Source organism: Macrotis lagotis, chromosome 7 (genome assembly GCF_037893015.1).
Source record: "Macrotis lagotis isolate mMagLag1 chromosome 7, bilby.v1.9.chrom.fasta, whole genome shotgun sequence".
NCBI lineage: Eukaryota > Metazoa > Chordata > Mammalia > Peramelemorphia > Peramelidae > Macrotis > Macrotis lagotis.
Window position 1 is genome coordinate 146,806,002 of NC_133664.1, and position 72,089 is coordinate 146,878,090.

Here is a 72,089-nt window from a genome sequence, read left to right on the forward strand (position 1 = left end):
CTTCTTTTAGTATTTTGATTTCAGATTTATTTATTTTTTAGTTTTTTTCAAGGCAAATGGGGTTAAGTGGCTTGGCAAAGACCACACAACTAGGCAATTATTAAGTGTCTGAGGCCGGATTTGAATTCAGATACTCCTGACTCCAGGGCTGGTGCTCTATTCACTGTGCCACCTAGCTGCCCCCAGATTTATTCCTTAAAGAAATCTTCTCAAAACCTCATATAATCCCTTTATAAATAACAACATTCTCCTTCCAAAACAAAAGAAGCACTTTCCTTTGTCATTTTCCAATGTATTTAAAAGACATTTTGCATTATACCTCTATTAGTCTACAAACTGTACAATCATCAAGAATAAGTTCTTTTTAATTTATTTTTTAATTTTTTTCATCCATATGAAACATATATATTTTTAAGTTATAAAATTTCCTTCCACCATCAGTCAAGTTAGCACAGTTCATACATATTTTTGATAAACATGTTTACAGATAATTCATTTTCAGGATGAGGAATTAGGATCAAGGGAAAGAGATACACAAGAGACACTTTTTATAAAGTGTTCATCAGATTCTGAAGGATTGTTGTTTTTTTCTTCCTCTGGCTTGGGATAACATTGTCCACAACTGGTCTAAAATGGTTTTCCTAGTTCTCTGAATTGCTGAAAGGAACTGATTCTACCAAGGTAGATCAACTCACAATGTTGTTATTAATGTTGACATTGTTCCCTTGCTTCTGTTCCCCTCACTCAGCATCAGATCCTGTAAATTGTTCCATTTTTCTCTAGAGTTTGACCATTTATGGTTTCTTACTGAAAAATAATATTACATGCTATTCCTGTTCTATAACTTGTTTAGCCATTCCCCAATTGATGAGAATCCCCTCAATTTCCAATTCTCAGCCAGGACAAAAAAGAGCTGCTATGAATATTTTGAACATGTGGAATTTTTACCATTTTTTTAATGATTTTTCCATAACATAGACCTAGAATTGGAATTTCTGGGTCAAAGGGAATGAACATTTTTATTGCTCTTTGAGCATATTTTCATATTGATCTCCAGAAAGATTGGTTCTGTTCACAACTTCACCAGCAATGCATCAATGTCTCAATGCTCCCACAATCTTGGAGAGATTGAAATTGACCATTTCCCCTTTTTCTCAGCTTTAACAAATTGATTGGTGTTTTAATTTACATTTCTCTAATCATTAATGCTTTGGAGCATTTTATATGATTAAATTTAGATTTAATTTATTCATTTGAAAACTGTCTATTCATAGCCTTTGACTATTTATTAATTGGGAAATGACTTGTAACTTTATAAATCTGATGCAATTCTCTTTATATTTTTGAACAGATCCCTTTATCACAACTCTTAGGTGTGAAGATTGTTTCCCAGCTTTTTGCTTTCCTTCTAATTTTAGCAGCACTGATTATATTAGTGTAAACCTTTTTTAATTTAATATAGTCAAAATCATTCATTTTGCATACAGTTCACTCTAATTCTTGTTTGGTCATAAATTTATTCCCTTTCCATAGATTTGATAGAAAGTACATTTCTTAGTCTATTAATTTATCTATGGTGTCATCCTTTATATCTAAATCCTGTACCCAATTTGACCTTACTTTGGTATAGGGTATGAGATGTGGGTCTATGCCTAGTTTTTGCCTTACTATTTTCTAGTTTTCCCAACAATTTTTCTTAAATAGTGAGATCTTATCCCAGAAGCTGATGTCTTTGGGGTTCATCAAATAGTATATTGCGGTAGTCATTTATTGTTACTTCTTATAAACCTATCCTAATTGACTGATCCATTATTCTATTTCTTAACCAATACCAGGGAGTTTTGATGTCTGTGGCTTTTTAGTGTAGTTTTTGATTGCTAGAGCTAGGCTACCTTTTTTACTTTTTTTTCCAACAGTTCCTTTGCTATTCTTGACCTTTTGTTGCTCCAGATGAATTTTGTTGCTATTTTTTTTTCTCATTCAGTCAGTAGTCATTTAGAAGTTTGATTGATATGGCACTGAATCAGTAATTTAATTTTGGTAGAATTGCCATTTTTTATTATATTAACTTGCCCTAGCCATGAGCAAATGACATTTTTTAATTTATCTAAATCTCACTTTATTTGAATGAGAAGTGCTTTAAGACTGTTTTCATCCAGTTTCTGCGTTTGTGTTGGGAGGATGATTCCCAAGTCTTTAATGTTGTCTACAGTTACTTTAAATGGAATTTCTCTTTCTATCTCTTGTTCTTGGACTATATTGTTCATTTATAGAAATGCTGGCAAAAGAACAAGTTCTTTGTCTCATTCAAACTTTCTAACTCCTGCAGAGATGGTTCAATAAGTATTTGTTAAGTAACTATTATTTTCCATCAAAAGTATTAATGTTTACATTAGTATTTGAAGAGTCATGGAATAAAAAGGAAAATTTCCTGCACCTAATGTATTTACATTCTGAAAGAAAAGAAAAATAGCTAGCATTATTGCTTTATACATAGACATTGTATTGTATTTGCTGAACTGTGCCATATTGCTTATTGTGAAGGAAATATATTTCTTTTTATTGATTTCACAAGGTTTATGTGATCTTAAGTTGCTAATCATTTTCCCTAGGTTTTTACCAAATCTTTGCTATAAAGCTATTTTTACCTTGCAATAAATTCTTAGATTCTTCTATGCTGGATGCCTTTAAGAATTGGCCTTCATCCTTTGTTCCCCAATATGTTTAGTTACTCTTTGATTAATACATGGGATCTTCATCATGGAGGTCTCTATAGGAAGAATTTGTGCCTATCTATAAGGAGGGTGAAATGGATGTTGTGTCATTAATCACAATAATTTTTCTAGCCATTTTAACCCTACTATTGAAGAAATCTGATCAAATAAGTTGTTAGAAATTAAGACATTCCATCAAATGTTTGTCTATATGATATAAAATTACAAAGCTTACTATTTTCTCTTTAATTAGTATTTGCTAATTTTAACAAAGTATAACATGTAAGGTCTAATTATTTGTCTGTCCCATAAAAGTGAGAGGATCATGGAATTTAGAGTAGGAAGGTATCATAGAGGTCATCTTTAAGACTCTTTCAGAGTTCAAAAACAAGGAATAACAACTAATATGATTTTTCTGAACCCTTGATAAGATCTTAAAACCAAAACAACGTTTAGTGCTAAATAATACTATTTTTTTCATGTTGTACACTGGAAGATAGAAAAGAAGAAACTTTGCTTAAGGCCTACTCTTCACATTAAAACATACAAATTTCTCTAAGTAAGTATAAGTAAGACTTAATAGAGTAAGTCTCAATTGCCTCAGAGAAAAGAATTACAAGTATGCATATTTATGTTTAATGTGTCCGTCATTTTGCTCTCTTGAAAGTTACATGCAAGTCGACCACCTACCTTGCAGTTCCCTCTTAAAAACTTATCAAAAAACCCCAACTATATTATTATGAACATTAGATTTTCAAACCCAAGAACAAAGGCCAAATGCTTATCTAAATGTTTTCTTCTTCCTGATATCTCAATGAAGTTTAACACAAATGAAACTTTTTCCTTTTTTCTTTATATAATTTTATAGATGCTATTTTAGAACAATACAACAATTGTCAGAGAATCCCAAATACTCTTGTATGAAGTTAAAGTTATCTTGTGCCATTTTATAGAGGAAAAGTCACAACAATAATATTTGCAATAGTAACTGTGGTGGGGGGGGAAGTAATAGCAGAAGTAACCCCTCTCCCCATTGCAGTATATTCTAAGATTTGAAAGATATTTACATGCATTATCTCATTTATACAAAAAGGTCAGAGAGCATCTTATATACAGGCTAAGGCATTTTTTCCATAATTTCCATTTATAATAAATTTTGGGAGCAAATTGTGGAGTTGGATATTACTATATTGAGTGTGACTGGTCAGGTTCAGCATTTTCTCAGGTTGGCCACTAGGGTAGTTTGAACAACTTAAATGGAAAGAAGTGTACCTTTTGAGTCTATGGAAAGAGTTGATGATTTCCATGTCTGACCTTTGAGATCATTATCTATCCCCAACCCAGGTTGTTATGGAATAAATCCTGTGAGAAAACCTTCATCAGAATGGAAAACATTCCCCTACTGTGCGAAGTTACTCTGCCTTTTTGTAATAATGCAGATAGATTGATACATAGATAGATAGATAGATAGATAGATAGATAGATAGATAGATAGATTTATAGATATCAATTGTCATGGGAATGAGTCAGTATGGAGGAGTAGCTAAAAGGTAGTCCCTAGACCTAGGACAACCAAGGTTTAAATCTGATCACTAGCACATACTTGGTTAATCAATTTAAAAAATGGTATAATTTCCCCAAGATGTATGATCATACCCATTATATATGGATTTAGGCAATACTTTGGTAGCTAATTGGATAATAGGTAAATTGTATAAAGAACTGTATTTGGAATCAGAAACACAATATTTATATTTATATGATCCTGGATAAGCAAATTAATCTTTCTATACCTTAGTTTCCTTATATATAAAATGAGAAATTGAACTCAATGCCCTCCATGATCGCTTCCAGGTCTAACTCTATGATATTAGGATTTCTTCTTTAAATCTAAAAGGTGTGGTGAGACCACTTTATTCTTGGTTCTTCCTTCTTACAAAGCACAATCTTTTAAATAGCTGAAACCAAACTATATGACTAATTAAAAATATGGTTAGAATCAAAGATATTTCAATTTTAACTAAAATCTGATCCACACACTTTTTCTAACAATTTATTTCCTTTGAAAAAATGTTATGTGAAAAATCAGCTACAAAAATAAGATAAAATAAACAATAAATATTATTCAATAATTCCATCCATCTTCTCTGGATTATGGCGGATGTAGTGAATTGCTAACTATCTAAATTATATTCAAGTATTTCATCACCTGCTTAATCAAGGTGCAAAATAAAAAGTTAGACCACTTCAGCTTCACTGATTTGATTATGTGGTAAGGAAACTGGTGCATAAACATTAATCCAGGGAAATTAATTCATGAAAATTAACTGAAGAGACCCCTAGAGGACTATTTCATAGCTATTTTTGCATAAAATATTGAACTACTTAGTAAAGGTTTCTTGGGGTTGGGGGGGTAGTGGAGATGGAATGATTATATATAATCCCACGATTATCTGGGGGATACCATGAAGAAGACCTGAAGTGATTTAAATATGCATTCTGATTGAAACTATGTTTCAAACAGGAAAATTGCTTTGAAACCATTAAATATAAAATGGTTGCTAATGAAGGAAAACACTTGTACTCAGAGTTATGAAGCAGGTAGTAACGGTTTAATTTTAAATTCATGGTTTGATTTCCTCACTGAAAAATATTGGGATGGTATTGGTTTCTCCAATTGCCATTATTTCTCTTACATCTCACAATGAAATTCACCAGGGACCAAGGAAATAAAGATATAGAAAAGCCTAGAGGAAAAAAAATCCATTAGATCTTTCTACTTTCCATTCTTCAATTCTTCTTGGTTTCAATTCCAAAGAACAAAAAAAATTTCTGTTGTCCCCAATCTACCCTTTTCAAATTCTTTTTTTTATATTGTCTTCCACCAATTAGATTGAACTTCCTTGATGTCAGGGATTATCTCTCTTTTTCTTATTTTATATTACCAGTGCTTAGAAGAATCTTTTTAAATGTATACTGAATTGAATTTAAATGATATGGTATGGAGAAAAATGTATCTTTGCAACAGTGAAGTCTTTCAATGTTATGTCCTCAATAGCAAATAACAGGTGAGTCAAGAAATGGTAGTTTTATCTATCTATGCAGAAATAGATATAGATATATGAATTCATGTTACAATAGTTGTTATAAATATATAAATTTACATATCTATAAATTGGTATCCATCTATCCATGTGGATAGATGGATACCAATTTATAGATATTCAGCTAATCATATAACTGTTAATTCTAACTATTATAGAGTAGCATCCAAAAGGAGAAAACTTAGGGATTTTACATGCTTTGCTTTGTTTATGAAGATATTCTGCTAATATGGTCAATATATAGAGGTAACTTGAAGTTCTTAGAAATGGCAATGATTTCTTTCTTGGTCAATAGTTTCATTTCTAAATCTTATTAGAAAATAATTGTACTTATCTACAAGTTGCTTTATTGACATTAGGCATTCAGGAAATGGATAGTGAAAGATCCCATGTCTTTGGGCTAACTGAACCTCTCCTTTGGTCTTATTAACACTATTTTATGGTAATAAGAGAAATACACATCAAAATAACCCTGAATTTCACTCTATACCATGAAAATTGGCAAAAATGACAATAAATATTAATAGCAAATGTTAGGTGGGATTGTATAAGAATAGAAATTCTAACAGATTGGTTGGAACTGTAAAATAATAAAGCCATTTTGAAAAGGAATTTGAACTTATGCAAATAAAGTGACTAATATATTCATATTTTAAACAGGGATGCCTTTATTTAACTTATATGTTAAAGTAGCTGTCAATAAAAAATAATCCAATATACTCAATAATATTTAGAGAAGCACATTTTTGATAGCTGAAATTTAGAAGTGAAGCAGATAACAATTAGGAAACAAATGTAAAAGTATCACACATACGTTAAATGGGATATTTCTCTACTATAAGAAATAATGTGTGATGAATACAAAGAAATATGAAAAGATCCATATGAACTGATGGACAGTAAACAGATCATGAAAACAATAAAGCAATCTGCATGTAGACTACAACAATATGACTTGGGGAGTAGGGTGGTAATTACACACTAAAAAATTGAAAGTAAATCTGATGAAACTATAAAGATCAATCAGACCATGAATGAAAAGAGATGATAAAATATTTCCACCATATGCCTTCTTAAAAGTATTTCACATTGTACATGCTTTTGTATTTTTTCAATTGTTGACCACTGGTACTGACTCCCCCCCCCCCTTTAAAAGACACTCTTTGGGGCGGGCAGCGGCAGCGGTCCAAGTTGAGCAAAAGGAAGTGGGAGCAGAAGCAGGTGCAGATCAAGACCTTGGAGGGGGAGTTTTCCGTCACCATGTAGGCCTCAGGCCATACCCCATGCCTGGAACAGGCTCCCTCCACATTTCCGTCTGCTGAAGTCCTTCTCTTCCTTCAAGACTCAGATGATAAAAAAAGACATTGACCATGAGACAGTGGTGGAAGAACAGATCATTGGAGAGAATTCACCTCCTGATTATTCTGAGTACATGACAGCCAAGAAACTCCCTCCTGGAGGAATACCAGGCATTGACCTCTCAGATCCTAAGCAACTGGCTGAATTTGCTAGAATGAAGGCAAGAAAAATAAAAGATGATACTCCAAGAACAATAGCTTGCTCTCATAAAGGATGCACAAAGATGTTCAGGGATAACTCTGCCATGAGAAAACATCTGCACACCCATGGTCCTAGAGTCCACATATGTGCAGAATGTGGAAAGGCTTTTGTTGAGAGTTCAAAACTAAAATGGCATCAACTGGTTCATACTGGAGAGAAGCCCTTTCAGTGAACGTTCGAAGGCTGTGGGAAGCGCTTTTCACTGAACTTCAATTTACGCACACATGTGCAAATTCATACTGGAGACAGGCCTTATGTTTGCCCCTTCGACAGCTGTAATAAGAAGTTTGCTCAGTCAACTAACCTGAAATCTCACATCTTAACACATGCTAAGGCCAAAAACAACCAGTGAAAAGGAGAGGGAAGAATGTTCTCGAACTCGAGAAGCATCTTAGAGGAGTATGATTGGAAATAAATATGCCTCTCCTTTGTATATTGTTTCTAGGAAAGATTTTTTTTTAAAAAATTGAATCCTACACACCTAAAGGACATGTTTTGATAAAGTAGTAAAAGTAAAAACAAAAAAAAAAACTTTTAAGATGCTCTATCTTGCTCTGTAGCCCAGTTTCAAGAACATAGTGTTTTGTAAAGTGCAGCCCCCAGTAGGAGACTAATTCATGAACTTGCATCAAAAAGACAATTCTTTATATGACAGTGCTAAAAAATGGAATTCTTTTCACATTCTTATAAATATGAAGCTCACCTGTTGCTTACAATTTTTTTAATTTTGTATTTTCCAGGTGTGCTTATTGTACACTTCTTGGGGTTATGCTTAGTAATGCTATGTGTGATTTTTTCCGGAGGTTGATAACTTTGCTTGCAGTAGATTTTCTTTAAAAGAATGGGCAGTTACATGCATACTTCAAAAGTATTTTCCTGTAAGAAAACGTTATATAGGTTTTGTTTGCTATCTTAATTTTGGTTGTATTCTTGGATGTTAACACATTTTGTATAATTGTATCATATAGCTGTATTGAAATCATGTAGTATCAAATATTAGATGTGATTTAATAGTGTTAATCAATTTAAACCCATTTTAGTCAATTTTTTTTTTGGAAAAATACTGCCAGATGCCAATGTTCTGTGTAATTTCTCTATGCCTGTTCAGTTACAGAAAGTGGTGCTCAGTTGTAGAATATATTGTACAGGCATTGACTTTTTATTAACACCCAGTATGTACATCCCATGTAATAGAAAGGGCAACAATAAAATAATGTCCCAAAGAAAGAAATGGCAGAAAATGATCTGTAAGCACAGTCTTCTTTTTTTTTGTTGTCCAAAATAATAATTCTTGAGCCTCCCAGAAATTAGAAGCTAAATAAAGCTACTCAAGTTTCCTTTAAAAAAAAAATAAAAGATACTCTTTGTCATATGAGATGGCTTTATGGGAAGAACAGGGGGATACTTAAGGAAGTATAAGAAAAAGAAAATATCAATAAAGACTTTTTAAAAGTCCACTATTTGCTAAACAATTGGATTACAAATTCACTGCAAAAGAATCAGCTTTCATAAAAATTAGATAGTGCTTTTATGTGGACAATATTCATAGATATGTGTATATTAACAAATACTAGACACTTAATAAGTACTTGATCATCAATAGATTGAAATTTAAGTGGGAGAGAAGATGAACTTGTCCTAGAGAACAATAAATGAACATGAATCTTGCATTCTCATATTTTAATAATTTTCTAATTATTTCTAGAACATATCAAACTTCTTACAGAAGAGTTAGATCAGTATTCCAAAGATCTGAAGTTTTGTTGTATAGTTATTCTTGTCAATAAGATAGATCTCAAACTTCTGTAATTTAATGGACATTTGTCCAAAATTGATGAGACCAAAACCAACAATAACATTATGCTTTGCCCAACTTGTTGATTAGCCTTCAAGAATTTATTCAGGGTCAGCTGGGTGGCACAGTGGATAGCACACTGACCTTGAAGTCAGGAGAACCTGAGTTCAAAGCTGGCATCAGACATTTAATAATTATCTAGCTGTGTGACCTTGGGCAAGTCACTTAAACATATTGGCTTGCAAAAACAAAACAAAAAAAGAATTTATTCAACCCATTCCTTGGGGAAAAGACATTCAATTTATTACTGAGTCCATATTGGAAGTTAACTTTTCTCTTATACAGTCAAGAGTTAGCAATCTTTAAAAACACAGACAAAATTGTCATCACACCGTAAGACATCATAATATGATGTTAGTGGAGCTTAACAAAATCAACAACAATTTTCAACAAATCCATTGCAGTTTATTACTATTGTATTCATTGACTTCTAGAGAACTAGAGCTTTTTTTTTAATTCTCATAATGTTCATTTCAGGAGTTTAATAATAACTTTTGCTATTTTTTAAAAATGAGATTTCATTTAATTCAACATTAATAGTAATGTTGAGTCAATATTTAAAAAAATATATGCCTACTTTACAATGTATGAATATAGAAAGGATTTGTGACTTTATCAGTATGGGAACCTCCTGTGGGAATTCCCTCAATTGATATAAATGAATCGTAACTTCTTCATGATGTAATTTGTATGGCCAGGGGAGTGCTTGAGTCAAAATAGAGATAGGGTAAGTGATTTTCCCAGCTAGTAAAGTGTCAGAGATACTTAAATGCAGGTCTTGTCAACTTTATTATTATAATAATTACTCATATTCTGATTATTCTTTAGTTTATAACATACTTCTTCACACCAATCCTGTGAGTTAATCAACACACATATTTTTTCAAACAAATTGAGGCTAATACAGGTTCAGTATTAAAGAGTTTGTATGAGAGGAACTTAACTAAGGTTTCTTGAGCCAAAATAATACCCTTTCCACTAAGTCATGCTGCCTCTCTGTAGCACTATGCTGTATTATATGCATGTGAATGGAGTTGGGATTCTTGGGGTATAGTTGTGATGGAAAATATACAAGAAATTTTATCTTCCCCTTCTCTATTCTACTCTTCCACATTCTACTACCTTTCACTATCTAGCCCCTTTATAATTTTCAAAACCACTGGATCAGTGTTGAGGTATTGTGAGGCAGTGAAAAGGAAAGAAGCCTTAGAGTAAAACTGGAAGATTTGATTTTAAATTGAAACACTGTCACTCACTACTTGTGTAGCTTTGAGCAAGTGACAAAGTCATCTCTAAAGAAAAAATGTTGGTATAGATGGCCCATGAACTTCTAAATCTATATCTCTGGCTCTAATTAGAGAGATAGGTGATAATTTCCATCCAGCAACAAAAAATTAGCATGAAAAGAGAAGCATTATAATGTTTTATATGCTTAGAGCTGCAATTCAAATCCTTATCTCTTCAGTTATCAGACTTTTTGCTTGTGCATGTGACCTTGAGGAATGCTTTTCATTTGTTTGTTTTTAACATGGTTTCTTAATCTGTAAAATCAGAATCATAATAATGTTTTCTAGCTCTACCTACCTACCTAGAGAAGAGTCAAGGGTGTATTGGGATTAAAATTAGGAAGTTTTGCATTCAAATATAGCTTCAATTAACTGGATGATCATGGTAAATCCCATAACTTCAATGTTACTCCATTTCTCTAACTACATACAGTTCTCTAACAACATGTAGTTAATCCTATATAGAAAAATATCTCATCACCCAGGGTTTTGTGAGAATCAGATGAAATTAAACCTGTAAAGCACTTATCAGAGATCCTCAAAAAAGTAAGTACTTAATAAATGCTTATTCCATGCCTTAGCTCACAGAACTTGAGGCCAATTAATCTGATAGCCATATAGAGGGTGAAGGGAAGAAGAAAAAGACCAAAGACATTCTGGACCCTTTCTTATTGAGTATTGTCCCAAACCCAGTGGTCTTAATTAATAAGGTCTCTGTATTTATATGACTCTTTAAAGTTTACAAATTTCTTTCATTGCAATAGCTTTACATACGTTTTCTAATTTATATTCTAAAATATAATAAAATAGTTTTCTTTGCACAACAAGAAGAGAAGATTAATGTAGGTTGGAGTGATTAAGACTTAGAAATGAAACCTGAGCTAGGTATTTAAAAGAAAGTAACATTTAGATTGGTAGTATGTCCTTCTTAGCCTTCATTCATTCATTAAAATCCTTAAATTTTAATATATGTAAATCAATATGTTAAGCAATATTAAGAAATTGTCCCTAATCCCTCAGTATATATCATAAACTTGGATGGGGGCAGGAGGAAGGGAATGTACATGGAAATTTTTTGTAAATTGAGAACAGTCTGCCTAGAGGAAAACAGTTTGTATTGGATAACACTGGGACATATTATAAAAAAGGTGGTTTGGGACCAAATTTCAGAATACCTTGAGTTCCAAGCTCAGTAGTTTTTTTTATTCTTTCCTGTAAGCAGTAGGGGCATATTTCATCATTTTCAATATTTTCTCTCATTATTTCCTGATATGAAACTATTATTTTCATATCAATGCCCTCTATCCTATTACTTTGTTTATGAATAAATGTCATTCTTTCCTGCCCTAATTCTTCTTATTGCTATTTTCTCTTGCTATTTTTTTTAATCTCTGTTCTAGTTCTATGTAAATATAAGTTACTGGTGGTAATCACTGTTACCTCTTCATACTCCCTTGTGTCCATTTTCCTCAATTTTTTTCCTAATCCCAACTCCTACTTTTCTTCTTCCTTCTCATTTTTGTCTCATCTTTTATTTTCTTGTTCTTTTTCTTCTCCCACCCCTTTGGAATCATATTTCAGCAATAAGACATAAATGAGAAATGTTTCTATTTTCTTGTCTACCAAAAACTTTGGGGAATGAAAAAGAGCATATTTGTGATTATTTATAGTGAGTTGAAGATTAGTAATTTCCACTCTATATTATGCCAAAACACCTTCTCAATTTATCCTACATAGATAATAAACTTAAGTAAAACTAACATCAGATTAAATGAAAACTAGTCAAAATTATTTTGAGTACTGTATAGAAAAAGCAATACTTTTTTTTTCAACTTTGCAACTGATTGTTTTGTTTTGAGCAAATATTCTGGGCATAAATTCATCTGAGAGAAAAATGAAGATCCTTATCAGAAATTTGATGAATTGGAGATGCCTTCCATACATTGTTGAAAAAACTAGATAAATTTCAGTTGCACATTTCATTAAAGGAGTTCATGTATTTCTGAGAATTTTCATCTCCCTCTCCACCCAGTTTGCCCTTGGAAAGTCACTTAGTAGTTGTAACATAAAATGAAGATTCATGGCTAGAGAACTAACAGTGAAATGAACTTTCCAATCAAATACTAATATATTTTTTAGATTTTTGCAAGGCAGTGGGATTAAGTGACTAGCCAAGATCAAATAGCTAAGCAATTACTAAGTGTCTGAGACCAGATTTGAATTCAGGTCCTCCTGAATTCAGGGTTGGTGCTCTATCCACTGTGCCAACTAGCCACACTGAAATATTTTTATGAGAATTCTAGTTTTTTCATTTTCAAATTATGCTTTTAGTGCAGTATTTCTTTTTTACATTTAATAGAGAGTCATTCATTACTTATTCTTAACTAGGGAATTGCTTGCTTTTGGAAAGTGAGAGAAAATATTGGAAGATAGTGTTTGACATAAATGAATAGCAAAATGTTTTATGGGAAAACATATGTTAAATTTTTATCTATTTCCATACTGTTTCTAATTTTTGCTTATACAATCTAAGGAAGATAAAAGGAATGTGACAAGAGTTCAGAGAACCATAAACCCTAAAGAATGAGAAAATAAATCCAATGAAAAAAAAGCTATTCAAATTTTGAGAAGAAATTAAAGTGAAGGATGACTTTATAGTAGGAAATATGTTGTACAGATTTTTCAAAAGAATACATTTCATTCATTCATTTATTCATTCATTCATTCATTCATAATTTCTTATTGCACTCCTGTATGATACAAGACTGTCTAAAGATTCATGATGACTACTTTCATGAAGGAATACCAAAAAATGATGTTAATAAATTCAAAAAAGCTGCATAAGGGACTTGGAGCAGTTAGGTTGCAAAATGGTTAGAGCAGTGGGCTTGATATCAGGAAGACTCATCTTTATGAGTTCAGAAAGGGTCTCGGATAGTTAGTAGCTTAACCCTGCTTTCCTCTGCTTCCTCATCTGTGAAATGAGCTGGAGAAGGAAATGAGCAAAGCAACCCAGCATTTTTGACAAGAAAACCCTAAATGAGATCACAAATAGTCAGGCATGACTAAAAAAATGACTAAACAAATAAGGAACTAAAATAAATCTGAGATAGAATTTCTTTAGAATTAATGCTTCCAGTAAGAAAGGTTAGGGATGATGGGGTATTTTAATTGTACTTTAAAATATGGGCAGGAAATCAACAGGCAAAGAGAAGGAAAAAAGACATTCATGATATATAGACCAACATCATCAAAGGTAGAAGAATGGGAAAGTATAATAGTGTTCATTCAAGTGACAATGAATAGTCTATCTTGACTACAGCTTAGAATGTATGGAGGGAAATGTTCTGACACATTTCAAAAGACAGGGTGTAGTTGTCAGTTATTGTATCAGCAATTATGGAAAAATATCCTAAATATCTAAGAATTGGAAAAATTCAAATTAAATAAAGTCTATGGTTCTTCTTCAATTCTATCAGAATGGCAAAGATTACAAAAAATTGAAAATGCAAACAAAAGGAATATTAAGGTACTTTTTAGGAATTTGCAAAGTAACTGCTCTGGAATGACATTTTAAAGTGTTCAATAAATGATTAATTTGTGTATACCTAGCACATCACTACCAGACTTGTATCAATAAAGATAACAAAGAAAGAGAGAAATTATATGTATGTATGTATAATATATTAATTATATATACAAAATATTTATAATGCGGTTGGCCATTTTGCATTTGTTTTGGGCTTGTTTCAAAGAATTGGAAACTAAGGAATTGCCCCTCAGTTGGGGAATGATTGAAGAGGTTATGTTATTGAATATAATTAAATATTTTTTTGTCATAAGAAATGACAAGAGGAAAAGTTTTCATAGAAACTTCTTTGAACTGACAAATATATAAACAATCAAGAAAATCTGCTTTAAAAGATCTGGCATCAAAAAAGTGGCCAACTATGACTCTAACATTCAGTACTTACTAGAAGCCACTTTGAGGCTTGAAGAGTTTTCTTAGAATTATTCAGAAGAATATAAATTATTTTGTTTGTTTCTGGGTCAAAATTATATAACCCTTAGAATATCAGGCCTATAATCAATTTGAGTTTCACATAAAGAATTGAAAATTCCAAAGCAATGATATCTTAATTGCTATTTTTGTATTTCTCAATGATACAGATTTCCCTTGGACTTCTCGATGCTCAAGAAACTCATATTCTCTGGCCTCCAGAACTCTGGCAAAGGTTGGAATCTATTCTGCCCCCAGAGCAGGAACCAGTTCCATTGAAGGAAAAATAACCTGTATCTATTTACATGACCTGCTTGAATTGCAAGAACAAAATTTTAAAATGGTGGAAGGGGAGGAGAGGAAGAGAAAGGGAAAATGTGGGGGAACAGAAAATTCAAAATTAGCTGAGATCACAAAGCATTCACACCTCAGTACATGATTTCATGTCAGACTAAATACACAGCCAAAACATGTCAAATATGCCCTTATTCATATCAAAGATCAAAACAAACATTTAAAAAAGCACAGATCATTGTGTCTATTTTGATAGCGCAGCATCATAAATTTGGTGATATTGTTTGTTTATGCTTCTTACCCTGATAATTTTGGGGGTTTGGTTTGTGTTTTGCTTACTGAAAGATCCTGAACTAATGTTGACCATATGATATTCATTTACAATATGGAAAAACTGATTTTGACATACACAACTTAATACAACATTCTTATTGTACTGCAATTGTCTTGATTCATTGGGTAGAAAGACCATGGTGATCTCTGATAAAAATAAACAAACAAATTAAAAAACTTGCCTCTTTTATTATTGATGTTTACATCATTTCAATATTTTAATTATTACCAAAGCTTTACATTCAAATATTACACAGAATCTGGCTGATGGTTTCAGAGGAGAGTAATTACACTAATGGAGAATCAATTTTTCCAATACCCATTGAAATTTTATTCCTTATTAGTCCCAGACTTCTGAGGTGATCTCATTCTTGTGGTCATTAATACATTGCACATTAATTAGCATGAGCTCATGTTGTCACTCAATCTAGTAGAAGACATCAGAAATCCAGAGCAGGGAACTTAGAGATCATTTAGTCTAGTCATCATGTCCACTTCTGAGCAAACTGAGGATCAGAGGTAAAGTGATGACCAGGATCGCATATTTAGATAAAAATCTGAGCCCAGATTGTCAAACTTCAAACTCAGAGCTTGTTCTGTTCATAAGCTTACAATGCCAACTCTATCTTTAAGTTTTGGCAAGAATAGGAAAAAGGCTAATGAGTCTCTTAGTATTAATGACAACCTGGTGTGCTGCAAAGAGGAACTTATCATGAACTCAGAAGACCTTTCTTCAAAACACGGCTCTCCTATTCCCTATAACCTTGACCTTGGGCAAGTTATTTAATTAAAATTGGAGCATTAGAAAAGATGACTTCCAACTTCTTTCATCACCTAAATTTATAATCTTTTGAATCTATTTACAAGGCATTATCAGTATTATAAGAATTTCTCAGTATAATTCCATTCAGCAAATAAAATGGGTCCTTACTAAATTATACTGTTTTTGTGGGGGTTTATTTTTTTAAGGCAAGGGAATATATATCAATATGAAGATCATGTTTTTTAGGGTTTTTTTTTTGCAAGGCAATGGGGTTAAGTGGCTTGCCCAAGGCCACACAGCTAGGCAATTATTAAGTGTCTGAGGCTGGATTTAAACTCAGGTATTCCTGACACCAGGGCCCATGCTCTATCCACTGTGCCACCTAGCTTCTCTGAAGATAATGTTTTGAAAGTTGTCTCTGATCATTATGATTGCTTATGTATTAGCAGAGCATAGTACTTTTGTCAAATCAGTATATCATCTAACTATAGACAGTATTCCAGAGAACTGTGATATTTATCAATATTTATATGTCAAAATGCAAATATGCAGATATGATTTTCCTTAAAATTTAGAAATTTGGGGGGTCAAAGTATGTAGCTGAAAATTTTATGTTGATTTTTTAAAAAATCTACAATCAAGATGTCCCCTTTGAATTAGAAAATTTGACTCTGAAACTTAGAAAGACAAAGACTATCACTACAGGCTTGGGTATCCTTACCATATAGGGGATAATTGAGGCCTTGAGATTTGATGATTATTGTCAAAAAGGAAGAGGAAAGAATATTTTTTTTGTTTATTTTTGCAAGTCAATGGGGTGAAGTGACTTGCTCAAGGTCACACAACTAAGTAATTATTTTATGTCTGAGAATGCATTTGAACTCATGTCCTCCTGATTCCAGGACAGGTGCTCTAGCCACTGCACGACCAGGCTGCTCCATTGTAATGGGTATTAGAGAACTTTGAGCATCAAAGAAAAAAAAGAACAGCATAAAAGGAATCAGAGAGGTAGGGGATGAAACATGAAAGCCAGGTTTTATAAAACTCTTGAGAATTTTAAGGAAAAAAGTCAATGAACACTTTTAAATTTTCTAAGTTAAAGAACAAGAGAAAGCAATTGAAGGTGTTAATATATCTCTTTGTAATCCCAGAGAGAACATTATTGTTGAGAGGTAGGATAAAAAAGTATAAGAAATGACATGGAGGTTTAGAAATGAATGAAAAAGAGTTAAACACTATATAAACTTTATACAAGATTGAAATTTTAAAGAAGTGTTATTTAGAAACTCATAATGAAAGAAAATGGCAAATACTATTGCCAAATAAAAATATTATCTGATCACACAGCAAACCTTTCTTAAATAATTATTAAACATCAAGTATTAAACTAAGTGCAAATGATGAAAAGAAAAGATGAAATTCTACATGATCAGTTATTAACCTGCTGTTCATGAACTTGCTTTAAAATATTTTGATACCTCAATTTCAAAATCAGTTTCCTTTGTGATAATATATTTTATATGCCTTCAAAAATATGATTCTGAGAATAGATTTTTCTATGCTGCCAAAACAGATTAATAACACACATACAAAAATGGTGAACTCTAGAATAGATTGCAATTGATTCTCTTTAAAAACTACACATTTTATGAAGACTTCCGGCCAAGATGGTGGAGAGAAGAAAGGCACAGTTCTAAAGTCTCCTGATCTCTTCCCCATCTTTCACATGAAACAAACCTCTTAAAAGAAATCCAACCCACAAAACCTAGAAAGAAAAACCAGGAGAAAGAACATCTACCTCAGCATTTGTCTCCAGCAGCAACTTTGGCCAAATTCGGGCTGGTGAGTCTGGGCTCAGAGGGAGGATCAGCCCTAGATCAGCCAGATAAACGGCTGAATTGGAGCCAGGAGTCTGAGGGCCCCAGAGCCAGACCTGCTGGATCAGGGTGGGGCTGGATCTCGGGGTGTGAGTCCACAGGGGAGCAGAGGCACTGGTGTTGGAGCTGTCCCCCAGGAGATCCTGGACAGGGCATGGGGGAGAATTCTGGAGCAAGAAGGCTTCTGACAGTATCCCTGGGCTCCTCTGTTCTGAGTCCCATTATAACTCAGACTCTTTCCCTTACAAACAAATGCAAACTACTTCTGCCTCAGGCCCAGGTGTGTGAGCAGAAGGACCAGCCCAGCTGAAGAATGACCTCAGGCCAGGGTAAAGCCCACCATTGATTGAAGGAAAAAGAATTCAATAGCTCCAACCCCTCCCTTCAAGGAAAGGGAGAAGGCCTCAGCCAAGGTTATAGACACTCCAGCAAAAGCAACCAACACATCCTACTGGCCAGCCAAAGAAACTGCACTCAGTGAGTAAGCCTTTAGAGATCCCAAGCCCCTGTGAACCAGCCCCTCCCCAAATCATGTCTTAGCAAAATGAAGAAGGGTCAATGGAAAGGTGGATCCATGGAAAAATTCTTGGAAGGGAAAGACCCTAACTCAGACAGACCTGGAACCTCTGAGGAGAATACAATCTGGTGTTCAGCACAGAAAGTCTTCCTTGAAGAAATGAGGAAGCAGTATAAAAATTTGGAAGAGACAATTAATGCCTTGCAACAAGAAAACAAAACTTTAGAAAGTACAATTGGACAAATACAAAATGAGAATAAAACTCTCAGATCTTCAAATGGGCAAATGCAAAAAGAAATTAATTCTCTCAAAACCTCAATGGGTCAAATGGAAAGCTCTTTCAAAAGTAGAATTGACCAACTGGAAAAGGAGTTGCAAAAGGTTAATGAAGAAAATTCCTCCCACCCCCAAAAAGAATGGCATCTACAGAAACTAATGACTCCATGAGACAGCAAAAGTCAGTTAAACAAAATTAAAAAATAGAAAAAATGGAAGCAAATGTAAAATACCTCATCAACAAAACCACTGACCTTGAGAATAGATTGAGGAGGGGTAACCTGAAAATTACAGGACTTCCTGAAAACATTGAAGAGAAAAAAAGCTTGGACTTAATATTACAGGATCTAGTGATGGAAAACTGCCCTGATATCATGGAATCAGAGGGCAAAGTAGTGATTGAAAGAGTACATGGTGGGGATCCACCAGAAAAAGATCCTAAAATGAAAACACCAAGAAATGTTGTGGCCAAACTCCAGAACTATCAGATAAAAGAGAAAATCCTGCAAGCAGCCAGAAAGAAACAATTTAAATATCAAGGAGCCACACTAAGGATCACGCAGGACCTGGCTGCATAAACATTAAGGGATTGAAGGGCCTGGAATGAGATATTTTGAAGAGCAAGGGAGCTTGGAATGCAGCCAAGAATTTACTTTTCTGTAAAGCTGAGCCTTCTCTTCCAGGGAAAAAGATGGACATTTAACGAAATGGAAGAATTCCAAAAATTTCTGATGAAAAGACCAGAGCTAAACAGAAAATTTGGACATCAAATAGGAGGTTCAAGAGACACATGAAGAGGTAAAAAAAAAAGGTGATGGTAAAAGGAAAAAAAACCAATCCAGTAATTTGAAACTGGTTATATCCCAGCATGGTGTGGGTGGTGGTGGGGGGATTCTCACAAATCTTGAGAATTGTAACTATAACAGAGAGAATATGAGAATATACCTGGTCAGAAATGATGGACATATATGGCCTATCCATGAGACTACTATCTAAAGAGATGTATCTGGCTTTAAATCCACTTGGGAGAAAGACCCTAATAACTCCCAGGAATTTTGACTCTATTCGCTAGAACATACTGAATTAGAATGGAAAGACACTCAGAATTTTCTATGACTTTGATAGAATGATCTAAAAAAACATTACCTCCATAGAAGAGGGGCAGGAAAGAGACTGAAGGAGGGAGGGGAGTGAATGGGGTAAATGTCATTACACTAAGAGGTACAAAGAAACCTATGGTAATAGAGGGGAAGAAGGGAGCCGATGATAAACACCTGAATCTTCTTCTCATCAGACTTTACTTAAAGTCAACCTACACATACTCACTTAACTTATAAAACATCTAACCTTTCAAGTATTAAAAGACGAAAAGGGGAGGGGGGATGGAGAACGGGAGGGGAGTGGGGGAAAAAGGGGAAATAACAAAAGGAAGGGAAGGGAAAAGAGAAAAAGGGAAAGGGGAAAGAAAGGGGAGGGTGTGATATAGCAGGGAAAACACACTGAAGGGGGTGGTATTCAGAAACAAAATACTGGGGAATATGGATAAAGGGGGGGAAAGGGGGGAAAATACAAACAGAGGGAAGATAGCACACAGGGTAATAAAGAATCAGTAATCAAAACCTTGAATGTGAATGGGATGAATTCTCCCTTAAAATGTAAGCAAATAGCAGAGTGGATTAAAAACCAGAGTCCTACAATATGCTGCTTACAAGAAACTCATTTGAAGCAGAGAGATACATATAGAGTAAAGGTAAAAGGTTGGAGCAAAATATATTTTGCTTCAGCTGAAGTAAAAAAAGTAGGGGTAGAAATCCTTATCTCTGACAAAGCAGCAGCAAAAATAGAAAGAGTAAAAAAAAGATAAAGAAGGAAACTTTATCCTCCTAAAAGGTACCATAGACAATAAAATCATTTCAATGCTGAATATATATGCACCCAGTGGGACAGCACCCAAATTCTTAGAGGAGAAGCTGAAAAAACTACAGGAATACATAGACAGCAAAACTCTACTAGTGCGAGACCTCAACCTCCCGCTATCAGATATAGATAAATCGAATCATAAAATAAACAAGAAAGAAGTTAAGGAGGTAAATAGACTGTTAGAAAAATTAGATATGGCAGACTAATGGAGGAAACTGAATGGGGATAGAAAGGAATATATCTTTTTTTTCTGTAGTACATGGAACTTATTACAAAAATTGACCATGTACGAGGACATAAAAACCTAATGATCAACTGCAGAAAGGCAGAAATAGTGAATACATGTTTCTCGGGTCACAATACAATAAAAGTCATATTCAATACTGGGCCAAGGAGATATAAACCCAGAAAAAATTGGAAACTGAATAACCTCATTTTAAAAAATGAGTGGACCAAAAACCCAATTATAGGGAGAATTTACTATTTTATCCTAGAGAATGATAATAATAAACAACATACCAAAACCAATGGGATTCATTCAAAGCGATTCTCAGGGGACATATTATAGCACTAAATGCTTACATGAATAAATTTGAGAAAGAGGAAATCAATGAACTAAACATGCAACTAAAATAATTAGAGAAAGAACAAATCAAAAATCCCCAATTAAATACTAAATTAGAAATTCTAAAAATTATAGGAGAAATTAATAAAATTGAAAGCAAAAAACCTACTGAATTAATAAATAAAACCAAAAGTTGGTATTATGAAAAAAACCAATAAAATTGATAAACCTCTGGTCAATTTTATTAAAAAAATTTATTAAAAAAGAAAACCAAATTACTAATATCATAAATGAAAAAGGTGAACTCACCACCAATGAAGAAGAAATTAAAATAATAATTTGAAATTATTTAACCAACTCTATGCCAATAAATTTGATAATTTAACTAAAATGGATGAATATTTACAAAAATATAAGTTGCCCAGGTTAAATGAAGAAGAGATTCCATACCTAAACAACCCTATCTCAGAAAAAAAATTCAACAAGCCATTACTGAACTTGTTAAATAAAAATCTCCAGGGCCTGATGGATTCACAAGTGAATTCTACCAAACATTTAAGGAACAATTCATTCCAATTCTATATAGACTCTTTGGAAAAATAGGGAAAGATGGAACTCTGCCTAACTCTTTCTATAAAACCAATATGGTGCTGTTACCTAAACCAGGAAGAGTTAAAACAGAGAAAGAAAATTATAGACATATTTCTCTGATGAATATAGATGCAAAAATCATAAATAAAATCTTAGCAAAATGATTCCAATAAGTTATCACTAGGATAATACATTATGATCAAGTAGGATTTATTCCAGGAATTCAGGGTTGGTTCAATATTAGGAAAAATGTTATTATACTCAATTATATCAACAACAAACCCATCAGAAATCATTTGATCATATCAATAGATGCTGAAAAAGCTTTTGACAAAATACAGCATCCATTCCTGTTAAAAAGACTAGAGAGTGTTGGAATAAATGGACTGTTCTTTAAAATAATTAGCAGTATAAGTCTGAAACCAACAACAATCATTATATTCAATGGAGAGAGGCTAGAGGCATTCCCGATAAGATCAGGGGTGAAACAAGAGTGCCCATTATCACCACTACTATTCAATATTGTATTAGAAATGTTAGCATCAGCAATTAGAGAAGAAGAAGAAATTGAAGAAATTAGAATTGGGAAGGAAGAGACAAAACTCTCACTCTTTGCAGATTACATGATGATCTACCTAGAGAATTCCAAGAAATCATCCAAAAAACTACTGGAAAAAATTAGCAATTTTAGCAAAGTTGCAGGTTATAAAATAAACCCTCATGAATCCTCAACTTTTCTGTATATGTCTATCAAGATACAGCAGGAAGAGCTAGAAAGAGAAATGCCATTCAAAGTAACCTCAGACAATATAAAATACTTGGGAGTCTATCTGCCAAGACAGACTCAGAATCTTTTTGGAAACAATTATAAAACACTTCTCACACAAATTAAATCAGATTTAAATAACTGGGCAAATATCAACTGCTCATGGATAGGTAGAGGTAATATGATAAAGATGACAATTTTACCAAAACTAAACTATCTGTTTAGTGCTCTACCAATCAAAATTCCAAAAAATCACTTTAATGAGTTAGAAAAAATTGTAAGTAAATTCATATGGAGATAAAAAAAAGTCAAGAATTGCCAGGAGCTTAATGAAAAAAAAAGTGTAAAAGAAGGTGGCTTAGCCCTATCTGATCTAAAATTATATTATAAAGCATCAGTCATCAAAACTGTTTGGTATTGGCTAAGAAATAGAGTGGTGGACCAGTGGAATAAACTAGGTGTAAAAGCAGGAGATGATTATAGTTATCTGCTGTTTGATAAACCCAAAGTGTCTGGCCATTGGGATAAAAAGTCCCTCTTTGATAAGAATTTCTGGGAAAATTGGAAGTTAGTATGGAAGATACTTAGATTAGACCAACACCTCACACCCTTTACCAAGATAAGATCCAAATGGTTACAGGACATAGACATAAAAAACCATACTATAAGCAAATTAGAAGATCAAGGACTAGTCTATCTGTCAGATCCATAGAAAGGAGAACAGTTTATGACTAAGGAAGAGTTGGAGAACATCACCAAAAACCAATTAGATGATTTTGATTGCATTAAATTAAAAAGCTTTTGCACAGATAAAACCAATGTAACCAAGATCAAAAGAAATGTAGTAAATTGGGAAACAATCTTTACAACTAATGATTCTAACAAAAGACTCATTTCTAAAATATACAGAGAACTGAGTCATATTTTTAAAACAAAAAACCATTCCCCAATTGACAAATGGTGAAAGGATATGCAAAGGCAATTTACAGATGAGGAGATCAAAGCAATCCATAGCCATATGGAAACATGCTCTAAATCATTAATTATTAGAGAAATGCAAATTAAAGCTTCTCTGAGGCACCACCTCACACCTCTCATATTTGCCAGTATGACCAGGAAAGATCATGATTATTGTTGGAAGGGGTGTGAGAAATCTGGGACACTATTATGCTGTTGGTGGAGCTGTGAACTCATCCAACCCTTCTGGAGAGCTATTAGGAACTATGCCCAAAGGGAAACAAAAATGTGCATACCCTTTGACCCAACAATACCACTACTGGGTCTATACCCTGAAGAGATGAGGAAAAAGGGTAAAAACATTACTTGTACAAAAGCATTTATAGCAGCCCTGTTTGTGGTCGCAAAGAATTGGAAATCCAGTAAATGTCCTTCAGTTGGGGAATGGCTTAGCAATCTGTGGTATATGTACGTCATGGAACACTATTGTTCTATTAGAAACCAGGAGGGACGGGATTTCCGGGGAGCCTGGAGGGATTTGCATGAATTAATGCTGAGTGAGATGAGCAGAACCAGAAAAACACTGTACACCCTAACAGCAACATGGGAGTGATGTTCAACCTTGAAGGACTTGCTCATTCCATCAGTGCAACTATCGGGAACAATTTTGGGCTGTCTGCAAAGGAGAGTACCATCTGCATCCAGATAAGGAGCTGTGGAGTATGAACAAAGTGCAAGGACTATTCCCTTTAATTTAGAATAAAAAACAGATGGCTTATTGTCTGATCTTTTTACCTCTTAGACTTCTCTTCTCTTTAGGGATATGATTTCTCTCTCATCACACCCAATTTGGAACAAGGTACAACATGGAAACAAAGTAAAGACTGACAGTGCTTTCTGTGGGGGGAGGGGGGAGGGAAACAAGATTGGGGGGAAAATGTAAAACTCAAATAATATCTTTAATAAAAATTAATTTAAAAAAACCAACAAAATAAATAAATAATTGCAAAAACCTATGCATTTTATGAAGAAATTAAAGCTATCATCACATGGAAAAATACTCTAAATAATTTTTGATTAGAGAAATACAAATTAAAACACCTCAAATGTAACAAATTGGTTAATATGGCAAAAAAGGAAAATAGTAAATGTTAGAAGGGATGTGGGAAAACTGAGATACTAATGCAGTATTGGTGAAGTTGTGAATTGATTCAGCCATTCTGGAGATCAATTTGGAACTAAGCCCAAAAAACTAGAGCAAGCTACAAAAAATGTGCAAGAGGAGTGGGGGGGGGGGCTGGAGAATCCAAAAAGGCAGAGAGAAGGAGGAATTTCTTCAAGTTCTCCTGGATTTCCTTCAGAAACCTAAATTAAGCCTCTTAATGATTTCAAAAGTGACTGAACCCACTAAAGAGAAGAGTGGAGCATTTTTCTAGAAAAGTCAATCACTGGTAGAATGAGAGTGCACCCAGGGCAAAGAACTGAAAGCCAGCAAGGCAGCAGAGGAGATTGGTGGGAACCAGTCAGATATTCTCAGACACAGGAGAGATGTGAAGAGGAAGTCCTTGTAGTCTGAGTTCAGTAGGACAATGGCACATCAGACCACCTGGGAGGATACCAAACCAGATATCCTTTTCAGCTGGTAAGAATGGGCTGGTCACCACAAAATAAAAAGAAGCTAGTTAAGATTGTGAATGAAGTCTTAGACAACTTAGATTTAATAGAGCTTTGCAGAAAACTTGATGGAGATAGAAAAGAATATACCTTTTTCTCAGTAATCCATGGCACCTATACCTAAATTGACCATGTAATAGGGCATTAAAACCTTATAATCAAATGCAGAAAGGTAGAAATGATAAATGAACATTTTAAAGACAATGATGCAATAAAAATTACATGTAATAAAGGGTCATGGAAAGATAAACCCCAAATTAATAGGAAATAAAATAATTTAATTTAAAATAATGGAATAATCCAACAGTAAATAGTAGAAATAATCAATAATTATATCCAAGAAATGATGCCAATGAGACATCATATCAATATGTATGGGATATAGTAAAGAAAATTTTGAGGCAGAACTTTATGTCTCCAAATGAGTATATGCATAAAATAGAGGGAAAAAGAGAACAATGTTCTCTGGGTATGCAACTAAGAAAAAAAAAATAGAAAAAGAAGAAATTAAAGATCTTTACTTAAATAACACATTAGAAACTCTGAAAATCAAAAGAAAGATTAATGAAACTGAAAACAAAAAAAAATCATTGATCTAATAAATAATTAAAAAAAAAACCTGAGTAGGTTTTATGAAAAAGTCAATAAAATAGATAAACCATTGGTTAATCTGATTAAAAGAAAGAAAGAAGATAACCAAATTACCAGTCTCAAAAAAAGGACACTTCCAACCTAGATGGTGGAAAGAAACCAGGCACTGTGCTAAGGTCTCCTAGCTTTTCCTCAGAATTAATATGAAATGAGCCTCTTATCAGAATTCAAATCCACAAAATCCGGAAAGAGCAAAGGAGAAGACAATCCACCAACAAGGTCTGTCTCAGGAGAATGTGGGTGAGCCGGGGATAGAGAGCAGAGTGCCAGCCCAGGGTCAGTGGGGTGAGACCCCAGACTAAACTCAGAACAGCTATGGAAGCTTTTGGTTTGGCAATCAAGCAGCAGAGCTTCAGCAAGGTTCAAAGGGAGAGTTCCAATGCAGCAATTAATTATTTAAACCTCATTTTTTAAAGAAAGATTTATTTTTTTAGTTTTTACAATTGTTCCCCTAATCTTGATTCCCTCCCCCACCCCCACAGAAGGCAGCCTGTTAGTCTTTACATTTTTTCTATGATATACATTGATCAGAGGTGAATGTGATGAGAGAAAAATCATAACCTTAAGGAAAAAAAATAAAGTATAAGAGATAGAAAAATTACATAATAAGATAACATTTTTTTCTAATTTTAAGTTTGGTCTTTGTTGAAACTCCACAATTCTTTTTCTGTATACAGATGGTATTCCCCATCGCAGATTTCCCAAAATTGTTCCTGATTGTTGCACTGATGGAATGAGCAAGTCCATTAAGGTTTATCACCATCCCCATGTTGCTGTGAGGATATACAATGCTTTTTCTGGTTCTACTCATCTCACCTAGCATCAGTTCATGTAAATCCTTCCAGGCTTCCCTGAATTCCAAATCCTCCTGGTTTCTAACAGAACAATAGTGTCATACATATACCAGTTTGTTAAGCCATTTCCCAATTGAAGGACATTCAATTAATTTCCAATTCTTTGCTACCACAAGCAGGGCTGCTATGAATATTTTTGTACAAGTGATGATTTTACCCTTTTTCATAATCTCTTCAATACCCAGTAGTGGTTTTGATGGTTTAAATTGTATGCACATTTTTGTTGCCCTTTTGATATAATTCCAAATTGCTAACCAGAAAGGTTGGATGAGCTTACAGCTATACCAACGTCTTAGTGTCATAGATTTCCCACACCTTCAAACATTGATCATTTTAAAAAATGAGAAAAAATGAGTAGATTAAATAACAAATTATAGAGAGAATTAATGATTTCATCCTTGATATTGAAAAAACAAGACAACATAGTAAAATTTATGGGATACAGCCAAGGTGGGACATAGCATATCTTTAAATGTTTACATGAATAAAATAGAGAAAAAAGCAATCAATGGACTAAGCATGAGATTAAAAAATTAGAGAAAAACAAATAAAAAACCTCCAAATAATACCAATTTTAGAAATTCTAATAAAGGAGAAATTAATGAAATTGAAATAAATAAAGTTATTGAACTACTAAATAAAACCGAGTTGGTTTCATGAAAAAAACAATGAAATGATAAACCTTTGGTTAATTTGATTTAAAAAAATAAAAAAGAACCCCAAATTAAGATCATAAATGAAAAAAAGGTGAATTTACCACCAATGAGGAGGAAATCAAAATAGTAATTCAGAATTATTTTCCCCAACTTTATGACACTAAATTCCATAACCTAAGTGAAATGGATGAATATTTTCAAAACTATAAGTTGCCCAGATTAAATGAAGATGAAATTAAATACCTATAAAACCCTTTCTCATAAACAGAAATTCAACAAGCTACCATTGAACTCCCTATGAAAAAATATCCATGGCCAGATGGATTCACAAGTGAGTTATATCAAACATTTAAAGACCAATTTGTTCCAATTATCTATATACTCTTTCGCAAAATAGGTGAAGATGGAACTCTGCCTAACTCTTTCTATGACACCAATATGGTGATGATACCTAAGCCAGAAAGAGTCAAAACAGGGAAAGATAATTATAGACCAATTTCCCTAAAGAATATGGATACAAAATGTCTTAAATAAAATCTAAGCAAAGCAATTACAGAAGTTATCACTAGGATAATACACTATGACCAAGCAGTATTTATCCCTAGAATGCAGATTTGGTTCAATATCAGGAAAACTGTTAGTTCAGTTGACTATATAACAAACCCAACAGAAATCATATGATTATTTCAATAAATGCTGAGAAAACCATTGACAAATAAAGCATCTATTTCTACTAAAAACATTTAGAGAGGGTAGGAATAAGTGGATTGTTCCTTAGAATGATTAGCAGTTTTCTTCTGAAACCATCTAGAAGCATTATATGCAAGGGGATAAGGTAGAGGCTTATGATGTTATGAGCAAGTCCATTAAAGGTTAAGCATTGCCTTCATGTTGCTGTTAAGGTATACAAGGGTGAAACAAAGATTTCCATTATCACCACTACTATTCAATATTATATTATAAATGTTAGCTTCATCAAAAAGGGAAGAAAAAGAAATTGAAGGAATTGGGAAGGAGGAACAAAACTTTCACTCATTGCAGATGACATGATGGTATACCTAGAGAATCCTAAGAAATCAGCTAAAAAACTGCTTGAAACAAATAGCAACTTTAGTAAAAATGCAGAATATGAAATTAACCTTCATAAATGCTCAGAATTTCTATATATTAATAGCAAGATACAGCAGCAAGAGCTAGAAAGACAAATTCCATTTTTAGGTAACTTCAGACAATAAACAATACTTGGGAGTCTAACTGCCAAGGCAGACTCAGAAACTCTATGAACACAACTATAAAACATTTTACACAAAAATTTAATCAGATTTAAATAACTGGGTAAATATCAACTGCTCATGGATAGGCTGAGCTAATATAATAAAAATGACAATTCTACCTAAATTAACCTACATATTTAGTGCCTTACCAATCAAACTTCCAAAAAATTACTTCAATGAGCTAGAAAAAATTGCAACTCAATTTATATGGAGAAACAAAAAAATCAAGAATATCCAGGGATTTAATGAAAAAAGTACAAACAAAGTTAGTTTAGCATTGCCAGATCTAAAATTACACCATAAAGCATCAGTAATCAAAACTGTCTGGTATTGGCTAAGAAACAAGAGTGGTGGATCAGTGGAACAGATTAGGTGCAAAAGAGACAGTAGGAAACAATTATAGGAAGCTACTGTTTGATAAACTCAAAGAGCCCAACTTGTGGGATAAGAACTATCTCTTCAATAAAAACTGTTTGCAAAATTGGAAGTTAGTATGGCAGAAATTTGGATTAGACCAACATCTCACACCCTATACTAAGATCAGATCAAAACGGGTACAGGATTTAGACGTAAAGACATTATTATAAGCAAACTAGGAGATCAAGGGACAGTTTACTTGTAAGATCTATGAAAGAGGAAAACGTTTATGACCAAGGAAGAGATGGAGAATCCTTAAATCATTAAAACAAATTAGATAATTTTGATTACATTAAATTAAAAAGCTTTTGCACAAACCACGCTAATCAAGATCAAAAGAAATTCAGTAAATTGAGAAAATAATTTTTACAACTAGTATTTCTGAAAAAGGACTCATTTCTAAAATATATATAGAGAACTGAGTCAAATTTATAAAATAAAACAAAAACAACACCAAACCAAGTCATTCCTCAATGGACAAATGAACAAGGATATGCAAAGGCACTTTAAAGATGAGGAAATCAAAGCTATCCTTAGTTATATGAAAAATTGCTCTAAATCATTACTGATTAGAGAAATACGAATTGAAGCAGCTCTGAGGTACCCTCTCACACTTATTAGATTGACCAATATGACTAGAAAGGACAATGTTCAATGTTGAAAGGACATGGGAAATCTGGGACACTAATACATTGCTGGTGGAGCTGTGAATTCATCCAAAATTTCTGAAGAACAATCTGGAATTATATGCCAAATTTAATGCCAAGTGGCATTAAAAATTTGCATTCCCTTTGATCCAGCAGTACCACTACTAGGTTTACACCATGAAGAAATCATGCAAAAGGGTAAAAACATCACTTGTACAAAAATATTCATAGTAGTCCTGTTTGTAATAGCAAAGAATTGGAAATCAATTGAATGTCCATCAATTGTTGAATGGTTGAACAAATTGTGGTATATATATATATATATATATATATATATATATATATATATATGTATATATATATATATATATGTTATGAAACACTATTGTTCTATTAGAAACCAAGAGGGATGGGATTTCAGAAAAACCCAGAAAGTTGAACTGATGATGAGTGAGATGAGCAGAACTAGAAGAATATTGTACACCCTAACAGCAACATGGGGGTGAGATCAACTTTAATGGACTTGCTCGTTCCATAAATGCAATTATAAAGGACAATTTTAGAGCAACTGTGATGAAGAATACCATCTGTACCCGAAAGAACTGTGGAGTTTAAACAAGGCCAATGTCTATTATTACCTTAATTTTTAAAGGGTCTTAAGTATTACATAATTTTACTATCACTATTATTTTATTTTCTCCTCAAAGATATGATTTATCTCCTAATACATTCAATTTCAATCAATGTATATCATTCAAACAATGTAAAGATTATCAGTCTGTCTCTATGGGTTCTGGGCAGAGGGAAGGGAGGGTGGAGCAAAAATTGTAATATTCAAGACACTATGGAAAATGACAGATGTAAACTACCATTGGAAAACAAATAAACTATTAATAAAAATTGTTAATGAAATATAAAAGAATATGTGAGTTCAACTCAAAAAAGAGTGATCTACCTTCCCAATGTGGAGGAAATTGAAAAAATAACATGGAGCTACTTTGCCAAATTGTATGCTGATAAATTTTATAACCAGCGTGAAATGGGTGAATATTTACAAAAATAAAAGTTCCCAGATTAAGAGAAGAGGAAGTAAAATACATAAATAATCCCATTTCAGAAAAAGAAATTGAAGAAAGCATCGATTAAACTCCCTAAAAAATCTCTAATGCCCAGGAGGATTTACAAGTGAATTCTACCAAACATTTAAGGAGCAATTAATTCCTATTCTACATAGACTATTTAAAAAAAAAAGAAGGAGGAGTTCTCAGGAAAAATCAAAACAAATAAAATTATATACCAAGTTCCCTAATGAATATTGATGCAAAAATCTCAAACAAATTTAGCAATGAGAGCACAACAGGTCATTACTAGGATAATACACCATGATCAAGTAGGATTTATATCAAGAAGGCAGGGATGGTGCAATATTAGTAAAACACTCAACACAATAAAACATTTATTGTAAAACCAACAGAAATCATATGATTTTCTCAATAGATGCTGAAAAATCCTTTTATCAAATACAGTGTTCATTCCTATTAAAAATACTACAAAGTTTAGTAATAGATGGAGCTTTCTATAAAATAATAAATAGCATCTATCTAAAAGCATTAACCAAAAGTATGTGTAGTAGGGAGAAACTGGAGCATTTCTAGTAAAATAAGAGGAAAAAGAAGGATGGCCATTATCATCATTAATATTCAATATGGTATGAGGAATGTTTGCTTAACAACAAGAGAGGAAAAAGAGATTGAAGGAATGAGAATTAACACTGAGGAAGCAAAGTTTTCATTCTTTGCAGACGATATTGATGGTATACTTAGAGAACTCAAGAAAATTATCTAAATATCTCCTTGAAGCAATTAACAAAGTAGCAGAATTGAAATTAAACTCACACAAATCATCAGCATTTCTATATATAAGCAACAAAACCCAAGAGCAAGAGATAGAAAGAGAAATTCCATTTAAAATGACTATATATAACATTAAATATTTTGGAAGCTCCCTCCTATAGAAACTCCCAGAAACTATATGGACACAACTAAAAAACACCTCTCAGCCAAATAAAGTCAGATCTAAAATACTGGAAAAATGTCAGCTGCTCATGGATAGGTCCAACTAATATAATAAAAATGACAATTCTATCTAAATTAAATTACTTTTTCAGAGTCATACCAATCAAATTATTAAATAATTATTTTACTGAGCTTTAATGGCAAACTTCATCTGGAGCAGCAAAAGATTAATAATAACAAAAGAAGTGATTCAAAAACTGTAAAGGAAGATGATGTAGCTCTACCAGATCTAAAGTAAAGTGACAGTCATCAAGACTACCAGGTACTTGTTAAGAAATAGAGCAATGCATCAGTGGATTAAGACAGGTTCAAAAGATACTGATGTATCTACTGTTTGACAGCAATCTACTGTTTAACATACCTAGGAAAATCAGTTTCTGGGATAAGAACTCACTATTTGACAAAAATTTTTGGGAAAACTGGAAAATAGTACAACATCAACTAGACATAGATCTACATCTTTCACCAAATACCAAAATAAAGTAAAAATGTTTTCAGGCTTAAGATATAAAGGGTGACATAGATAAATTAAAAGACAAAGACATCATCTATCATATTTATGCAAAGGGAACAAATTTATGAACAGATAATAAATAGTTTGTTATAACTTCAAAATGAATGATTTTGACTATATTAAATTAAAAAGGTTTTGCACTAATAGGATCAATGCTGCTAAAATTAGAAGAAAATCAGAAAGCTGGGAAATAATCTTAACTAGGAGTTCTGATAAAAGTCTCTTTTCTAAAATATATAGAGAATTGCATCAAATTTATAAGGTTAAACATCATTTCCCGATTGATAAATGGTCAAATGATATGAATAGACAGTTTTTAAATGAAGAAATTAAAGCCATATACAATCACATGAAAAAGTGCTCCAAATCATTATTGATTAGAGAAATGGAAATTAAAATGACTCTGGTTTGTGTCACCACACACTTTTCAGCTTGGCTAAGTTGACAAAAAATGATCAATGCTAGAGTGGTTGTGGGTGGACTGGGACATTAAAGCATTCCTGGTGAAGTTGTGAAATCATCTAGCCATTCTGGACAGCGATATGGAACTATTTCCAAAGAACAAAAAAACTGGTCATACCCTTTGACCCAGCCATTCCAATTCTAGGCCTATATCATGAAGAAATCATAAAAAAATGGGAAAAATTACGCATATTCCAAAACATTCAAAGAAGCTCTTTTTGCAGTGGCAAAGAGTTGGACAGTGAGGAGATATCCATCAACTGGGCAATGGCTAAACAAGTTATGGTCCATGAAAACCATGTAATATTGTTCTATAAGAAACCATAAAAGGTCAGACTCTATAGAAGCATGAAATGAGTTACTGGATCCGATATTGAGTGAAGGGAGCCAAACCAAGAGAAAAATGTGTATATTAAGAACAACATTGTGAGACTAAGTGAAATGGATGAATCTTTACAAAAAAAATATAAGTTGTCCACATCAACAGAAGAGTAAATTAAATACTTAGATAACTCCATTTCAGAAGAAGAAATTGAACAAGCCATCAATGAACTACCTAATAAAAATCTCCAGGATTGGATGGATTCATAAGTGAATTCAGCCAAACATTTAAAGAATAATTAATTACAAATCTATATGAACTACTTGAAAAACTGGGTGAAAAAGTTCTGCCAAGGCTCTCCTAAAATGCTGTTACCTAAACCAGAGTCAAAACAGAGAACAAAAATTTCCCTAATGAATATTGATGCAAAAATTGTAAGAAAAATATTAGTAAAAGTATTAAAGCAAACTATAATTAGTATAATATATTATGATCATGTAGAATTTAATCCAGGAATAGAAGGTTGGGTCAATATTAGGAAAATTATCAGTGTAATCAACCATATCAATAATAAAACTAACAGAAATCCTGATTATATCAATAGATACTGCAAAAGCTTTTCACAAAATACAGCATCCATTCCTATTAAAAAATACTAGAAAGCAGAGGAATAAATGGAATTTCCTTGAATTTTTAAGCAGTATCTAAGTCCATCAGCAACATTATATGAAATGTCCACAAACTAGAAGCATATTCAATAAGTTCAGTGGTGAAACAATGATGCCCAATAAAGATTACCAACAAAGCACAGCAACAAAAGATAGAAAGAGAAATTCCATTCAAAGTAATTGTAGACAACATAAAATACTTGGGAGTCTGCTTCCCAAGACAAACTCGCAAACCATATGGAAGCAATAAAAAAACATTTTTCACACAAAATCAATGGGCAAATTTCAATTGCTTGTGTATAGGCTGACTTAATATAATAAAAAATGCAATTCTTGATATCCAAATTAAGTTACTGACAGTGCCAAACCAACTCAGTGCCATATCAATCAGACTATCAAAAAAGTACTTTAATGAGCTAGAAAAAATAATGACAGAATTCAGATGGAGGAACAAAAGGTCAAGGCATTCAAAAATAAATGAAAAAAGTGCAAAATAAAGTGATTAGCCACACAAGATTTAAATTATATTACAAAGTATCAGTCATCTATACTATTTTGTACTGGCTAAGAATTAGTGTGGTGGATCATGGGCATAGATTAAGTACAAAAGAACCAGTAGTAAATTTCTATAGTTATCTACTATTTTGATAAATACAAAGATTCCAAGGTTTTGGGATGAGAGCTCTCTCTTAAAAAAAAAAAAAAAACTTGAAGGAAAGTTGGGAAAGAGCAAGGCAGAAGTTAGGGTCTCACACCACATTCCAAAATATGGTTGAAATGGGTTTAGGATTTAGACATGAAGACTGATACCATATACGAGTTAAGAGAGCATGGAATAGTTTGTTTCCTATTTATGGAAAGGGGTTCAGTTTATGACTAAAGAAGAGAATATTATTAAATGTCAAGTAGATAATTTTGCTTGTTTTGAATTGAAAAGGTTTTGTGCAAATTAAACCAAAGCAGCCAAGATTTAAAGGGATGTAGTAAGTTGGCTAACAACTTTTGCAACTAATAAAACTACCAGCTCCTCTTAATGGTTCAGTGACTGAAGATAATCTGAGGGAGCTGTTATAGAAAATGATATATACATCTAGAGAGGAAAAAAAACAAACTAAAAATTATGGAGCCTGAATTCAGAGCAAAGCATAGTATGTTCATTTTTAAAATTTTATTTTCTGATGCTGGGCAAAGGTACCAGAATCAATATAACATTGTACAGAGGAGTATACATATTGTGAGAATACTTCCAGGGCAGAGCCAAGATGGCACATGAAGCTAACATGCTCCTGGAGTTTTTCCCTACCGAAGATAAATGAAGCCTCTACTCTGACATTCACACTACAGATCCCACCAAGAGAAAGAGAAGATTCAAGAAAAATTCTATAGTAGACATCCTGAAGGACCTTCAGTGAATGTCTGACTCTTTACAGGAGGAAAAAGGGAAAGTAAAACCCAGGAGGTGAGAGAGCAGGGAAAGCCAACAGGAGGCTTTTAGCCACAGTGCAATCCAGGTACAGACAGTTTAACAAAAGAAGCGCTCCTAGCAGATAGATAGCAAGCCAGAAAAGAGAATCCCAATCCCAAACAAAGTTTGAAACCTAGGAACACAGGTGCAAAAGACTGGACTTGGTCAGAAATAAACCACTGCTAAATCAAAGGAGGATACAAACCTCTGCAAAGAACTACAGAAGTAGCACATTTGTCAATAATAAGTCAGGGATCAGATCCCAGCTCCAGCAGAACAAACAAACAAACAAAAAGTACAAAAAAACCTTGTATCTATTCTCCCTATAACCCAGAACAGAGCTAAAATAACAAAAATGAACAGAAAAGCTAAAAAAGAGCATTCACTATTGAAAACTACTTTACAGAAAAAAATGATAAGAATGACAAGACTGAAGAGGAAACTAGTGAAAAATCATTCACAGGGCAGTACTAAAACAGTCAATAAATTGAACTCAAATACAAAATCTCATCAAAGAGCTTAAAAAAGAATTTAAAAACTAAAGAACAGAGGAAAAAGAAAAATGGAAAAAAGAAATGAGAGTCATAAAGGAAAATTATTAAAAATTGACCAAAGAGATCAATTCTGTTAAAAGTAAAAATAATCAACTGGAAAAGGAAACACAAAGGCTAATTGAAAAAAATAAAACTCTACAAATGAGAATCAAGCAACTAGATAACAATGAATCTACAAGACTACAAGAATCCATCAAACAAAATAAAAAGGCTGAAAAAATTGAAGAAAAGGTAATGGTCTTTGCAAGGCAATGGGGTTAAGTGTCTTGCCCAAGGCCACACAGCTGGGTAGTTAATTAAGTGTCTGAGGCCAGATTTCAACTCAGGTACTCCTGACTCCAGGGCCAGTGCTCTATACCCTGTGCCACCTAGTGGCCCCGTAAAGTTCCTTTTTAAGGAAATTGAGTGACCTAGAAAATAGATACAGGCAAGACAGTCTATGAATTATATGACTACCAGAAAGCCTAGATCAAAAAAGAACCTGGAAAACAACATGCAAGAAATTATAAGGGAAAACTGTTCAAATCTAACAGAACAAAATAGCAATATAATCATTGAAAGAATCCACAGGTGGTACATGAAAACTATGAAATATTATTGTTCTGTAAGACACCATAAATGGTCAGATTTTAGAGAATCATGGGATGATTTATGGGATCTGATGATGAGTGAAAGTAGTAGAACCAAGAACACAATTTACACTTTAACAAACAACATATGAGGTGAACAACCCTGATGGAAGCAGCTTTTCTCAGCATCTCAGCAGTACAGAAAGCTAGGACACCTGTATTAGACCAACTATGGACAATGTTATCCTCATCCAGAGGAAGAAAAACAAAACAACACAACACACACACACACACATACACACACACACACACACATACACACACACACACACACACACACACAAACACACACACACACACCATACCAACCCTTTAGAATCTGATTAACACTTTATAAAAATTATGTCTTCTGTATCTCTTTCCCTTAATCCTGATTCCTCATACCAAAAATAACTAATCTATAAACAGGTTTATCAAAAATAGGTATGTACAATGTTAAATTGATTGTTTGCCATTGAGGAGAGGAGTTGGGAAGGGAGGGTGGAAGGAAATTTTTTAACTTAAAAATGTACATGTGCATATGGATGAAGATAAAGAAAAAAGAAGAAAAGTAACACATTGTGAGTTGGTCAACGTTAACAGATGCAGCTTATCTCAGCAGCTCAGAACTAGGACAACCCTGGTAGTCTTCTGGTGGACATTGTTTTCTATATCGAGACAAAGAAAACAAAACCAATCCCCCCCCAAAAAAAAGTATTTATAGAATCTGAATGAACACTGTGTTCACTTTTCAAAAATTTCTCTTCTGCTTTTCCTTCCTAATCCATGGGTTATTTTTTTCTTTTTCCTTAGTCCTAAATCTTCATGTAGAAAATTCCTTATATGTAAACTTACTCAATGCAAATGTACTTGTATAATTTTCCCTGCTGAGAGGAGAGGAATGGGAATATAGGGTGGAAGGAAATTATGTAACATATATTATAATGTGGATGAATGTTGAAAACCTTTCATAACATGCTACTTGAAAAATAAAAATAAATATCAATTGAAAAGAAAATAATTGATTTTTCTTTATCATATTTTTTCCTTAAGTCTTATTCTTCTTTCACAATATCACTAATATGGAAATATGTTGAACAAAATTGATGTTGTACAACTTTTACCAGATTGGCAATTCCATAGGGGAATAAGAGCAAAGTGGTAGCAAAATGCACTAATAAACTTGCAAATGGATGAATTTTGCAAATTAGCTTTCATGCAATTGGAAAAAAATGAAATAAAATAAGTAAAAATTAAATAAAATTATGAAGTCTAAATGCAGAACAAAGTATACTATTTTCATTTTTTAGGAAGTGTTTTTTCTCATGTTTTTCCCCTTTAATTTTTATTCTTCTTTCACAATATAATTAATAGAGAAATAAGTTAAACTTGATTGCATATCTATAGCTTATATCAGATTACTCACAATCATGGGGAGGTGAGAGGAAAGGCAGGGTGATAGAAAATGTGGAACTCAAAAGTTTTTTAAGAAATGCTGAAAACTATTGTTATATGCAATTGGAAAAATACAATAAAATATTATTAATGTTTGCTTCATCCTTTATGCCAGAGTAGAGGCAAGATAAGATAAATTCAAAAAGATTTCTACCAAACATTTAAAAAGCAAATTTAAAATATTTGGAGAAAATAGACCAATGAAGAATCCTACTAAATTCATTTTATGACTCCTATAAAACCTAAACTATGTAAGGCAAAAACAGACCAAAAAATCAATATATGATCTGTTGAAAATTATACGAAGAATATAGACAAGGTTTTAATATTAGGAAAACAATCAACATAATTACCCAATCAATTGAAATCGACAAAAATCAAATGATTACTTCACTAGATGCAGAGAAAACTTTTGACAAAACTATCACCAATTTCTATTAAAAACTGTACAAGACATAGCAATAAATGGAAATCTTTCTTGAAATGATAAATTGCATCTGCTTAAAACCAAGAGCAAGCACTATCTTAATGAATATTAAATTGAACACTTCCTGTAAGATCAGGGGTGAAGCAAGGATGTTCATTATCATCATTATTATTCAATATTATATTAGAAATTCTAGATATAGAAATAAGTCAAGAATAATATTGAAAGAATACTAAAAGACAATGATGCAATGAAAAACACTCTTTGTGGTCAATATAATGGTACATTTTGCAAACTTTAGAGAAGCATCTAAAAATAGCTTAACAATTAACAATTTCAACAGTCACAGGTAAAAAAATAAGTCTAGAGAATATTTATTTATTTATTTATTTACTGCCAACAAAGTTCATAAAATTTTGAGAAATTCCTTTGAAATATCCGTAGACAAGATTAATGTTTGAGATTCTAGCATCTAAGAAAAATCCAAGAACCAAAACAGTTTTAACACAAATAAAGATAGATTTCGGTAATGGGAAAGTATTTATAGGTAATGGGTAGAACAAGTTAATTTTTTTTTAGGTTTTTGCAAGGCAAATGGGGTTAAGTGGCTTGCCCAAGGCCACACAATTAGGTAATTAGTGTCTGAGACCGGATTTGACTGCAGGTACTCCTGACTCCAGGGCCAGTGCTTTATCCACTACACCACCTAGATGCCCCTTAGAACAAGTTAATTGACATAGTTAATGCTATACCAACCAACCACCAAAGAATTATTTTAGAAAGCTAGAAATTATAATAACAAAATATCTCTTCAATGTTAAGAAATAGAATGCTTCTTTGGGTAGAATTAAGATGGTGGAAACAATCTAGGAAGTTTCCTTAGTCTTTTCCATTTGTCCCCGTAACAACTTTAAATGAATCCTCTAAACAGACTCTGGAGGAACAGAATCCACAAAAAGCCTGGAGTGAAAACAAATTAACCCAAGATGTCTTAGAGGGAATTCAGGAGAGATTTGTCTTAGTAAAGAAGAAGCAGAGCTTAGACCAGTGCAGGCAGGGAGTGGGCAGGCCAGTGGGAAGTTCTAAGTCACTGCACAGATCAGTACCCAAGGACCCTGGATTCTAGTTATACAGGTCAGAGTACAACAGGCCAGCAGTGAGAGCTGCAGAATACCAGACCAGCAGGATAAAGCTGGGTTGGACTACCCTTACACAGCAAACAAACCACCAGGACCTGAAGCCTCAATATCAAAAATCAGTGATCAGACTCCTAGCCCCAAGCACAGGGAGCAGAGGGAAAAAAGCCTTAACCTGAAAAAAACCTACTATTATGACTTGAAAGATCAAAATGCAATCTCAAAAGAGAAAGGCAGTGGCAAAATGATTATATGGTAAGCCTCAAAGGGGATTTTGAATTGATCTCAATCCCCAATATTCCACCCAGAAGAGCTCAAAAAGCATTTTAAAAGCAACTAAGAGAGAAGAAAATTTGGGGAAAATAAATGAGAGTTATGCTGGAGAATTATTAAAAACAAATTAACAGCTTGGAAAAGGAAACTTAAAAAAATGATTGAAAAAAAATTTCCTGAAACATAGAATTGGTCAAATGGAAAAAAATCCACCAAATAAAATAATTTCTTGAAAAGTAGAATTGACTAAATGTAAAAGGAGATGCAAAAGTTAATTGAAGGAAACATTAAAAATTTTAATTGGACAAGTGGAAGCTATTGTATCTATAAGACATCAAGAATTCATCAAACAAAATCAAAAGATTGGAAATGCAATAGGAAAATGTAAAGTTCCTCATAGGAAAAGCAAGGAAAATAGATCCAAGAGTGATAATCTAACACTTATTCTTATATCTGAATCCATGACCAAAAAAGAGCCTGCTAATATCTTTCAGGAAATTATCAAGGAAGACTACCCTATTATTCCAGTACAACAAGGTAACATAGACTTTGGAAGAATCCACCAACAAAAACTGTAAGGAATATTACAGCCAATTTCCAGAATTAGCAGATCAAGGAGAATATACTGTAACTAATCAAAAAGAAACAATTCAGATATCAACAAGTCACAGTTATGATTACACAAAACTTAGTAGTTTCAGCATTAAAGGATCAGCAGACTTAGAATATCATATTCAGGAAGGCAAATGAGCTTGGACTACAACCATAAATCAACTACCAAGCAAAACAGAGCATAATCTTACAACTGAAAAGATTGATATTCAAAGAAATATGGGACTTGCAAACTTTACTTATTAAAAGAGTAGAACTGAACACAAAATTGAGTCTTCAAATACAGGACTCAACAGATATATATAAAAAAAAAGAAAACAGGGGAAAATGGTATTCAACATCCCTAAACAGGAAGATAATGTTTGTAACCTTTGAAAACTTTTTCTATTAAGACAATTTGAAGGGGTGTGCATACTTAGAGGGTGTGTGTGTGCATGTTTGTATGTAAGAGAAGAAAGTGGGTAGACAGAAGAAGACGAATGATATCCCATATAGTGGCACAAAGGACTTTTTATAGTAGAAGGAAAGAAAGAAGGGAGTGTATCACACTGGTTAAATCTTATTCTCAATAGATTTGGTTCAAAGAGGGAATATCATACACTACCAATTGCTTTAAGAAATTGATCAAGGGGAAAGGGATGCAGGAAGGGAAAGGGGAAAGAAAATTGCAAGGGACTAATAAAGAGAAGGGCAGAGGGAGGGAGGTGGTAGTCAAAATTAAAGTGTTGGTGATGGGTGAAAGAAGAGAGAAAACTATAAATGGGGAACAATAAAATTGAGGGAAATACAGAGTTAGTAATCATAACTGTGAATATGAAAGAGATGAACTCTCCCATAAAAAAAGTGGATTGCAGAGTGAATTAAGAAAAACAGAATCCTTTAATATGTTGTTTAAAAGAAATATATCTGAAACAGAAAGATATACTTGAGTATTTTTTTCTTCTCATGGTTTTTCCCTTTTGTTTTGAATCTTCTTTCACAATATGACTATTATGGAAATATATCTAGTATGATTGCACATGTATACTATATATCCAAGTATTTGCAATCTTAAGGAGGGGAAATGGAAGGGGGAGGTAGAAAACTTTGCAAAAATGTATTTTGAAAATTATCTTTATATATAATTGGGGAAAATAAGTAATAAAATTAATTTTTAAAAATATTTCATTCTGTAGACCAAGTCAATATAATAAAATGAAATTACCTAAATTAATTTATTTATTCAATGAGTCATTTCTCAATTAATAAATAGACAATTTAAATAGATAGTTCTCAAGGCAAGAAATTCAAGCTATTCATAGAGCCCTATATAAAATGCACAAAATAACATCATTGGTGCAATTTACATTATAATAATTCTGAGGTTCTATTGCACACTCATCAAATTAACGAAGTTTACAAAAAAGGAAAATTATAATTGTTGGTTGTATTGTGGAAAAAAAAATACATTGAAGAGGCGGAACCAAGATGGCAGTTTGAAGGCAGCATTTCCCAGGAACTTCTTCCTCCCGAAGTCAACAAATTATGACTCTAGCCAAAATTTAGAGGGGCAGAACCTACAGAAAGACTGAGTGAATCATTTTCCCATTCCAAGATAACTTATAAGTTCCATGGGAAAGGTATGTTTCACCAGGACTGGGGGTTGGAAAAGAACCGCGGACTCAGTGCAGCCCAGAGATAACCAACAACAGCTTGAATGGGCAGTGAAAGAACACTGCTACACCAGAATGAGTTTGGAGTGAGCAACCACCACAGAATCTGCAGTGAGAATCTGGAGAAAACAGCCTGCACTCCAAGAGATGGTAAGGGGGTCAGGAGGACTGCAGAAATTTCTCTGCTCTCCCTCAGGATAGGACTTTGCTGTTTGCCTACACTCAGATCCAGGCGCAGGTTGGGCTTCCATACTAAGTAGCCAAGCAGGATCCCTCCTCACCCGGTCACAGGGAAGTGAGGTGGTCATCTACATATCAAAGCACAGGCAAGAGAGCATAAGTACTTGGAGAAATAAAGGTCCCAGTAGGGTGTCCCCACCCAAAAACAAAGCCTTGGAAGTGCTGTCTTGCCCTGAGGAAGTAAGTAAACAACAGGAAAAGAAGAATCAACCATAGTGAATTACTTTAGTTCCATGGAAGGTCAAAACACATACTCAGATGATGACAAAACTGAAGCTTCCATATCCAAAACCTCCAAGAGAAAGAGAAAATGGGCTTAGACTATAGATGAGCTCAAAAAAATATTTTGACAAGCAATTAAGGGAGGTGGAGGAAAAATTGGGAGAAGAAATGAGAGAGAAGCAGAAAAATCATGAAAACCAAATAAAAAGTTTGGTGAAAGATGTACAACAAAATACTGAAGAAAATAATATGTTAAAAAGCTGTTTAGGCCTAATGGAAAAAAAGCAAAACAAAAGGCAAATGAGGAGAAGAATGTCTTAAAAAGTAGAATTGGCCAGCTGGAAAAGGAGATAAAAAAGCTCTCTGAAGAAAATAACTCCTTCAAATGCAGAATTGAACTAAAGGAAGCTGATGATTTTTCAAAAAAATCTGAAAGAAATAAAACTCTTCCAAAAAAGTCAAAAATTAGAAGAAAATGTGAAATATCTCATTGCAAAAACAACCAGCCTTGAAAAGAGATCCAGAAGAAATAATTTAAAAAATAATTGGGCTATCTGAAAGCCATGATCAGGAGAAGAGCCTACACTTCATTTTTCAAGAAATAATACAGCAAAATTGCCCTGAGATCCTAGAAGAAGCAGAGGGTAAAATAGAAATCAAGAGAATTCACCAGACAGCTCCTAAAAGAGACCCCCAAAAGAAAAACTTCCAGAAATATTATAGCCAAATTCCTAAACTCGCAAATTAGAGAAAATTCTAAAAGCTGGAAGAAACAAACAATTCAACTACTGAAGCTCCATAGTCAGGATTACACAGGATCTGGGAGCATCTACATTAAGAGCTCCTAGGGATTGGAATATGATATTCTGGAAGGCAAAAAAATTGTGGTTTACAACCAAGAATCAACTACCCAGCAAAACTGAACATCCTCTTTCAGAGGAAAAGATGGACTTTTAATGAAACAGGAGACTTTGAAACTTTCCTATTGAAACAACCAGAGCTGAACAGAAAGTTTGATCTCCAAGTACAGGACTCTGGTGAACTATAAAGAGGGTGGATGAGAAGGACTATGAGAAACTTAATGATATTGAACTGTATGGATTCCTGCATTTGGAAGAAGATGTTGATAACTCACATGAGCTTTCCCATTTACAAGAGATATTAGAAAGAGCATTTATATTGACAGGACATAAGAAGTAGCATAATATAGTAAAAACATGGAGTCAATGTATGCCAAATGAAAGTACTGGGAGGAAGGGAAAGGAGATGAAGAAGAAGCTAAGAAATTTCACATAAAAGTCAAGAAAAGGCTTTTTCAATGGACTGGAAAGGGGGAAGGCAAGGAGGAATTAGTGAGTCTTCATTCTCATCAGAAATGGCCCAGAGAGGAAATAGCATACACACTTAATAGGGTGAGGAAATCTATCTTACCCTAGAGAAAAATGAGAAGAAAGGGATGGGATAAGGGAGAATGGAGGGAGGGTGGGTGGGGGGGAATAAATGACTTTTGGACAGGGCCATGATGAAAGGAGAGAGAGAATAGATTAAATGAGAGTGAGGAGGAATAGAGTGGAGGTACAGCTAGTAATAGCAACTGTGGGAAAAATATTGGAGCAAATTCTCTGATGAATTTATGATAAAGAAAGCAACTGACCCCAGAGATAGAACCATTGAAACATGAGCACAGACCAACGTAATTTTTTTTTCTCTCTCTCTGTATTCTTGATGTTTCTCATCTTCTTGGTGGTGGGAGGGAGTTTATGTTTATGCTTGTGACACATTGAATTGTGATCATTGTATAGCATGAGAACAAGGTGAAGACTATCAGACTGCCTTCTGTGGGGGGGGGAGGAAAAATTGTAAAATTCAAAACCTTAGAAAAATGATAGGTAGATATTACTATTGTATATGATTGGAAAACAAAATGTTAATTAAAAAATACACTGAGAGATGGTATCTGGTCCTTTTAAAAGGAATTTTGAAATATTTCCGCAAAGTTCCTAAATTGTTTATATCCTCTCACGAGGATATTCCATGACTAGGACTGAAAGAAAATAAAGAGGAAAAAATTTATATTTACACAAATATAGCAACATGCTTTATTATAATTTCAAGGAATTAGAAAGTAAGAGAATAACCATCAACTGGAAATAACTGAGCAAATTGTGATATATAATGTAATGCCCTATAGTTCTATTATTTTAAAAATATGGTTGCTTTGAGAAACTAGAAAGTCTTATAAGAGTTGAGTGTTATTATCAAACTAGGAGAATACTTTATACAACTAAACCATTATTATAAAAAAACTACAGCAAAGGCTTTGAAAACTTTGAAAGATTTAAAGTCTAATTAATGTAATGACCAATTAGTGTTATGAAGACTGATGATGAAGAATGATACCCACCTTTTTATTCTTTTATGGGTTATTTATTTTATATTATTACAATAATCTTATGGTAAAAATAAACATAAACCCTACTCCCAAAAAGATAGAGAAACTTCAAGAATAGTGAAAGAGGGACAGCTAGGTGGCACAGTGGAAAGAGCACTGGCCCTGGAATCAGGAAGACTTGAGTTCAAATCTGGTCTCAGCCACTTAATAATTACCTAGCTGTGTGACCTTGGGAAGTCACTTAACCCCATTTCCTTGCCCCAAAAATCAAACAAACAAACAAAAAGAATGGTGAGAGAGGAAAAAAATTGTACTTCAGTCAGTGTTTAGATTCCAATGGCTCTATCTCTGAGATGAGTTGCCTTTTTTTATCATAAGTCCATCAGAGAAATTGCTTCAATACATTTTCCCACAGATGTTATTATTAGCTTTATTTCCCTCCATTCTATTCCTTCCCACTCTCATTTATTCTATTCTCTCTCTCCTTTCACCCTATCCCTTCTCAGAATTGTGTTGTATCTGATTACTCTCTCCCACAATCTTTCCTCTCTTCTAACCCCTCCCCTCCTCACCCTCCTTATCCCATCCTTTTCCTTTCATTTTTCTCCAGAGTAAGATTAATGTGTATATTATTTCCTCTCTGAGACATTTTTTTAGGTTTTTGCAAGGCAAATGGGGTTAAGTGGCTTGCCCAAGGCCACACAGTTGGTAATTATTAAGTGGCTGAGACCGGATTTGAACCCAGGTACTCCTGACTCCAAGGCCAGTGCTTTATCCACTATGCCACCTAGCCGCCCCTCTGAGCCATTTCTGATGAAAATCAAGGCCCCATTCCATTGTGTTGCAAAAATTTTTTCTTGACTCTTTTCTGTGAAATATCTTAGACCATTCTTCCTCTCTTTTCCCTTCCTCCCAGTACTTTCCTTTATTATCCTTTGACTCAATTTTTATAATATACCATTATATTCAGTTTCTTCCTGTGCCTTCTATACATTCATTCTAACTGTTTTTATAAATGAAAAGGTTCATAGGAGTTATCAGTATCTTGTTTCCATGTAGGAATATGTGTAGTTTAGCATTTTTAAGTTCCTCATAAGCATTCCTTCTCATCCACCCTTGCTATGCTTCACCTGAGTCCTGTACATAGAGATCAAACTTTCTGTTCAGCTCTGGTCATTTCATCAGGAAAGTTTGAAAGTACCTTGTTTAATTGAAAGTGAATCTTGGGCAGCTAGGTGGCGTAGTGGATAAAGCACTGGCCTTGGATCAGGAGTACCTGGGTTCAAATCCGGTCTCAGACACTTAATAATTACCTAGCTGTGTGGCCTTGAGCAAGCCACTTAATCCCATCTGCCTTGAAAAAAACCTAAAAAAAAAGAGTGAATCTTTTCCCCTGAAAGAGGATTTGCAGTTTTGCTGGGTAGTTGATTCTTAGTTAGTTGTAAACCAAACTCTTTTTCCTTCTGGAATATCATATTCCAAGCCCTACAAACCCTTAATGTAGATGCTGCCACGACCTGTGGGAAGTCCATTTGGGAAATTTGAGTATGAAAATTTACTATAAGAATTTTCTGCTTTCTTTTTCCTCTTTGCCAAGCACAGGGGAATGAAAGGTTAGGAGAAAAAATGCTAGCAAAACTAGCCAATGAACTTTGGTTTTAAATGTGTCTAAATTTAGCTACCACTTGCTTCATTGAAAGTTTTTGGTACTGACTTGTAAGCTTAACCACAGTTCCATATGCAAATATATCTGGATTGCATTCTTAACCTCATGATGTCATTTCTAGGTTAGCTTTTCATTTCCCTTCTAAACTCATTGCTAGTTGAATAACTGCTACATGGTTTAAATCTAATTACCTTTTATACTTTTAGAATATATAGAGATATTCTTGAAAATATCTTCAAAAATTTTGCAATAATGATAATCTAATGACAGAAAGTTTCCTAACCTATCTAAAACAAACAAGCAAACAAAAGCAAAAAGCATTTTGATTGCTTAGTAGCTAACATATCTTTCAACCAAATGTGTTGGAATAATTATATAATACTCTTTTGATTTTTCTTACATTTTCATTGACATTTAAAGATACTGCAGTCATTTGATTAACATACTTTAATGAGATTGTAATTAAAGAAATTTATTTCTCTTAGCTCTCATTCAGTATCTCAGTTAAAGTAGCTAGTTTTTCCTAGGGTCAGGAGAATTTACATCATTCTCCTGCTGTTGCCACATGCACTTTAAATCAAATTGAAAGCTTTCACTGTTAAATCTAATTTTTCTCATCAAGTTAAATATAAAATGATGAATTAATTTGATAATATTTAATTTTCATCAGATTGTTATCACATCATTATGTCTCCTTCACATGATTAAATTACTTATATTTTTCAAGACATAACCTATGTATAATATATATTATTTAATGTTTTTCAAATATTTTCCTCTGAATGCTTGACTCATCCCTGCTACAAAAAACTTACCTGAAGGAGACACAAATTGAATAATGTACTTATGTTTTTTCCTCCATGAAATCCATTCATGATTGAATCTGGCAAGATCATGTCAACAAGTATATATTGAGCACATACTTTGTGCCAAACATTTCTAGAGAGAACAAAACTTGACTTTGCAGCTTTCCAGATTCACATATCTTTCTACTAAAGTGATGAAATACAATAAAGGTGCCAAGAAATCATTTCATTGACTATATGCAGTATATGACCACATATATACTATATATATAGTATATGACCACATGTGTGCTCCATCACAGAGGAGTTTTTTGAAAGAGTATGGTTTTTTATACAGTCATCTATTTCTACAACTCAGCTTACTCCATGGCTAAATTACAGTGTCCCACTTTCTGTTCTTGGAACATATTGATCCTAGGATGATTATCAAGCAGAGATCCCCCTTCTCCTGGATTGATATAGGCTACTTCATTATTTGAAAAACCACATATGCTGTTGATAAGACTTCAGTAATCAAAAGAGGTAAAAAGTTTAAGCTTCCTAGTAATTTCTGACCATATTAACATAAATTCCTGTTCATCCAAATGCACAAAAAGTTTCCTCTATTTATAATAGAGGTCCTTTAGATCTTTCTTATGCATTCTGTCAAACTGACCTTAAATATTTTAGTGGCAGATCAGGAGACAAGAGAGTGAATTTCTACCCAAGATAAATATGGCAGTATCCTTTTTTATTATCTTTCTTTTTATGGCTAATTAAATATCCTTTTGTAGGCTGTTGAATGAGTTTCTTATTTCTTTTCAACATCCAATCTGAATGAGTTCAATCTCATATATTTTTAAGGGATGTTAATCATTTCTGGAATTTTGCCATCTCTTCCTCTTGGTTTTCCTAATTTGTGTTAAGGTGCCTTTCAGAACCTATCTTCTGCTAAAGATCTTCCTCCATTCTTAAGATAGTACTTTCCACCTGTTTATTATTCAACTTTCCTAAGTGTATCTTATTTATTCATAGTTTAAAAAATATTGCTTCTCATTACAGTATACTTTCCTCAAGGATGATACTATTTTGCCTTTATTTTTTTCTCTAGCACAATGTCTAGCACATAATAGGCACTTTAAAATGATCATTTACAAATTTAGGGCATTTAATCATTATTCCAAGAGATCATTGCTCTTATTTCTTGTCCTTTCTTGTCCATTTCCCTCAGTGATATAGGACATAACACATTCAGGCTATCTCAGTCTGTACAACACCTGCCTGCATCATCATTATAACAATAGTTAACATTTTTATAATACATTAAAGTTTGAAAAACATTCAAGTATTGTCTCATTTGATCCTCATAACCACCTGGGAAGGTAGGAATTATTATCTTTCCCCATTTTATAGATTATGTGACTTCAGGACTTCCAGCCAAGATGGTGGAGAGAAGACAGGCACTGTATTAAAATATCCTGATCTTTGTTCATAAATAATATGAAATAAACCTCTTAACAGAAATCCAGTTGACAAAGCCCAGAAAGAGAAGCTAGGATAGGAATATCTACCTCAAAGTTTGCCCTCCAGGATTGTGGGTAAGCCTGGGAAAAGTGGATAGACTCTGACAGGAGCACAGGACAGGGTGAAAGCCTGAGAACCTGAGAGTGGGACTAGCCTGAACTGCCACAGGGACTGGGGCCAACTGGAGTGCAGAAACATTGGTGGTGGCACTGACTGTCTGGGGCTTGCTGGCAGGGCTGGAGGGTGAGCACCAATGTAGGAGAGTTGCAGACATCAATTCCTGGGTTCCTCTGGTCCAGACTTCCCTAAATCATAGAGACCTAGAACCTCTGAGGAGACTGATCTGGTCTTCAACACAGAAAGACTCCCTTGAAGAAATCAAGAAGAAGCTGAAAAGTCAATTGGAACATTTCGGAATAGAAAATTAATAACTTTGCAAATGAAGACAAATCCATGGAAAATACAATTGGACAAATGCAAAATGAAAATAAATCTCTCAGATCCTCAATTAAAAAAGCACAAAAAGAAAATAATTCTCTCAGAACTTCAGTTTGTCAAATGGAAAACTCTTACAAAAATAGAAATGAAAAATGGAAAAGGAGTTGCAAAAGGTAAATGAAGATAAGTCATCTCTAAAAAAGAATGGATGCTGTGGAAACTAATGACTTCACGAAAAAGCAAGATACTGTTAAACAAAATCATGAAATCGAAAAAATAAAAGAAAATGTAAAATATCTCATCAGTCAAACCACTGAACTTGAGAATAGATCAAGAAGGGACAATCTGATAATTATTAGTCTTACTGAAAATATTGAAGAAGGGGCAGCTAGGTGGCACAGTGGATAGAGTACCCATCCTGGAGTCAGGAGTACCTGAATTCAAATCCAGCCTCAGACACTTAATAATTACCTAGTTGTGTAGCCTTGGGCAAGCCACTTAATCCCATTTGCCTTGCAAAAACCTAAAAATAAACATTGAAGAGAAACAAAAAGACTGGTCTTCATATTAGTCATGGAAAACTTTCCTGATATCATGGACCCAGAGAGCAAAATAGTTATTAAAAGAATACATCAATCCCTTCTGGAAAGAGATCCTATAATGAAAACACCAAGGAATGTTGTGGTCAAATTCCAGAACTATCATATAAAAGAGAAAATCCATCAAGCAGACAGAAAGAAACAATGTAGATAACAAGGAGTCACATCAAGAATTACATACACAGGATCGGGCTGCATCAACATTAAGGAATTAAAGGGCATGGAATGATATATTCCAAAGAGTAAGGGAGCTTGAAATGAAGCCACGAATCCACTACAGAACGTGGTTGAGCCTTCTCTTCCAGGGTAAAATATGGATATTTAACAAAATGGGAGATTTCCAATATTTCCTGATGAAAAAGACCAGAGCTAAATAGAAAATTTGGACATCAAGCAGGAGACTCTAGAGACACATGAAAAGATAAAAAAATGGTAAAGGAAAAAAAACTACTACATGCTTTATTCCCACCTGGGAGAAAGATTCTCATAACTCTTGAGTACTGCAAATCTTTTAGAGAGAATATACTTAACTAGAAGTGATGGACACTCATGACTTTTCTGTGACTCAGATAGAATGATTTAAAAACAATACCTCCTTAAAACAGGGCACAGTAAGGAGAAGGGAGGATGGAGACTGAATGAGGGTAAATCTCAATACATTAAATGTTAAGAAAGACCTATTGTAATAGAGGGGAAGAAGGGAGGAGGTGAGAAACACCTGAATTTTCCTCTCATAAGACTTGGCTTAAAGTTAACTTACACACACACACACACACACACACACACACACACACACACACACACGCTGAGTTAAGTTAAGAGACTTATCTTACCTTTCAAGTATTAAAAGGGGAAAAGGGGAAGTAGGGATTGAAAGGGGGAGAAAAGGGAGAACTAACAGAAGGAAGGGAAGGAAGAAGGAGAAAAGGAAAAGGGGAAACAAAGGAAAAGGGTTGATACAGGAGGGCAATCACACTGAAGGGGCGGTATTAAGAAACAAAATACTGGGAAATAAGGATAAGGTGAAAAAAAGGGTAAAATGCAGACAGAGGGAAGAGGTCAATAAAGAGTCAGTAACTATAACTTTGAATGTGAATGGGTTAAACTCTCCTTTAAAACATAAGCAAACAGTAGAGTGCATTAAAAAACAGAATCCTACAATATGCTGCTTAAAAGAAACTTATCTGAAGGAGAGAGATCCATATAGAGAAAAGGTAAAAGCAGGGAGAAAAATATATTTTGCTTCACCTGAAGGTAAAAAAAAAGCAGGGGTAGCAATCCATATCTCAGACAAAGCAGCTTCAAAAATAGATAGTGTTACAGAGATAAGGAAGGAAACTATATCTCCTAAAAGGTACCATAGACAAATAAGTATATTCAATACTAAATATGTATACACCCAATGGTATAGCATCCAGAATCTTATAGGAGAAGCTGAAAGACCTACAGGAAGACATAGACAGCAAAAACTATTTAGTGGGTGACCTCAACTCCCACTGTCAGATTTAGATAAATCAAATCATAAAATAAACAAGAAAGAAGTTAAAGAGGTAAACAAATTGTTCTCAAACCTAGGCATAATAGACTTATGAAGGAAATTGGTGATAGAAAGGAATATACCTTGTTTTCTGCAGTGCATGGCACTTACACAAAATTGACCATGTACTAGGGCATAAGAACCTAATGATCAATTGCAGAAAGGCAGAAAGAGAGTATACATGTTTCTCAGATCATAATGCAATAAAAATCATATGCAATATTGGGCTAGGGAGATATAGACCCAATACTAATTAAAAACTAAATGATCTCATTTAAAACAAAATTAATGGATCAAACAACAAATTATTGAAAGAACTAATTATTTCATCCTAGATAATGACAATAATGAAACAACATACCATAACCTTTGGGATTCACTCCAGGTGGCTATCAGGGGATGTATTATACTTTTCAATGCTTACATGAATAAATCAGAGAAAGCAGAAATCAATGAACTAAATGTGCAACTAAAACAATTAGAGAAAGAAGAAATTAAACCCCCCAATTAAAAACCTAATTATAAATTCTAAAAATTAAAGGAGAAATTAATAAATTGAAAGTAAGAAAAATATTGAACTAATAAATAAAACCAAGCTTTGGTTTTATGAAAAAAACAAAAAAATTGATAAACCTCCAATCAATTTGATTAAAAAAAGAAAGAATAAAACCAAATTGCTAGTATCATAAAAGAAAGAGATGAACTCACCAGCAATGATGAGGAAATTAAAGTAATAATTTGGAATTATCTTGCCTAACTCCATGCCAGTAATTTTGGCAGTATAAATGAAATGCATGAATTTTAAAAAAAATAAAAGTTGCCCAGATAAAATGAAAAGAATATTAAATACCTAAAGACCCCTATCTCAGAAAAAAGAAATTCAACAAGCCATTATTGAACTCTCTAAGAAAAATATCTCCAGGGCCACATGGATTCACAAGTGAATTCTATCAAACATTTAAGGAAGAATTATTTCCAGTCCAAACAAACTCTTTGGAAAATTAGGTGAAGACAGAACTCTGCATAACTCTTTCTATGACACCAATATGGTACAGATACTTAAACCAGGAAGAGATAAAACAGAGAAAGAAAATTATACACCTATCTCCCTTAGGAATATTGATGCAAAAATATTAAATAAAATATTAAATAAAATAAGTTCATGTAAATAAAAATAAAAAAAAATAAAATAAAATAAAAATATTAAAATAAAATTTTAGCAAAATGACTACAACAGGTTATCACTAGGATAATACATTATGACCAAGTAGGATTTATCCCAAGAATGCAGTCTTGGTTCAATATTAGGAAAACTGTTAGTATAATTAATTATGTCAATCACAAACCTATCAGAAATCATATGGTTATATCAATAGATGCTGAAAATCTTTTGACAAAATACAATGTCAATTACTACTGTAAACACTATAGGGTATAGGAATAAATGGATTGTTCCTTAGAATAATAAGCAATATCTATATGGAACCATCAACAAGCATCATGTGCAATGGGAACAGGTTAGAGTCATTCCCAATAAGATGAAGAATGAAACAAGGATGCCCATTATCACCACTACTATTCAATATCATATTAAAATTGTTAGCTTCAGTAAAAAGAGAATTAAAAAATATTAAAGGAATTAGAATTGGGAATGAAGATATAACAACTCTCACTCTTTGCAGATGACATGATTGTATACTATGAGAATCTAAAACATCTAAAAAAGTACTAAAAATAATTAGCAACTTTAGTAAAGTAGCAGGATATAAATAAACTCTCATTAAATCCTCAACATTTCCATATATAACTAGCAAGATACAGCAGAAACAGCTAGAAAGAGAAATCCCATTCAAAGTAACCTTAGACAATATAAAATACCTGGGAATATAGTTGCCAAGGAAGATTCAAAAACGTTTTGAAAACAATTACAAAACACTTCTCATACAAATAAAATCAGATTTAAATAAATGGTCAAACACCAACTGCTCATGAATATGTTGAACTAATATCATAAAAATGATAATTTTACTAAAATTAATCAACCTGTTTAGTGCCCCAACAATCAAAATTCCAAAAAATTGTTTTAAGGAGTTAGAAAAAAATGTAAGTAAATTCTTATGGAGAAATAAAATGCCTAGAATTTCCAGAGATTCAGTGAAAAAAAGTTCAAAAGAAGGGTGCTTAGCCTTACCAGATCTAAAATTTTAATGAAATTCATTACTCATCAAAATTATCTGGTATTGGCTAAGAAATAGTGTGGTGGATCAGTGGGATAGACTAACTGCAGTAGCAGGAAATGATTATAGTAATCTACTGTTTGATAAACCCAAAGAGTCTAACTATTGGTATAAAAACTCTCTCCAATAAAAAAACTTTTGGGAAAATTGGAAGTTATTATGGAAGAAACTTAGATTAGACCAACACCTCATAACCTATGCCAAGCTGAAATCAAAATGGATACAGGATTTAGACATAAAAAGCAATATTATAACCAAACCAGAAGATCAAGGCATAGTTTACCTGTCAGATCTATGGAAATGGAAGCAGTTTATGAACAAGGAAGAGTGCGAGAACATCATTAAATACAAACTAGATAATTTTGATTTCATTAAGTTAAAAAGCTTTTTGCACAGACAAAACCACCATAACCAAGATCACAAAGCATTGTAGTAAATTGTGAAACAATTTTTATAAATAGTATTTCTGACAAAGGAATCATTTCTAAAAATATATAGAGAGAACTGAGTCAAATTTTGAAAAGAACAAGCCATTCCCCAATTGACAAATGGTCAAAGATATGTGAAGGCAATTTACAAATGAGGAAATAAAAGCAATCCAGTCATATGAAAAATTGCTCTAAATCATTATTTATTATAGAAATGCAAATTAAAGTCTCTCTGAGGTACCACTTCGCAACTCTCAGACTGGAAAATATGACAGGAAAGGACAATAATCAATGTTGGAAGGGATGTGAGAAATCTGGGACACTAATACATTGTTGGTAGAGCTGTGAAATCATCCAATCTTTCTGGAAAGCAATTTGGAATTGTGACCAATGGGCAAAAACAATTTGCATACCCTTTGATCCTGCAATATCCTGTGTCTATACCCTGAAGACATTATGGCAAAAAGGTAAAAGCATCACTTGTACAAAGAGATTCATAGCAGCCCTGTTTGTGGTGGCAAAGATTTGGAAATTAGGTGGATGACCTTCAATTGGAGAATGACTTACAAACTGTGGTAATTGTATATCATGGAACACTATTTTTCTTTTGGAAACCAGGAGGAATGAAAATTCAGGGAAACCTGGAAGGATTTACATGAACCTATGCTGAGTGTCATGAGAAGAACCAGCAAAACACTGTACACCCTAACAGCAACATGGGGGAGATAATCAACCTCGATGGACTTGCTCATTTCATCAGTGCAACAATCAGGCACAATTTTGGGCTACCTGCAATGGAGAATTCCAAATGTATCCAGAGAAAGAATTGTAGAGTTTAAACAAAGAATAAAGACTATTACCTTTATCTTAGGGAAAAAAAAAACAAAACCTTATCTTATGTAATTTTGCTATCTCTTATATTTTATTTTTCTTCCTTAAGGATATGATTTCCCTCTCATCACATTCAACTTACATGATTGTATAGCACAAAAACAATGTAAAGACTAACAAAATGCCTTGTATTGGTGTTGGGGGAGGGAAGCAAGATTAGGGAAAAATTTTAAATCTCAAAATAAATAAAATCCTTCTCAAAAAAAGGACGACATTGGGGTGGCTAGGTGGTGTAGTGGATAGAGCACCTGCCCTGGAACATTTAATAATTACCTAGCTGTGTGGCCTTGGGTAAGTCAATTAACCCCATTGCCTTGCAAAAACTAAAAAAAAAAAAACAAAAAGACTACATCACTTGTCTGTGTTCATACAGTAAGAAATTTTCAGAAGTTAAATTGGAAATTAGAATTTTTCCTCACTGTAACCAAGTTCAGAACTCTTTCCATTGCATCACCCACCTGCTTCTCTGTTTTTCCATAAATAAATTCATTCAATATGCTGAAAGATTTCCTCTAGATCTTTTGACATTGAATATATAGCATAATAGCTGGAAATATATCCTTTAATTCCCCATTTTTGTTATATAAGAAATCTTTACTTTTTTCATGTCTTCATTTTAATGATGATGCTACTCTACCTCTTTTCTGCTTTTTCATTATTGATAAAAAATTTCAATATATTAATCTATACATATGCATAATATCTATACATACACATACATACACAAACACACACACAGATATATATATATACATATATATATATATATATATATATATATATATATATATATATATTATATGTTTTCTGTCTCAGAAACATAATAATTACTAGCTGTGAGACCTTTGGCTACTCATTTAACCCTTATTGCCTATCCAGGGTCATCTCCAGTCTTCCTGATTCATTTCAGGTCATTGGACCCAGGAGACTGTGGAGCAGAAAGTGTGGCTGGTGACTAAGCATAACACCCCCTCACTCAAATCCAATTTGCATGGTTGTCTTGGCATCACCTTCCTGATATCATGGTCTTCTTTGAGAATGAAGGACAAACACAATCATCATCACACATAATGAGGGAGTTGTCTAAATGTTATATCTATCTATCATCTATCTACCTATTGATCTATCATCTATTCTTTGTCTATCTATCTATCTACCTATGTATCTATCTGTTTATCAATCTATCTATCTACCTAAAACTCAGAAGAATTTATGTTAAAGAGATGGCCATTGATTCAGGAATAAATGTAAGTTTATTTAAAACATGAAATAATTTTCTAAAAACAATGCAGCCCTTCTTTTTCTTACTCATATTGGTATTTACTTTACTGTCCATGTTCAGTGAATCTCATCTATTTGTTATCTACCTGCTTCAATTTCATAATCTAGTCACAAGGTATTATTCATTCACTTAGCGTAATACTGAGTGATTATGAATGTCAATATGGAGGCTTTGAAATATCTAAGAACTTGAAGTCATGAATAAAATGTCATCAATAAAAATAAATACATGAAGAAACTCAAAATGTTTAAGCTATCTTTATTTCACTTCAAATCTGTGCTACTTGTTTTCCATGATAATAGAAAATTGCTTGTAGAAGCATAAAACTACATCCTTTAGTCTATATTTACATTTGAGGGTTGTTAGGTAAATTTACCTTCATTGTTTCATCTTTTAAAGAATTCAATAAATTTGACCTAATCCTGGGAGGAAACTTGTTGGAGGAGAGACAATTTGACTTGTAGAATTAAATGCCTTAAAGTAAAAAAAAAATAACATTTTATTACAAATAAAATTAAGCACCAATATAACAATCAGATGGAGCAACTAGGTGACAGACTAAATTAAGAATAGAACCTGGAGTTAGGAAAATTTGAGTTCAAATCTAGCCTTAGACACTTACTAGCTTTGTGATCCAAAGCAAGTCATTTTACTTGTTTCCCTTAGTTTACCAAACCATAAAAGGATGAAAATCATGACACCTATCTTCTTGTGTTAATGTGATAATCATATGAGATAATAAAATACATTGTATTATATAACTTTGGATTATTATTATACTCATTACTACAAATAACTAAAGTTGTTTATAAATTAAACATATATATATAAATTTGTTAATCTCAATGGATGAAACACAATTCAATTTTTTTATCCTTTTTCTTACAGTCTGTACAGGATTCTTTGTCCATTTATTTTCATTCATTTTCCTTCACATGATAATAATTTATGCATTCCATTCCTTCTTCATCATATCCTCAAGAATTTCCTAGACTTCTTTATATTACACATTTGATTTGCTCTTAACTAAATTATATAATTTTGTTACAAATGCTTCAGTTATCTATTTATCAAATAATTCACACAACATGATCTAGTATTCTCTACACTTTTCAGTCAATTTCATGAATATAAATATGTAATCTGTTGGAAAATAATATAATTTGTGAAAGCCTCTCTTTTTCCTTCTCATATATTCATAAAAATGTCTCTGATGTAAATTATCGTTATCAAGGTTTTATAGACATGTTAAAGTAACTATATGGTTGCAAGCTTTAGTTACCTTTAAAAAGATGTTTCTCCTGGTGTTTAGTATATCACTTTCAGATATATTAAGAATTGATTATTTAATGCTCTCCCTCATCTCTCCAAAACCCTCCACAAAAGTGCCACCTTTGACACATATGGTTTTGAATTGATTTGAAATCAAATTTGGTGAATTGAATGAACTTTTAAGCCTGTCCATATATGAAAGGAGGCACAGCAACAAAAATATTATGCAATATTTTTGGTTGAGAAAATATATTTTATGTATTACTTTATTAGATTCTCATAACAATGCTATGAGGTGAGGTATATAAGCATTATTTTCACACTTTGGATGGGGAAACTGAGAATTTAGGCAAATTGAAACATTTGTCCATGATCACACATCCAGTAAGTGTAAAAGCATGATTTTAAACCTAGGTCTTTCCCAAATGGAAATCCATGACTCTTTCTAGGACAAACTTGCTGCCTCTTTAATATGCTCTCAAAAATGAGGGGGAAAAAAACTATGAGAAGAAGCAGAAGCTGTAGTTGCCACTTCCCATTGCCACTGACCACCATGATTTAGCAGCAGCTCTCATCAAGATCTATTTCAGAAACTGGCAGATTGGCTAGAATGTAGCTGGGCAAGGTGGTCAACAAAATATTCAGCAATCAGGAGACCAGTGTAGAAATTGTTGTAAATATGAAAGGAGAAAATATCTACATAAATCCAGAATGATTGTAGGGAAATTAATGATAACTCACTGGAACTTCTCATTATGACCAAAATTTATGAAATTGCATCATCATCCAGAGCGATTGAAGTGATCCCATGTTTTCCATATGCCCAACAAATTTGAAAAGAAAAAGAGTAGTGTTTCAAAATTTGGAAAACTTGTGGTGAATATGCATTCAGTGGCTGGGGCAGATTATGTTATTCTGATGGATCTCCATGCTTCTCAGACACAGGAGATTTTTTGCTTGTTTCTTTTTTCATTTTGATATTCCAGTGCATAACTAGCATGCAGAACCTACAATCTTTCAATGGATTCAAGAAAATATTTCAGATTGGAGGAATTGTATCATTGTATCCTGAGATGCAACTGAAACTAAAGGATAAATTGATGTCAATTCATTGCTGAGAGACTGAATGTGAAGTTTGCTTTGATTCACAAAGAAAGAAGATAAACAAGCTATCCTGAATGGCTTTGGTTGATAGTGTGAAGGATCATATCGCTTTCCTGGTGGATGACATGATTAATGACATGTGGAATGATTCGCCATACTACAGATTAGTTACTTTCTTCTTGAGCAACCAAAGTTGATGTTATTCTGACTCACAGAATCTTTTCTGAATGAGCACTTTCCAGGAAAATAAGGCTGCTTTTGAGGTCATGGTAGTCATGAATACAATTGCACAAGAGGATAAGATGAAAATCTACTCTAAAATTCAGGTTATTTGACATTTCAATTATATTGATTGAAGCAATATGGAGAGTACACTATGATGAATTTTTTTTCTTACCTTTTCAGTCATGTTCTCCTATAGTTTTAGATTATAGCCTTCCTATAGGATAAGTATAGTGATTAGTCTATTTTTATTCAATTTTTGGAACTCAGCAGTATGAAAAATTAATGTTTATTTAATCTTCAGCTGTATATGCTTTCAGATTTCTTTTTTTTCCCTTTACTGAACCTGACGCTGTCCCCTATTCTGTCCTTTCATCCCCTTTTTAAATGATTGAATTATATGAGAAATGCCTACATTTTGCTAAAGTCTGGCAGACAGCTTTTTCCCTGTATTTTTAAATTACATTGGAATTTCAATTATAAGAATGTAATTACATTTCAGAATTTTTTTTAATTTTATATATCTGATTTTTTCAGAGGTATTTATTAAAGCATTTCACATATCACTTTAATAAAACTGTTAGAATTAGATCTTTTACTCAGAATAAACATTATTCTAGAGAATTCTAGGATCTATTGCATGCTGACCTTTTCATTAATTGGAAATCAAATTAATTTCTTGGATTTTACCTAGTTTAAACAAGTATTGATTAGCTTAATGATGGTCATTGATCAATTTGCTGGTGGAAATTTGTAGGCAAATCAATTAAGGATAATATAGTTAAATGTATATTGCTTTATGTATCACATTTAAGTTGCCTGCTCATTGTTTCTAAAAATATTTCCATGTCAGAAAATTCCAAAATTATTTTTGGCATTAGAATAATTTAGAGAGTTCTAGATATAATGTATGTAGTCTCTAATCTATAAACTCGTTGTTATACATTACAAATAAAAAAAACTTGATATTTCAGTGATTGGACTTGGAATTAATGGACTTAAAACTCCTTAAATATAGAATGATAAATGCTTACACTTGACCAAGGCAATATTTAGGGATTAAATTCACTAAACCTATTAATTCTTTTAGTTTTTCTCTTTGACATGAGTAAAATTTGGAACCATCAGTACAATTAAATATGTTTATATACAGCCACTTTCTGTATTTGTAGTGAACCTATTTAATTTGTAGTCTAAAATAGTTAAAAGTATTTAATGATTATTTCATTAAGTCATCTAAGTTAAAACATTTACCTAGAATAAAGTAATAATGTAAACCTGGGAAAATATTTACAGATAACTATAACATGCTTGATAAGAATGATATCTGATTATTAAGAATATCAACGAGAAACTCACTGGATTAACATTTTGTTACATCAAAATGACTTTATATACTTTAATTCAGAATTTAAATGACATTTGATGATATATAACACCACCCTGCCTGTCCCACTCCTCCCCAAAAATAAACATTCTGAGCATTATCTGGTCTTGTTTCTGAATGCATTTTAGATAAATAATAAGTCTGTATAATTCAGATAAAAAAAGTTGCATATGGTTATGCAGAACTACCTTAATGGTAGGGAATGCTATTCTCCAATGCTTTAATTGAAAATATCCAACTTTGTCAACCTTTTAAAAATTATGCAATTATTTGGATTTTATAGTCCAGCATTGAAAGTATCTTGCTTCAAATTAACAGGTCTAAAAGGGTGATTTATCTTTCATTTCAATTGCTGATATCAGTTTTACTGCACCTTTCTAGGCAGTTAAATAGCTTCTGAAAGATAATTCTAAAATAAAATGGCAAGAAAATTATGCAATATAGTCTAAATGTACAGATTCAAGAATAGTTTGATACATTGATTTTCTGTCATTCAAATTCATCTAATATATTCAAAAGAACCAAATACACTGTTTCAGTTACTTCATGTTATTCTAAAAGATTCTGCACAATTATTTATGTTTCTATTGTTGGAGTGTGATGGCAATGGATGTGACCTCCATTCAGAATGACATTGGTGGGGGAAAAAAATGAAAAGAAAATGTCTGGAGTTTATTTTGTCCTTTAGCACAAAACAAGATGAAGTCTACATAACTAGCAAGTTCTGATAAGTAATTATTGTTCTAGAAAATATTCAACATTACTTTTATTTTTTGTTTGGTTTTAAAGTAAATTTATGGTGTCACATTATTATCTACACATCTAAAATCAGATACATGAAAGATCAAATAGACTATAAGGTTAACTGAGGAGAAGATTTTGGAGTTTTTAGAATTTTTTCAGCCTGTGAGTCTTTCAAGATTGACCCTTCTCGCCAAGTTTTCTATTTACATTTAATTCTTCAAGGAGAATCAACTTAAGCCACTTTCCAAATAATATTACTAGGGAACCATGATCATAAAAAAAGCTGCCAGCACCAAAAGTTTGTCATGTTAATTAATAAGATGCTATCCCATAATTTTCCTTTATTAGCTACTGTAAATGTTCAAGAAATTTGATGTTTTTGTTAATCTGGTTACTATTAAATTTCCTTTTATTTTCTTTCATATTTTACTCAAATATTTTCTTTTTTATTGTTATATTATTTTTTCAAAACACATGTTGTGATTGTTTTTAACATCCATCCATATTCATTTATATATTTTTAAGTTACAAAATTTCCTTCAACCCTCCCTTCTCATCCCCCTCCCTTCAGTAATGTACAGTTGGGTTGGTATTGTACATACAAATTTTATTAAACATGTTTACATATTAGTCATTTTCAATATGAGGAATTTGGATTATGGGGAAAATTCATGAGATATTTTTTTAAAAAATGGATGTGGAATACATCAGATAGTGAAGGGTTTTATCAAAAATTGCTTTATTTTGTTTGGTTTTGTTTTTTCTCCCTCTCGATGGGGATCGCATTGTCCATAGTCAGTCTTATAAGGTTGGCCCAGTTCTCTGAACTGCTGAGAGGAGCTGCATCCCTCAAGGTTGATCATCACCGAGTATTGTTGATGTGTACATTGTTCTTTGGATGTGCTCTCTTCCCTAAGCATCAGAGCTTAACTTCATTCCAGGTTTCTCTAGAATAGGATCATTAATAGTTTCTAATAAAAAAAAATAGTGTTCTGTAATATTCACATACCAACTTATTTAACCATTCCCCAACTGATGGAGATTCCCTCAATTTCTAATATTTTGTTACTATAAAAAGAGCTTCTAGTAATATTTTGGAACATGGGGGACTTGTCCCCTATTTTATGATTTTTTTTCTGGATATAGTGCTAGAATTGGAATTTGCTGGGCCAAAGGGTAGGATCAGTTTTTTTGTTCTTTGGGCATAGTTCCATATTGCTCTTCAGAGTGGGTGGGACAGTTCACAAGTCTACCAGCAATACATTAATGCCCCAACCCTCCCATAATCTCTCCAACATTGATCCTTCCTTTTTGTCATCTTATTCAATCTGATAGGTGTGAAATCATACCTCAAAGTTGTTTTAATTTGCAGTTCTCTAATCAATAATGATTTGGAGTTTTTGCAAATGATTATATATATACATATATATATGTATGTATATATATAATAGAGCTTTAATTTCTTCAATTGAAAACAGTGTATTCTTATTCTTTGACCATTTTCAATTGGGGAATGACATGTATCCATATAAATTTGATATAGTTCTCTATAAATTTTATAAATTAGAGCTTTATCAGTAGTCCTAGTTGTGAAAATTATTTCTCAGCTTTCTGCTTTCCAGTTTTGTCATCATTGATTTTATTAGTGCAAATACTTTTAAATTTAATATTGACAAAATCATTCATTTTGCAGTTTATAATGTACTCTAATTCTTGCTTTGTTATCAATTAGCATCTTTTCCATGGATTTAATAGATAATTTTCTGGTCAATTATTTTATCTATGGTGTCACCTTTATGACTAAATCCTGTACCCATTTAGACATTATTTTGGTATAGGGTCTGAGATGTGGGTTTATGCTTAATTTTTGCCATACTATTTTCCAGTTTTCCCAACAAATTTTCAAATATTATTCTTATCCAAAAATCTAAAGTCTTTGAGTGTGTCAAACAGTAATTACTGTAGTTATTTTCTACCATTTCTTTTGAATCTATCCTAATCTACTAATCCATTACTATATTTCCTTGCTATTCTTGACCTTTCATAACTCCAGATGAATTTTGTTACTATATTTTCTACCTCGGTAAAATAATTATGTTGTAAGTTTGATTGGTATAATAATTATTTTAATTTAATATTGAATTGTTATGTTTATTATATTAGTTTGACCTAACCATGAGAAATTGATATTTTCTGAATTATTTAGATCTGACTTTATTTGGGTGGGAAGTGCTTTGAAATTGTGTTTATACAATTTCTGGGTCTGTCTTGGGAGGCAGATTCCCAAGTATTTAATGTTGTCCACTGTTACTTTAAATAGAATTTATCTTTCTATCTCTTGTTCTTTGTCTTTGTTGTTCAGTGTTGATGATTTATGTGAGTTTATTTTTATATCCTGCTACTTTGCTGAATTTGTTAATTGTTTCAAGGTGTTTTTAGATGATTTTCTTGAGTTCTCCAAGTGTACCATCTTATTACCTGCAAATAGTCAAAGTTTTGTTTCCTCATTGCCAGTTCTGATTCCTTCCATTTTGTTTTCTTCTCTTTTTTTGCTAAAGCTAACATATATAGTATTATATTGAATAGTAATGGTAATAATGTTCATCCTTGTCTCACCCCTGATCTTATTGGAAATATTCTGCATTTGTCCACATTACATATATATAATATTTGTTGATGGTTTTAGATAGATACTACTTGTTAATTTAAGAAAAAGTACTTTCTAGTATTTTTAATAGGAAAGGATGTTGCATTTTATCAGTCTTTTCATCATCTATTGAGAAAATCTTATGATTTCTATTGGTTATGCTATTGATATGTTCAATTATGTAGATTGTTTTCCTAATATTGAACTATTCCCTGCCTACCTGATATAGATACTATCTGATAATGGCATATTATCCTAATAATAATTTATAATCTCATTGACCAAAACTTTATTTAACATTTTTAAATCAATAATATTTAGAGATTGTTCTATAATTTTCTTTGTTTTGATTCTTCATGATTTAGGTATCAGGACCCTGTTGGTGTAATAAAAGGAATTTGGCAGAACTCCTCCTTCTCCTGTTTTTAAAAATAGTTTCTATAGAATAGGAATTAATTTCTCCTTGAATGTTTGATAGAATTCACTTGTAAATACATCTGAACCTGGAGACATTTTCTTAGGGAGTTTATTGATCATTTTTTCAATTTCTCTTTTTGAAATGGGGCTATTTGAGTATGCTATGACTACTTCTGTTAATCTGGGCAGTTTGTATTTTTGCAAATATTAATTCATTTCACTGAGGTTTGTCAGTTTACTATCATAAGATCCAGCAAAGAAGCTGCAAACCATCTCTTTAATTTTCTCCCTTTTCATTTTCATTTTTTTCTGGTAATGTGGTTATCTTCTTTCTTTTTTTAAAGGTTTTTGCAAGGCAATGGGGTTAAGTTGCTTGTCCAATGCCACACAGCTAGGTAATTATTAAGCGTCTGAGTCTAGATTTGAACTCAGGTCCTCCTGACTCCAAGACCGGTGCTCTATCCACTGCACCACCTAGCCACCCCTCTTTCTTCTTTTTAAATCAGGTTAACCAAAGGTTTATGTATTTTATTGTCTTTTTCATAAAACCAACTCTTACTTTTATTTATGAGATCAATGATTTTCTTCCTTCCAATTTTATTAATCTCTTCCTTAATTTTCAGAATTTCTAATTTGGTATTTAATTGGGGATTTTTTTTTTTAGGTTTTTGCAAGGTAAATGGGGTTAAATGGCTTGCTCAAGCCATACAGCTAGGTAATTATTAAGTGTCTGAGACTGGATTTGAACCCAGGTACTTCTGACTCCAAGGCTGGTGCTTTATCTACTACGCCACCTAGCCGCCCCTAATTGGGGACTTTTAATTTGTTCTTTTTCTAACTTTGATCATTGCATACCCAATTCGTTGATCTATTCTTTCGCTAATTTATTCATATAAACATGTAGAGATATAAAGGTTCCCCTCAAAACTGTCTTGGCTACATACCATAAATTTTTTTAAGGTTTTTGCAAAAGCTAATGGAGTTAAGTGGCTTGCCCAAGGCCACAAGCTAGGCAATTATTAAGTGTCTGAGGCCGGATTTGCGCTCGGGTATTCCTTACACCAGGGCTGGTGTTCTATCCACTGCGTCACCTAGCCACCCCTATCCCATAACTTTTGTTTTCATTTTCTAAGATTAAAATTATTGCTTATTTCTATAGCTTGCTCTTTGATCCACTCATTATTTAAAATTAGGTTATTTAGTTTCCAATTAGTTTTTGGTTTATCTTTCCATGACTCTTTATTACATGTAATTTTTCTTGCATCATATTCTGAGAACAATGCTTTTATTATTCATTTGATTAAGAGGTTTTTATGCTCCAATATATGGTCAATTTTGTTAAAGGAGTCATATATTGCTGAAAAAATGTATATTCTTTTCAATACCTATTACATTTTCTCTATAAGTCTATCATATCTAAGTTTCCTGAGATTTTATAAACCTTCTTAATTTCTTTCTTGTTTATTTTTTGATTAATTTTATCTACTTATGAGAGAGGGAGGTTGAGGTCCACCATTATTCATATTTTGTTGTCTATGTTTGCTTGTAATTCAAGTTGTTCCTCTAGGAATTTGGTTGCTATCCCACTAGAAGCATACATATTTAATAAAGATATTGCTTCATTACCTATGGTACCTTTTAAAAAGATGTAATTTCCTTCCTTTTCCCTTTTGATGGGATTTATTTTTGCCTTTGCTTTATTTGAGATCAGGATCACTACCCCTGATTTATTTACCTTAGCTGAAGTATAATATATTTTTTCTATCCTTTTCCCTTTTCCCTATGTTGACCTCTCTGCTTCAAATGTGTTTTTCCTATACAACATGTTGTATGATTCTGGCTTTTAAGCCACTGTACTAACCACTTTCATTTTTTTGGACAATTTATCCCATTCATATTTACATTTAAGATTTCTAATTCTGTATTTCCCTCCATGTTATCTTTCCCCCATTCATATTTTTCTCTTTCCTTTCCTTTTATTCCTCCTCATCAAAGTTTTACTCACTTTCCCCTTTAACTTTTCTTTTAAAATTTAACTTTCAGTTTATTTTCACTTACACCTTGGCCTTCCCTTTTTTTCAGTTCCGTCTTCCATTATTTTTCCATTACCTTGCCCCTCCCTTCCTTGTAGAGTAGGATAGATATTTTTAAACCCAAGTAGAAATTCATCTTATTCCAAATCTGAGCCAAATCTATTGAGTAGATTTTTTTACTCAGTGTTCACATCCCCCTTTCTTTCCTTCTAAAATTATAAATCTTTGCACCTATTCACCTGGTTTTATTTATAACTCAAGTACTATTAATCAAGTATCATTAATCACAGCTTGATTAATTGATTGATTGATAAACTCAAAGTGTTAGCAAAGTATCATCACAGATTGATTGCTGGATTGCTTGATTGTTTGATAAGCAGCATTGCCTAAAACTCATGGTACCGTCCCTTCTTCTATATTATTAGAAGTACAGTTTTCAAGTATACTTGAATTACTCAAATTATATTCACCATACCTTCCCCCTTTTAAAGTAACCTCCAAGGACACACAATGCTCATGAGTCAAAGTATCATCCAAAACCATATCGTTTCATAAACTATTTGTAACCATTATCCTAAAGATATTTTCTTGCATGCAGACCCCCACACACACACCCATTTGATACTCTTTTTAAAGTATAGATTAAATCCAACTCTGATTTTATTAACCAAAAGTATCTCAAAGTGCTGTAAGTATTGGGACTCTGAAGGTGTCACTTAAGAACTTTACAATTCATAATAAGTTACAGGAGAAACTGATTGAGGACTGTCTCAATTTAGATGCCATCATCATAGAAAGTGCTAAATTTTGTGAGTACAATAGAATTACAGTAAATCAAAGGAAACTTAGACACATAAGTTTAGAGTAAACACCACCATTTTTCATCTGACCTTGTCTCAAAAATATGATGCTATCTTTGTCCTTTCCAATGGAGAGACAAGACCCAGACATAACCATATCCTCTAAGTTCAGTCTCTTCAATTATATTTGACCCTTTAATTATCCTAAGAGAAATACAATTCTCATGTGTTATAAGTGTTATAACTTCCCTTTTAGGTTTGTATCCAACGTTTTGGTCGTGACTAACATTTGTTTTGTTTTGTTTTATGCATCTTTTAAGTTACTTTTTTATGCATCTTTTGAGACTATTTGATGATAGAATTCTCTGTTCTGTTCTGGGCTTTTTGTCATGAAACTTTTGGAAGTCCTCTATTTCATTGAACTTCCATCTTTTCCCCTGACAATTTATGGTGAATTTTGCAGGGTAGTAAATGCTTGGTAGCAACCCCAGGTCCTTTCCTCTCTGATATATCATGCACCAAGTCCTCCAGTCTTTCAATATTGAGACTGATAGATCCTGTGTGAGTGTTTCCTTCATATTTCATTTTTTTTCTTTTTTTGTTCCTTGTAGTATTTTCTCTTTTATTTGAAAGTTCTGGACTTTGAATATAAGAGCCCTTGGAGTTTTTATACTAGGATTTCTTTCTCCAAGGTTCTGTGTATTCTTTCAATGCCTATATTTTCCTCTTGTTTTAGCAGATTTAGAAAGTTTCCCCTGATAATTTACTTCATGATATTTTCCTGGTTCTTTTTCTGATCTAGGCTTTCTAGTACTCTGATGATTAGTGTATTATTATCTCTCCTGGACCCATTTCCCAGGTCAATTATTTTTTCTTAAAAGTGCTTTACTTTTTCTTTCATTAATCCAGTCTTTTCATTTTGTTGATGGATTCTTGTAATTTCATAGCTTTATTGGTTTCTATCAGTTTAATTCTAAATTTGGGGTTTTTCATTTCTTCAATTAAATTTTTTGTTTTCTTTTTCCAGTTTTCTTTTTATTTTTAAAGGCATCAGTTTCTTCGGTCAAATTTTCATCATTTTCTGGCAGGACTAATTTAATCAAAATTTTATTTTGCTAAATACATATTATGAAGGTTTCTTCCTTCCTAACCCTTCCCCTCAGTGATGACCAGTTAGGTTAATATTGTACATACACACTTGTGTTAAACCTGTTTACAGATTAGTCATTTTCAGTATGTGGAATCAGGATTAAGGGAAAGAAATATATGAGAGATATATTTTAAAAACTGGATGTAGTATTTGCCAGGTTCTGAAGGATTTTGTTTTGTTTTGTTTTGTCTTTCTTCCTCTGGGTGGGATTTCATTGTCCTTAGTGGGTCTATTAGGGCTATCCTAGCAATCTGAGAGCAGCTTCATCCATCAGGTCAGATCATCTCAAAATGTTAATGTGTTAATTTCCAATGTGTTAATTGTTCTCCCATTTCTGCTCCCTTTACTCTGCATCAGATCCTGTAATTCTTTCAGGCTTCTCTAGAATTCATTCCTTTTTGTTTCTTATAGAACAATAATCTAAAATAATCATAGTTTAATTATTCCCCAATTAATGGGCATCCCTTCAATTTCCAATGCTTTGCCACAACAAAAAGTGTTGTTATGAATATTTTGGAACATGCATACTTGTTCTATTTTGTATGATTTTTCTGAATCTTGGCCTAGAATTGGAATTGCTGAGTCATACAGTATGAACAGTTTTAGTGCTCTTTGGGCATAGTTCCAAATTGTTTTCAAGAATGGAAAAATCAATTCACAATTACACCAGCAATGAAACACAACCACTCCAACATTAATCAAATTCCTTTTTGTTTCTTCCTGGCCAATTTGATAGGTATGAGATTATACCTCATTGTTGTTTTAATATGCATTTCTCTAATCAATAATGATTTGGAGAATTTTTCATATGATTATATATATATATATATATATATATATATATATATATACATATATATATATATGTAGCTTTAATTTCTTCATTTGAAAACTGTCTGTTCCTATCTTTTGACCATTTATCAATTGGAGAATGACTTGTGACCTTATAAATTTAAAGCAATTCTCTGTATATTTTAGAAATGAATCCTTCATAAAAACTACAAGTTGTGAAGATTGTTGCCCAGCTTTCTGCTTACCTTCTAATTTTGGAAGCACTGATTATATTAGTGCAAGAACTTTTTAATTTAGGGCAGCTAGGTGGCATAGTGGATAAAGCACCGGCCCTGGAGTCAGGAGTACCTGGGTTCAAATCCAGCCTCAGAAACTTAATAATTACTTAGCTGTGTGGCCTTGGGCAAGCTACTTAACCCTATTCCTTGCAAAAACCTAAAAAAAAAAGAACCAAAATCATTCATTGTGCAGTTTATAATGTGCTCCAATTCTTTTTTGGTCATAAATTTAACTACTTTCCATAGATCTTATAGGTAGAAATTTTCTTGGTCTATTAATTTATCTATGGTATTGCTCTTTAAGTTTAAATCCTATACCTATTTTGACCTTATTTTGGTATAGAGGGTGAGTTGTGTGGATCTATGCCTAGTTTTTGCCTTATTATTTTCTATTTTTCCCAAAAATTTATATCAAATAGTGAGTTCATATTATAGAAGTTGATGTCTTTAGGTATGGTAATAGTAGATTGCTATAGTTATAACTGTGACTTCTTTAGAACTTATCTTAATCCACTGATACATTACTCTATTTCATATCCAATACTAGGAAGTTCTGATGACTGTCACTTTATACCATAGTTATAGTTCTGGTAGAGCTAGGTCATCTTCCTTTATATATATATTTTTAAATCAAATCCCTTACAATTCTTGCCCTTTTGTTGTACTAGATGAATTTTATTACGACTTTTTTTCAAGCTTGGTAAAGTAGTTTGATTGGCATGGTACTGGAGTAATTTAATTTGGGAAGAATTGTCATTTTTATTATATTAGCTTGAACTAACCATGAGCATTTGACATTTTCCCATTGTTCTTAGCTGACTTTATTTGGGTGAGAAGTGCTTTATAATTTTGTTCATACAGTTTCTGGATTTGTCTTTGGAAGTAGATTCCTAAGTATTTTATGTTGTCCATAAATATTTTAAATGGAATTTCTCTTTCTATCTCTTGCTCTTGGCTTTGTGGTTCATATATAGAAATGCTGATGATTTATGTGGGTTAATTTTATATCCTGCTAATTTGCCGAATTTGTTATTTCTTTCAAGGTGTTTTTTAGAAGATTTTCTTGGGTCTTCTAAATATACCACCATATCATCTGTAAAGAGTGAAAGTTTTGCTTCCCCATTGACAAGTATGATTCTTTCTATTTCTTTTTCTTCTCTTATTGCTATTGCTAGCATTTCTAATACTATATTCAATAATAATGGAAATAATGGCATCCTTGTTTCACCTATGATTTTACTGGAAATGTTGCAAGCTTATTCTTCTTAAATATAATATTTATTGATGTTTTCAGATAGATATTATTCATTATTGTTTTCTCTTTAGAAAGATTTTATTAATTTTGAGCTTGACAATTTCCCCCTATTCTTGCTACCCTCCCTCAACCACACTGAAGGCATTCTGTTTCTGTGGTATACATTGATCTCAGTTGAATGTGATAACAGAAATATCTTATACTTAGGGAAGAAAAATAAAGTATAAGAGATAACAAAATTACATAAAAAGATAATGTTCTTTCTAAATTTCTATATATTGAAGGAATGAGCAAGTCAATTAAGGTTGATTATCACCCCCATGTTACTGTTAGGGACTACAATGTTTTACTAGTTCTGCTCATCTCACTCAGCATCAGTTCATGAAATCCTTCCAGGCTTCCCTGAATTGCCATCCCTCCTGTTTTCTAATAGAAAATTAGTGTTTCATGACATACATATACCACAGTTTGTCAAACCATTACCGAAGTGAAGAACTTTCAATTAATTTCCAATTCTTTGCCACCACAAACAGGGCCGCTATGAATATCTTTGTATATGTGATTTTTTACCCTTTTTCATAATCTCTTCAATCTCACAGTAGTGGCATTGCTGGATCAAAGGGTATGCACAATTTTGTTGCCCTTTGGGCATAATTCCAGATTGCTCTCCAGAAAGGTTGGATGAGTTCACAGCTCCACCAACAATGTATTAGTGTCCCAGATTTCCCACATCCCTTCTAACATTGATCATTATCATTTCTGGTCCTATTGGTCAGTCTGAGAGGTATGAGGTGATATCCCAGAGATGATTTAATTTGCATTTCTCTAATAAGTTATGATTTAGAGCAATTTTTCAGATGACTATGGATCACTTTGATTTCCTAATCTTTGAATTGCCTTTGCATATCATTTGACCATTTGCTAATTGGGGACTTTTGTTTGAAAATTTGACTCAGTTCTCTGCATATTTTAGAAAGGAGGACTTTGTCAAAAATACTAGTTGTAAACATTGGTTCCAAATTTATTACATTTCTTTTGTTCTTGATTACAGTGGTTTTACCTCTGCAAAAGCCTTTTAATTAAATGTAATCAAAATTATCTAGTTTGTTTTTAATGATATTCTCCATCTCTTTCTTGGTATTAAACTGCTTCCCTTTCCATAGATCTGACAGGAAAACTACTCCTTGATCTTCTAGTTTGCTTATAGTATTGTTTTTTTATGTCTAAATCCTCTATCCATTTGGTCTTAACTTGGTATAGAGTGTGAGGTGTTGGTCTAATCGAAGTTTCTTCCATAGTAATTTTCCATTTTACCAACAGTTTTTATCAGAGAGAGTTTTTTTTCCCCAATAACTGGACTCTTTGGATTTATCAAAAAACAGATTACTATAATCATTTCTTGCTATTGCACCTAATCTATTCCATTGATCCACCACTCTATTTCTTAGTCAGTACAAGACAGTTTTGATGACTGATGGTATATAATGTAATTTTAGATCTGGTAATGCTAAGCCACCTTCATTTGCACTGTTTTCATTGAATCCCTGGAAATTCTTGACTTTTTATTTCTCCATATAAAATTATTTACAAATTTTTCTAATTCCTTAAAGAATTTTTTGTACTGGTAGTGCATTAAAGAAGTAGTTTATTTGTGATAGAATTCTCATTTTTATTATATTAGCTCTACCTACCCATGAACGTTTGATGTTTGCCTAGTTATTTAAAGCTGAATTTATTTGTGTGAGAAATCTTTTGTAATTGTTTTCAGAAAAGGTGTTGAGTCTGCCTTGGCAGGAAGACTCTCAGGTATTTTATATTGTCTAAGGTTACTCTGAATGGGATTTCTCTTTCTAGCTGTTTCTGCTGTATCTTCTTAGTCATATATAGAAATGTTGAGGATTTATGAGCATTTATTTATATCCTTCTACTTTGCTAAAGTTGCTAATTATTGCTAGAAGTTTTATAGATGATTT

General features: G+C 32.9%; 2 pseudogenes; both read left to right on the plus strand.

The window, feature by feature from the left end:
* The first annotated feature begins 7,025 nt into the window (after positions 1-7,025).
* Positions 7,026-7,794, plus strand: LOC141493867 (transcriptional repressor protein YY1-like; annotated as a pseudogene).
* Positions 7,795-24,967: 17,173 nt separating this feature from the next.
* LOC141494169 (ribose-phosphate pyrophosphokinase 2 pseudogene) lies at positions 24,968-58,812 on the plus strand (annotated as a pseudogene).
* The last annotated feature ends 13,277 nt before the right edge of the window (positions 58,813-72,089 follow it).